At 27.5% G+C, this 72,089-nt stretch overlaps 1 long non-coding RNA gene across 2 annotated transcripts; it reads left to right on the top strand.

The window, feature by feature from the left end:
- Positions 1-33,281: 33,281 nt before the first annotated feature.
- Positions 33,282-59,184, top strand: LOC142318053 (uncharacterized). 2 transcript variants are annotated; one of them, XR_012754797.1, is made up of 3 exons: positions 33,282-33,358; positions 48,614-48,801; positions 59,066-59,184. It is a non-coding gene; the product is annotated as an uncharacterized LOC142318053 (long non-coding RNA). The 2 variants fall into 2 exon arrangements; XR_012754796.1 differs by having other exon boundaries at positions 33,289-33,735.
- The last annotated feature ends 12,905 nt before the right edge of the window (positions 59,185-72,089 follow it).

Here is a 72,089-nt window from a genome sequence, read left to right as displayed (position 1 = left end):
TATTGCTGGAATTGTAAAAAGATGTATGCTAAACATGTGAAACTTTTTCCCATGTAACCGTTGTATTGAGTAAATTTGAAGTCTTTCTTAACTTTAAGGTGGAAATCTTTTTAATCTCCTACTTAGCACCGGTGAAATCTACCTCTGCCTTCCGGCGTGCCGAAAGGAATTTTTTTAATTTTTTTAGTTTTATTTTTTTGTGGTTTATAAGAAATAAAAAAGTTAATTCATCTTTTGATAAAGTTTTCTTCTTTTATCTTTATTTTTCGTAACCCTTTCTTATTACAGACAGAAAGTACAGGAAGGATATACATAAATTTTATTTTTATTACATAATTTTATTTTAAAATGTTCAAAATTATTGGACTGAGTTCCTTTAAGTGTTCTTAAAACATTCTGGGTTTTCAAAACTATCAAATATTTAAATAAAAATAAAGAAATAACAAAATAAGATATAATAAAAAATAATAACAAGATATATATACATACCCACATATACATTTATACAAAATTTCTTTAATCAGAAAGAACAAAAGAAATCATCAGATACAGAAAACATGTATGAAATAAATGTTTCAGTTTTACGCAGAATGAATTTCTAACTACAAATTCTATACTGGATAAATAAGAACTGCCCAGTGTAGATTCTACTATACGATCAAAGAATCCTATAGCGAACTCTTAAAAATCATTTCACATTAATATATAAATTAGCATTCATTTTCAATAATAAATTAGTAATAAAATAACATTAACGATAAAAAAACTGTACACAGATTATTCAGACACTGTATTTATCACTTATCGCCAGTTAGCTTTCCATACTTCGGTTCAGATCGATTAAAAACAGTTTTTTTCTGTAATCCTAAACGATCATCCTTAAAGTCAGATAATATTAGCTACTCTTAATTGGTTTTAAAACCAAATTTATCGGGATAAATTGTCATTAGTTTTAAGTTAACAGCTCTGTTTCATAAAATTTCGGTTTAGATCTGGATAAAACTGTCAAATTGTAACTAATAAATGATTTTATTTATTTTTACCACTGTCTCATCATGACAGAAAAACCTTCGAAAATATAAAATTATTATCTTCAAGTAAAAACGAGTATATAAAACGAACATTTCAGGCTATCTTTTGTCCTTATGTTTATGAAGTGTTTACAATACAATAGAAATTACTAGATATTACAATATAAAATATATGAAACATATATTTAATGAATTACATCAGTAGAGCATTCTTGTTCTCATATCTAATTATTAATTTAGTTGATAAAGCATTAAGATCAGTATTATGAAAATAAGTAAGTTATTATGCGTTTATTTGTAGAACGCAAACCCTCAATGATCTTAAAGAGAATTTACCGTTTCGTTGAAAATCTACCAAAGCAATTAAGGTGAAACGGCATTTACCCTAAAATTCTTCCCCTATTACTATCTATCTACCCTTTCTTTTCATTACAATTAAATTGAAAAAGATGCTTAAGGAAGGAATTGGACGCGTTTAGAAAGTTACGTTAGTCCCTTCCTGTATCACTAAGTTTATAAAGGGGAACTGAAGAAAAATAATTGTATTTTCTGAATTATTTTTTTGTTTTATTTCTTTACTTGTACTTACTATCATCCCTTTTTCTTTTATACTGAAAAACATTATTACATTATTACAATTTTACCGGTTTATTTTTTTTATTTCTAATACGATTTTATTATCAAAAAATTAATCGCTGCTTGCGTAGTAATGCATTTATTATAACTATAACATAAATTTTATTTAACTAAGTAAAATCCAATTTTGTTTATACAAGTTAACGAGAAAACTAAACTAATTATTAAAGTAAGTAAATCAGCAGAAATTTCTCATTAATCAAAAGTAGACATTTCAGTGATTACTGCCATTTTACATTTGTTAATACTTATTCTCTGATGATCTTTGACAAGCGGCTCAGAGAATTCAGTTTGAATTTTTTGTGAATATATTTATCCCGTTAATTATAAAAAAGGAATATTTTTTACGATTGAATTTCAGTCAAATTTATTTTCTTTCAAACTGATTTTAATTTTGTAGTTAAATAATTGTTTCAGATATGAAACCATTAGAGCATAAATTAGAGGGTATTTTATATATACCGCTACTTTATAGGGTTGTTATTGTTATCTTTGTTAAAAGAAATTCATTAAAATTTTTTTAAAAAAGATATTTATTTTTAGATTTACGTATGAATAAGTAGAAAGTGCTGGTTTTGTTTTGACATGACTCATCAGTGGATTACAAACACTTTAGTAAACACATTATTTAATTATTACACGAAAATACAAAAGCTTTTGTTTGATGTATTTGTGTGAGGGTGTATATTTAATATTATGATATATCTTGACACTTAATATGATATTAAATTTGTTTGTCAAATATAACGACTGCAGTTGACAATTATTATTATTGAAATATAGTTATTAAAATCATTGACATTAGAATTAATCGCTTAGTGTGATTTTCATTATTACTATGATTACACGCGTGATTACTGAGAATATTAATTAATGGAAATAAAAACACCAAACATTTTGAAATATTATGCTTTCTCCAAACTAAATTTTATAAAGAAAAGTTAGCTAATAAATTATATTAAATTTAATATTAGTCTGAATGAAATATTAATGTATACGAACGTAATTCGGGTTCTTCACATTATCTCTTTTACAACATCTTTAAATAGTGAGATTTCACTCGGTATTAGCGCCAAACGTTTACTGTTGTACATGACGTTTTGATTCTTTAAATCGTAAATTTCAATTAAAAAAATATTTTTTCAAGGAAACATAGCTAAATGAAAATATTAGAATATAATTAAAACAGCTTCGAACATTTATAATTTATTTATCGATTTTGTTAAAGTTTGAAGAACTTTCATGTACTGAAACAAATAACCGCTCAAGTAAATAGCACTGCCATTAAAACAATTTAGTCTAATAAATGGTGCACGTGATAGATCAGGAAATTATTAAAACAATATTTACTACTTTTTCAGTTATATATTTTCTTTGTTTACATTATTTACAACTGAATTAATTGAAAACCAGTTATTAATTTTTATTTTTAGAGGATGGAATCTTGGTAATTTTGAAGAACTGCCCGATTCATTTTAACCTAAGAAAACGAGATGATGAAAATTTATTGAATTTCAAACGATATCTGAACTGAGGGGCAGCTTGAATCGCTATCAACTTGGATATAATAATCGGGGATGTGGTCCCAGCTTACGTCTTAATTTTATTGAACTTATTAATAACTTATACTAAATTAATAAACTTAAAATTTATTAATACCTGTTATATTAATAATACTGATGAAGTAAAAGTAATAAATTTCGTTTTTTTCTTTTATAGTATTCCTTTATTTGTTTGAAATCTCATTTTTCATATGTGAAAAAATGTACTGAAAAATGGATCATCTTATAACTATAATATAAAATAGCTGTAGACATCGGTTTTAATTTAAATTCAATTTTTTAATTGTATTAGAAAAAATGTTTATACGCTTTCAAATGCTTTAAGGAGAATAAATACTTATTCAAGCAAAATTATCTATAAAAATTTCTCATTGTTCAATATGACTGAATATTGCACTTTCTAAGCTGCCTGTAAATTCAGTAGTATTATGCCGTAAAAATTTACATTTTCATGTTAAAATAAATCAAAATGAAGCAGTACGATACGTTTAAAACCTTTTAAAGAATAGTAACAACTTTCTTTTTATAAAACCTATGCAATAATATAAAAGGTGCTTTTCCTCCAGGCTGATTTTATTCTAATGCGGATTCATAATTTTACTAATGTGATAATTTAAAAAAAAAAGCGTAATAAAAATATTTTTAATATGTTTCAGTATTTTAGTTAATAATACTTTTAAATATAACTAACTGTTAAAGTGCTATGAAATTAATTTTGTTTGCTTTATATTAATAATATATATAGTATTTTAAAAATATAATAGTTTATTTAAGATGAACCTTGGGAAAAAAATTTCTACTGAACCGAGTACTTCAAATCAGCTTTTTCCTTTTCTTCAAATTAAATCCTTATACATATTTCCAGAGCTTTCGATAATTCAAAAAAATTTCATTATTTCTAGAACAATGTAATATGAAGATTATAAATAAAACGTAGACGTTTAGCAACTATTTAGCGCTAAAATAAATATTATTTTCTTCTTTTTTTTTTGTTTATAGTCGAATCGAGAATTAAAATCATTAGCGACTTATTAGTGAAATGTTATTGTATCGGTAAGCGTGTAGTCTTGAACTACCTCCGATCATTGCTGAGACGTGTGGTTAACTGAAATCTAACCACTAAACAACGGCATTCACCATCTAGTATTAAAATCCTAAAAAAAAAACCAAGTACTTTTATTAAGATTTGTATTTGAGGACTTTCGACACATCGATCAAGTGATTTTTTGTTGAAAAATTTATTTGAATTTTTTTTTTTATAATATAACTTAAATATTTATAATATTTATTTTCATATAGAAGATGTATCAAGAAGTTCTCCCGGAACTTTCATTACCTATTCTACACGTGAAAATAATAAAAAAAATTATCATCAACATATGCCCTATCGCTCGGATTTCAGCTATCCCAGTGAATTGAGGTCGTACTGAAATACTTAGGAAGTTAAGTAAGGAACAGAATTGATTCGGTGACGGATTTACCATAAAGCAAAACAAGCAGCTGCTTGAGGCCTCAGTTTGACAGGGGCCTCGAAGTAAAAAATTTTGAAAAATAAAAGTAAAATAAAGAATATATTTATAATACTTTATGTGTTACTTTTATAACTTATGTATAATTGTAATTGCTATCTTCAATTACGTAAAAGCTTCATTTATATGTATAGCATAGATTATAATTACAGTATATTTTAAAATCGGTTTGTCATGCAAACCATTTTTTCCCGCGCGTCATTTCCATGTGTAAAAATGAAATGGCGCATTGGTCAAACGTTTTGTTCGTCTTTGTCTAAACCGGCAGAGATTCTTGAAGCATCTTGTTTCGAGTCAAAGATACAAGGTATGTATTCCAATCATACTATTTAAAAATTCAAACGAAAAATTAAGGTCAATAAAATTCATTAAAAATTATATCTAGTTGTGTCTGATTATTTCCGTTATCATAACCTATATATTTATCAAATTAAATTCTGTGGGATAATAGGCAATTGGAACTTCCGGAGGGGCCTCATAGTGGGGAGGGGTGCCTTAAAAATATCGATTTGCTTGGGGCCTCGTCCAAGGTAAATCCGGCACTAAATTGATTTCTATAGCTTCTGACCCGAAATATCGAATAAAATATTTCTTCCAGAACCGTATCTGCAGTATTTTTTTTTTTTTTAGAAAACAGGTGAAACCAAATTTGATGTAAAAAACCCTGTTTTTTTATGATTGACGTAGAAACACTTGTAAAATGGGTAATAAACAAATAAAATTTTTTAATAAAATTTATTGAGAATATAATTCCAAACAAAATGGTGTAAGATAAGTTGAATGAAACAAAGAAAAGTTAGAAAAATTTCAGTTTTATTTACAAACAGAACATTACTACACTTGTCAGAAAAGCATTTATTTAATGTAAACAAAAACCAAATTCGATTTTGGTGATGTAAAAGAACAATATTTATTGATTTTTTAAAAGCAATATTTACTATTAAAAAATGTTAAAAAGTGGAAATTACACAACAATGGTAAAATAAATAAAAATAACTCGGATAACAATTTTTTTATTAATAACAGAAATCCAATAAATTATCTGAAAAATTATTATTTCAAAGTTGGCAATAAAATAACAACAGCTGATCAAAAATGCGTAATTCTATTAATGTTTAAATCATTCTGTAAGGTGCGCTAAGTATGTCGGGTATTGTGAATTGTGCTCCTTTTAGCAAAGGTTTTCTGTGGATTTTAGTTTGAAAGTGATCGGTTTGCCATTTAAGTAACGCCGTATTTAATTACAACAGAGGAAAACGTTGCTATGGTATTTATTTTGAGTGTGTGTAATGGTAATACTGCAGCTGCTGCAATAGAAAATGAAATACATTTTCCGAGTCGTAGGATTCCAGATCCGAAAATAATTGAGTATTCGCAATCTTCGGGAAACAGTTTCACTTCCTAGTATTTGTACCAGCTACGAACGACCTGTCCAACAGGAAGTTGTTATTAATAAAATTATTATCGATGCAGTTCAGGTGACGGTCTTCTTTGCTTTGAGTTCTGTATGCTTTGAGTACAAATCGACAACTATACAAGTATGTTTCATTTACCGAGAAGACAAATTTTACTCGAAATGCTGTCAACAACTTATACGTGAGCATATATGGGCAGAAGTAAATCCTCATGAAATGGTGAAAGGTAATTTTCAGCACCGATTTGGAGTCAATATATTCCTCTTGCGCTGAGATGAAAAAAATACTTTCAGCACGATGGCGCCCCTCCCTACTTCACTTGTGCCATTCCACTCAAACAAACCATTTCCTTGAGAATTCCATCCGGTCGTGGAGGTCCACATTCCTTGCCACCATGATCGCCTGATCTAGCACCTTTAGATTTTTGCATGTGGGAATGGATGAAAAATATTGTATACAAAACAAAAATACATTCATTCTCGTGAGGAATTAATTGTCTACATTATGAGTGCGGCTGAGGAACTTAAGGAGAGCCATGAAAAACAAAAAGAGTAACAAAAGCAGCTTAGAGGCGTGACAAGAAATGCTGAAAATTGCAAGCTCTTTTTTTAAAATTATTTTAAACTGATAAAGGTAATGCACATGGTCTATTCAACTTTTTCTAAATAAAATTCGACTTTTTCTAACTTTCCCTTAGTTTATTAAACATATCTTACAGCAATTTGTTCAGAATTGAATTTTGTACAAATCCATTTAAAATTGTTATGTGTTTATTCATTATTTTACAAAGTTATTGTATGCCAAACATAAAAAAAAAACAGGATTTGTTTATCCCATTTTATTGGTTTTCACCCAGGATTTCATAAAACTACAGCAGGTACGGCGGTGGAAACTATTTTATTCGACTTATCAGGTCAAACCCCATAATAAATCATTAATCCTGCCCTTAATTAACGTCCTAAAAAATTCACTACGATCTCGTTTCAACGGGGTAACTGAAATACGAGCGAAATCTTTCACTAGTAACTCGCAAATGAGACATTTTACGACATATGTTTATGTGAACTTTTTCCATTATTTTCACAAGCAGAATAAGTTATGAAATTTCGGGAGAACGTCGTGATACACCATGAATAAAAAAGGCAAAAAAACACCAAAAAATTATACATTAGAATAATTATAACGAACGTAAGATTTATGTTAAAAATCGTAAAAAAATCTCCCGATAAGATTAACGATTAACCATGGATTTTGAAGAGATGAAATATGACCCTAGATGGTTAAGAACCTAATAATAATAATAAATTATATATATATATATATATATACATATATATATATATTACCCCATCTCTGCTTTGCCCGCGCTACATTGTTACTTGCGTTTCGCGTTTCGGTCAGGGGATGTTTAGTACAGAGGGACCCCTTGGACTTTACCCCCTGTGTTCATTGAACTCATTTTTGTGTGAATAATAATGAAAAATAAAAATTAAAGCCTGTTCAGTTTATAAAAACTATTAGTATATTGTAATTTCTTCACAGCAACAGTTTGGTCACTGAAGGGCCTAATAATTGGTGTTTAGACTTCTGTCGCTGCATAGCTCGCGAAATACATAATCAGAATTACAACAATAATTTTCATCAGAATGTTGCGAAATTCCATAAAGATTGATTCAATAGTGGTAGCATAAAACGGTAAGAATGTAAAACTATTTTTTTCTCCGTAAAATATTAAAATTCAGAAAACTCAAAAATGGTTTTTGATATTTATCTGAAGAGTATTTGCAAGCTCAAACCGAGTGAATATCTCGTTTAATGTAGTCGGAAATGGGGAAAATTTGTAATCATTGTTCGAAATAATTTTAACTTTCTTTAGTTTTTAGATATTCATGTGAAGATTATTCAAACCAGTAATCAAGCCGATGTCTTCAATTATTATAGAGAAATAAAAAAATAACAAAATTTAATGTTACTCCATTATAAACCATTAAAATAAGAATTTCAAAAATCTAGAAATTGGTTTTTAGATATTCACATGAAGATTACATACACCAAAAATCAAACTGATATATTATTTGTAATCGAGAAATTAAAAAAAAAAAAAATAGTAAATTTCATTGATACTACGTTTTAACCCTTTAAATTCGGAATTTCAAAAATCATTTCTTAATATGTACTTACGCCGTAAAAAGAACATGTATACAAAGTTTCATCAATTTTCAGAAGTTTTTGCTGGGCGTTGTTTATGAATCACTCTCGGACTTGCCCTTTTGTTACTTTGACATATATATATATATATATATATATTATTAACTGTGCTGTACATTAAAATTAAATCACTTCATCAAATTTCAAATTTTGTAAGGTAGCGCTAAATAAAATTTAAAAAAAAAATAATAAAAAGTACTAGTAATTAACTTAATTTAAAATCAGTTTCAAAAAATGTCATCAATTTAATTTTAAGAGGAATTGGAAAAGTTTTTTTATTTCTAGTGCATATCTTTGTTAATCAGCTTCATTTTTATAAAAAAAGGTTCATTTTATATTTTTACTCTATTTTTATTTTAATTCTACCTCTGTTGCTGCTGCAGCAGCATAATTAAAAAGTATTTAATGTTTAAGTAATTAATGTTAATGTTCAGTTATAATGTAATTAATGGTATTTGCAGATTTGATGTTTGAAGCCCTTAGAAAATTGAGATTTAATAAAATGAAGGTACTTATTAAGTATTTGAAATTAAAAACTTTTAAGTCTTTTGGAATTAGGGATAAATGGAATTCAATATTATTTATAAATAGTTTTTCCTCATATTTTGAAAATCCATTTGCCAAAAATGTTGAAATTTGGCACAAATATTTATTTTTTTTTTTTTTTAGCTTTGGTCTGATTTTTTGACTCCATTGGACAAAAGCGGATTAAGGACCCTTTATTTTAGTAAAGTGTACTTTTTTTAACGTTGTTGAATAACATTGTACCCAGATGGACCAAATTATTTAATTAAATAATTACTCCTAAAAAAAACTTTAAGCCCAAAAAAGAAACAACGGACCCGTACTTAAAATATCAATTTCTTTATAAATTTTAATTTTCAGGATTGAAAATTCAATTCTATTTAATATTAATGTAGATGATATGGGGTATCTCTGAGACCCAATTATCATTAAATATTATTTTTTTTACTTTTTTTATCATTTCTAATGCTTTATCTTTATTTCAAGTTGTGGATGTTGTTAAAAATGTATTGCGTGAGCTACCGAGCAAAGGAATCAAATAAGTTCCAAAGATTGTTTTTGCAATTTTGGGTCAAATAGTCTTTCTGTACCCGGTTAAACTAACCAATAAAAAAAGTTATTTTAATTATTGTTAATAAAAATAATAATACTAATTAAAATCATTAATAGCTTATATTTGACAATAAATAATATTCGCAATTTTTATTTTAATTTATTTAATTTAATGAAAGTATTATCACGGCACTAAATATTGTTTGATCTTTACAGTTATAAAAACCAAACAACAATATTTAAAATTAATTTTTATTGAGCAACTTAATTTTATTGTATTATTTCTATTATAAAACTTTGCGGAACATAAGGGACAGTGGCGGGAAAAAATTGAAATCCTTTACGAGCTTGTTAATTAAATATTTATTTAAAATATATAATCTACAATCCTCTGACCGAATAAAAACTTGGGACAATAAAAGTAAAGAAATAAAATATAGAGATATTTTATCTCTTAACGACAAAGATTGCTAAGGGAGTATACAAGCTAAAATTATGTAAAATGCCGAAAATATATATTTACTTTTATTCTAAATTCTTTAAGTAGTCTTTTTTGGATTTTCTTTAAGGTATCTTCAATATTTTAATGACAACCGACTGTAAACATCCTATCTATAAAATCCTAATGATGATAGTAAAAATAAAAATATCATAAAATTGTCTGCGTAAACATCTTTTTAATTAAGAAAATCGATTTAAAAAGTTAAACTATCATAAACAATCACATGACTGAGGTTTTTGTACTCTTCAGCATATCAATTTCAAAAAAAGTTTGATTACCACCATAAACTAGGTTCAGAGAGTTTCCGGTGATTAAATATGATTGAATGGTTACTAAGTATAACATTGCCCGAAAAATTAACAGTAATGATACATTTGACAAATTCTGTCCTATATTTAAAGTAGTAACGCTACAGTAAAGAAAGCTCTATAAAAAGTATTATTATTTTCATAAGCGTTGATAATATACATATTTATTCTTTTCCTTTAAATTCTTAAATTAGTTATTCTGTTTTTTCTAGTAAAATATTTAAACTTAATTTTATTACCTTACAAAATATTAAAACATCTATTGTTAAACTAAGTGCTTAATTCAAAATTAGGGATATTTAGATTAAATCTTCGTATTAGTTGAAGAATTATCATTCAGAGTTAGAATTACTTTCTAGAATCTTTTGGATGACTTTCTTCTACTCATCCAAAAATAGATATTGTTTGGCTAACCCCTAATTAGCGTTATATATCTCTCTAGCTGTGTATTTTGATCACACACAAATAACAAAAAAAAAATCATTAAACTTTCTTTAACTGAAGCTGGCATTCAATATTTTACGCGCTTAAAATTGAAATCAAGAAAAACTTTTAAATCAGCTGATTTCGAAGTCGAGAATTCTCAAATTCAAATTCTTATAAAGCTAGTTGTTTTTATTCGGATTTTATTACTAGATGGTAGATGCAGGTGTTCTTTGGTGATTGGGTTTCAAATAACTACACATCTCAGGAATGGTCGGCCGGAGATTTGTTCAAGACTACACATTTATCGGTATAGTTATATTTACTAATAAGTCGCTAATAATAGTTGATGCAACTATAAACAAAATATAAAAAAAAAAAACAAAATCAAATGCCTGCTTAACTCGAACATATAACTTCTGTTGGAATAGGAGCATGCAAAAATGCTAAATAGAGAAACATAATTTTTTCAACGAATATTGATGTTATAGTACTATATTAATTACCCAAATAAATATATTTTAAAATTACAGTTAGGGTACATAAATAGAATTACGGAATTCCATATTAGAAAACTAAAAACGGAAGAAGAAGATAAGTTTTTAGTTTGTTCGAAAGACGCATATCGGTTTTATTATTAAAAATCGAATTTATAAATTGTGTATAATTTTCTGATAACAAGAGAGGTTTAATTACTATAATTAAGTAACTAGGTGTGTATACACTAACAAGCGCGTGCGTGTACACACATGAGTGCCCATATGAAAAACGACAAGCCGACATGAATATACACACACTCGCCGCTCAGAAGTAGATGCATTATTTAGTTAGGGTATGTCTACCCGCTCACTACGCGTTCTAATTTCTAACCTGCAGTTAAGAAGGAATTCCATTCCTTGTCGACACATTTTTTGGCTTACTTCGAGGTGAACCCATAACAGTAATAATAATAAATAAAACAAAATCCTTGTATATAATAGTAGACATTTGCAGCACAACACGTCAAAATACCAAAAGATATTATCATCAAAAATATTTCATTAATTACATATTCCCCCTACAAATAACCACTGAATCTATTATATTACATCATTGTCGTTATTATAATATTATAATAAACAAAAATACCGTCAATTATTGGACAACCTGTGTATCCCTTCACAATTATATAGAACTAGCGTCCGTGGATACCTATCATTGCTACTATATCTAAACTATAGTCTTCACATGTTCTAGAGAGAGAATATCTACTGCAAAGGTAAAGAAATTCCTTTTTTTAATGAGACGTTTAATATATTTTTTTTTTAGAATATTATTTGATTAAATTTATAAACAAAATTTATTTCTTTTTTTAAAATGTTTTTGGAACATAAAATTTACCAAAATTTTACAAATTTAAAAGAAAAATAAATAGTTTCAAATGATTGATTATCTTCCTTTGTTTACTTATTTTGTAATATACATATATATATTTTTTTTAAATTTAGAAATGTAATTTTCAGAGCAAACGGGATTCTACTGTTTTGAAATTTATTTTTAATTATTTATAGTTAGAAATTATATTCTAAAAAAAACATTTTTAATAATCTATTCCTGAGCTTACCAGTATGGATAATAAAAATGTTATATTTAAGTTATTTTAAAGGATTTTGAAAAATTGCTTATAATTGATAATTAACAATTGTATGCACTGATGTTAACATTTTAAATGAAAAGGTTTCAATAAAAATAGAAGAGGAAAGAGATTCTTAGCAATATATTATAAAGTAACTATTCTTAGAACTACACAATATCCTTCATAGGTAAGTTAAATTTGGATGGGAAGAAGCATAATGTTAAAAAAAAGCTAAAAAATGAAGGTATTCAAAGACACAGAATTTAGAATGTTTTAAGATAAATATATTCGGACATAATAAAAAGAAACGAATAAATGTAACAAATCAGATAAATTTCTGAATCAAACAAAACAAGTTAAAAGTTTTTACAGATTCAATAACTTTTCTAATAAACTTGAATACAGCCTTTTTCCTTTTATTAAAAATAATTGATTTTATCTCCTTTTCGGGTTTGATTTTGTTATAATTTATAAAAAATAAACATAAATTTATATATTACCTATGTATATAAAATAACAAATCGTAAACGATTGAAAATCAACGCCCAGCAAAAGTTATATAAGATAGATTGATGAAATTTTGAATATACATTCTTCTTACGGTGTAAGTGCACAATAAGAAAGGATTTTTCAAACTCCGAGTTTACAGGGTTAAAATTGAGTAACAATAAATTTACTATTTTCTGAATTTATCAGTAATAAATGAAGAAATCAACTTGATTTTTTGGTTTATGTATTCATTTGATAGTCTAAACACCTATTTTCAGATTTTTTTAAATTTAACTTTGTGGTGAAGAAAGGTAAAAAAAATTTGAAAATTTTCCACATTTCCGATTATACTAAACGAGATATTCACTCCAACTGAGCTTGCAAATAATACTCTTCAGATAAATATTTAAAAACTATTTCCGGGTTTTTTTAAATTTCGATTTTTTAAGGGGTGCAACGGAGTACGGTGTTCAACCAACACAGCCACTGCTATTGTTACTGTATATGTGATGCGACTGGTTGTATCTGCTTCCGGTTAATTGACTAAAACATAAAATCGAAAAATAAAGAATTTAAAAAAAAAGACAAACGAAATACGTTCACCTTCTTCTGGTGCTTGTTGAATAACGCTAAAACCGGGCAAAATACATTTTTACTCATACAAAGCTAACCAGCTATAACTAATATTTTTAAGATGGAAGATGCAGTTATATTTTGAAACACGCATTCTTCAGATCACTCAAAGTTTCGGGTCTTATACTGATCAAATCGTTGCTGACCTGCTAAATATTTCGTGACCGCGACGGGAAACGTAAGTAACCTTATTTCGTGTGCAAAGCCGCGGCAGATATGCTTGTATTAATATATTTACATAATATTTAATAGGAAGAACGTTTTGCAATCAGCTTGTTTATAAAACCTTTGTGGAAACGAGACAATTGTTATTGTTGAGGAAAAACTCATTAGTGTGAGATATAACTTTACAATACTTGTATTTATTTAGTAAAATCCATTTATGTTTATATAAGGTTAAATTAATAACAAAAGGATAATAGTCTTAAATAAATACGACTGGTAAATTCACAATTATTTTACGTTTTCATCTGTGAATTTTTAATTTTTTTTTTTGGAGGTTGATTGTTAAGAATTCTAAGGAAGATTTTGATGCGATCCCGAATTTTGGAAGTATTCACACTGAACAGGACAATTTATTCTTTTGTACTGGATTTTAAGCTCTTTGTACATACATCGTTTAATAAATATTAAGGAGCGCTGGTGAAGAATCGCACAGAAATAAAAATATCGGAAAGAATTTCAAGATTTGATTCAGTGTCCGTTCCAATTCAAGCCACATCCTGTACGTTCAGACCGGCTTTAATATAATTTTGTATATCAGGACTTTCTTTTCTAGGAATAGTTGTAGTTTACAGATGAATATGCAAAGCAACTGAAGAAGCTTTATACCTATAGTTTTTCACTTTATCCATGAGAACCCTTGTTTGTTTTTTTTCCTTTTGGAACTTCTAAATTTGCTAAGTTCTTTGTACAAAACTTGAAGTTCATAAAATTTTGAATAATCAAAAAACTTTCTAAAATTTGTGGTTTAATGACTAAGTTATCTAGTACAATGTTTATAGTTAAGAAATTAAAAACCTACAATAGCCTATTACATTTTTCTGCAGGTGGTTTACTAGCTTTACGATTCTGTTCTTGTTTATTTTTTAGCATTACACAGTCTACATGTGTATTGTATACACGTACTTATGTATAATACGTGTCTAAGTATGTATATTAATATATGTAATATATATATATAATGATTCATATAAGTATGTATGGAGTTCTCCGTACGAAATACGATCAACTCCCAAGGACATTATTTAATAAATATCCTTTAACCAGTCGTAGTTAGATCAGTAATGCAATAAAACAATATTTTGAGACACTCATAAAAAGCTTTTCGATTGTTCAAATTTGGAGAACGAAAAATGACTTGGGAATATTAATGTTAAAAACTAGCCTACCGTACTTCTAATATATAGTCTTTTCAAAAACTAAGTTTGAATCTATGTACCCCAAATTAACAAATTAATTTTTTTTTATTATTGCCTGATTTAAGAGCAACACTCACAAAATAATGGAATATTTCATTATTATCAATTATAAATAAATATCTAATGGATAAAATGTTATTAAATCAATTTAAAAGGAAAGTATCAAACCTGTAAAAACATCTCTTAGGCCGTCTATGAGTTTTTTCATGAAAGAAAATAATGTAAATATTTATCGAGATATAAGATATTTTACATTTATAAATTAGCTTTGATTATAGTTCTACTTTACAATTTTTTATTTTGTAACAAAACTTAATTTTTTTACATGTAAAATAAAATTTTAAGGCCATTATATAATAAATATATGTCGTTAAAAATATAATAATTTATCTCATTTCAGGGAGTACAATTGTTGTTAATGCAGAAGGCCACATATCATTTTGTTCAGAAACAAGGTTGTGCTTTTATTTAAATACTTACGAACATATATAATCTATAAGATTAAGCAGTTTCGTATCATTTCGTGTAGGCATTTGTACGTTCTTACGCATTATACCAAAGTAAAATTAATTTTTGTATTGAAGTAATTTGTTTAGATATGAAGCTTTTGATTTTAACAAAAACAACTGTAACAACTAAATAAAAATAATATTAAAAGTAGAAAACAAATATCAATTATACTGAAAATTTTATATATGTGTACCTGTTGCTTCATATAAACAGAAAGATGTGCAACATTTTAATACTTAATAAAGTTTAACTCTTGTTAATTTTTCCTTTCGTTGCGAGTATTACTGAAACAAATAACTATAATCTGCAGTGAAGCTTAAGTGCCTACATACTTTACTAAGTGTTAATTAAGAGTTGTTCATTTAAATATCTTGAAGATAAAATGGAATGTTAACGTGACAGAAGAATATAACAATTTAATTTAATATCCTCCTTTAATAATTTGCTTTTAGCTCGCGTACAACTTTAATTCAATATTTACTCTTTCCTTCCTCTATTTATGTATTGAATTATTACCATTACCTCAAGTAATTGCCTCCCAATTTCTTTTCTCAAATTTATTGGTCCTTACAGATTATTCCCGTAAATTTTTCAAATTATAATGTAACACAAAATTATATTAGCACTGTTTAATAATTATTTACTTCTTATTAATATTTAAAGTAAAATAGTAGCGTATATTAAGATTATTAATGCATTTCTTATTTTAATGAAAAATTCTTTATTGACCTACACTAACGTTAACCTTGTTTTTTTTTTTTTTTTTAATTTAAGATTAATTAGAAATAAAAATATTTAAAAGATTGTTTTACGATGGTTTAAAATTCAGGAAAGATATGAAAAGAATTTAAAAAAAGCATCGTCTACTTAAAAATTGTTTTCATACTTCGTCTTAAAATTTACCAAGATATAAAGCATCTTCCCAAAATTAGGATACCTGTAAATTTTCACACCTTTTTTATTTCGCTAAATATATTTTTACAATTAATTTCTAAACCGTATTTCTAAATGTAAGGTAAGACGATATGCCCAAATCTAAAGAGGTTCTTTAGAGATCGATGACTTTACTGCCCATAACGGAAATATTAACCTAAAATAAGAAGTATCTAACTGAATTACAAGAGCGTATAACGAAGAAAATACCTGCTAAACAATTATTGAAATAAACTTCAAAACAATAAAGCAGTTATAAACGTTTTAAAAAAAATTCTTAATATTTAAAACTAGATTACAGTTTTGATTGGTTTTTGATCAACAATAGATACTGAAAGATTAAGAATATTAAAAAGAAAAAATTTATAAATGAAAAAATTGTAACGAAGCGTAGTAATTAGCTCAACAAATCAACAAATTCTTAGAAAACGAGTATTTTTTCTAGTATTTATAGAATAAAAATAACGAGATAAAACAAGTGTTAAAAAAAAATAAACAGTGCAGCCAAGCCCAATAAAAATTATAAATTTACGATTACGTACATTATTTTTAGAATAATTTTTTTATATCATCTTGTATACTACTTTTCTTTTTGTGGTTTTTCTATTTTTTTCTAGTTTTTCAATGAAATATAAGCCATTTAGCCAGTTCATTCGATATCTAGTTTCAAACCTGCAGCTAACTCTACTTCTAAAGTTTTATATAATACCTTTGTAAGATATTAATACAAAATTACGATCAGTGGTTCACAATAGAAGTTGTTATAAGAAGTCTATTTAAGTTGAAAGCTCTGAACAAATTTAAAAAGGTTGAAATTAAGTTTTTATAACCTCCTTATGGTGTAACAAATTTTCCTGCAACTTCTATTTATTTTATTTAGATAAGAAAATAAGTAATTAAGATGGTAAAGGTTAAAATAATTTTTGAATTTATTGCAGAGGAAGGTTTGAATTTTTGTATAAATGCAAGGGAAGATCAATAATGACGTTTTCCAGACTTTAACTTTTACTATAAAATACATATTTTATAATTTAAACAAAAAATTGGTATGAAAGTTAAATATATTTTTTGAAATATAATTTATACTAATAATGTAACTTCTAAAGAGAATAAAAAAGAATAACATAGGGTGAACTTAGTGAAAATAAAAGAAATACGATTGTAAGTTAAATTTTCCGCATAGTTTTAATTAAAAATTTTCATTTATAAACAAAATTCATATATTATGTATAAAATTTATTTATGAAATGTTAATATTTGATAAATTTAGAAATAATTTTCTGGCAAAACAATTTTTTTTTTAATATTATTTAATTTTCAATAAATTCTTATAAACTTCTCATAAGAAATCGTTTTATTTATTTTTTTATTTTTATAGAAAATAATCGATTTCCTTAATTTACATTGTAGTATTTAAATAAATTATTTTTTAAATTTTGGCAAAAAAATTTCGAGTAGTAGAAGTTTTAATTAACTTTTGTTTGCCTCAAATTTTATTTACAATCAGTTCCACTTGTACAAAAACTATAATTAAATTGGATTACAGCAATCAATGAAGAGAGGTTTCCATCGAAACCCCTCCGGAAATACATACAAAAATCATGTTCTGTAAAAGTAAGAAAAGCACTTACATTAAGTCAAGAACTACGAATAATACAATCAAAAGTAAAAGTAATTTTAACATTGTCAAAAAACAGTACTACAAATGGTACAAAAAAACAGAAACGAATGAAAGTAATAGTAAAACCACCATAATCCAAAGGTTCCATTGGAAATACAAATTAAAGCTAAACAAGCAACCATATTAACCATCTGGCTGGGGACTTTCTAGACGATAGCAAGGATGTTAGGCGGCTGAAACGAATCCATAGTTAAATGTTTTCACTGTAATTCTTGAATTACCATCAGTTTGCCAGAAACCATAAGAAAATCTTATATCAAATATTACGTGAAAGAGAAACATCCTGATACTACTCAAATACAAAACTAATAAAAACCTTATAAACAATTCATAAATAACCCTAATAATTTGATTTGAAAAAAAATTATAAAGTTCAGAGAAAATCTTGAAGTTCAGAATAAACAATGGGAATTGTTATTTCCGTGGTTTATTTATATTTTTATAATAATCAAAATAAGTAATAAGTAATAAATAAATATGATGTAGGGACTACACCATTAGCCACAAAATCGCAATATAAATTATAGTTAAATTTAAATGAAAGCAATTACGTAGAAACGAAGAAGAAGAGAAAACACGTTAGTAACTGTTTTTTTTTTTACACTGGACAATTTCTATTAAGACGAGTGTTTTGTTAACAAGTAGAATTTAAAAAAAAGTTAGCGAAAAATCTCACAACATGCAACTTAATGACAGTAATAAAATTTTTATGAAAGAATAGTAGAAAACCAAACGTTTTATGGTGGAACATTCTGATAGAAATTTTTATAAAGGTTTCTGTAACTCAAAGTAAATTTTTCTTTTAACATGTAATGATTATTTTAACCTGTATTGAACAATGAAAAACATTTTTGTTGGATCAGAGCTTGCGCACACTGTACTCCAGTATATAAATTATTCAAATGTGAGATAATTGTTAATTTTGAATAGTGATAATTTCCTGGTACGTAGTTGTCAGATAGTTTAGGAAAAGGAACCTCCAGTGTATTTATGTAATTCATAATGAGTGACATTTGTTATATTTAGTTTTATATAATAGATGACGGTTGTTGCATTTTTATTACAATTAATAATTTTATAAATTTTTTAATAGTTTTTTTAGTAAACTTTTTTTTTGTCTTCAGCCATTTGACTGGTTTGATGCAGCTCTCCAAGATTCCCTATCGTTTCATTTCAGTATACCCTCTACATCCTACATCCCTAACAATTTGTTTTACATTTTCCAAACGGGGCCTGCCTACACAATTTTTTTCCTTCTACCTGTCCTTCCAATATTAAAGCGACTATTCCAGGATGCCTTAGTATGTGGCCTCTAAGTCTGTCTCTTCTTTTAACTATATTTTTCCAAATGCTTCTTTTTTCATCTATTTGCCGCAATACCTCTTCATTTGTCACTTTATCCACCCGTCTGATTTTTAACAATCTCCTATAGCAGCATTTCAAAAGCTTCTAATCTTTTCTTCTCAGATACACCGATTGTCCAAATTTCACTTCCATATAAAGCGACACTCGAAACATACACTTTCAAAAATCTTTTCCTGACATTTAAATTAATTTTTGATCTAAACAACTTATATTTCTTTAGTAAACTTAATATTGTGATTTTTATATTTCAAAAAATATTTATAGAAAATAAGTTAAGTGTAATATATTGACCTTTACCAATAGTTAAATTATAATTTTCTTTTTAAATTATCTTTTAAAGGGTTCTTTAAGATACAATTTTAGTTTATTTTTTAGATGTTTATGTTTAGTTCCATAAAATTAACATCAATAATAGAATTCTGCTTTTTAGAAGTTGGCATTAGCAGTCGTTCAATTAAATTATATGTAAATTTAATTGACAATTAAAATAAATAATTGTTTAGAATAGAATATATTTATAATTTTGATAATAATAATTTGAAATCATTTACTTTCATCATTTAATACACGTATTATTTAGAATAAGAAAGATTTCAAATGAGATATTAAAAAAAAATTTTCTGGACTACTCATATTTTTGGGAAAAAAGGATATTTGTACGGTTAGTTTAATTTCCTGCATTTATTTAGCATTTTATATCGATATTTTAAGTGTGAACAAATAAACATGTGTTACTAATTATCTATTAAGGTTTATTGAAGAAAAATCTTTGTGATAAGTATCAAAAGATACTGTTTTTCTGTTCCGATGGCTAGTATTTATAAGCTATTGAGATAATTGTAAGCTTTTCATATATCATATTGGTATTGTAAATATATATTGGTAGTATTAGAAATGTTTAAAACATCTGAAGTTTTCTATATTGAAAAGAAAAAAATCTTGAATAAACGTGTATAAATATAATAAAATAATGCATTAAAATAAAAATACTTAGTAAACGCAACAAAATTATAAAAAATGAAATTAAACAGTTTTCTTAATAAAAATGTAAAACAAGATTTTACAAGCTAAGCAATAACTAACAGCCTAAGAAAGTACAAAATGAATTATTACATTTTAATATTCTTTTTTTACCTATAATTTTTATCGTAACTGTTCATAAACTTCTGTAAACCTATATTTTATTGTTAATTGATTAAAACAAGTGATGTCAAAATGTACTATTATAAAATTCTGAAATTTAGTGAATGATAAAATAACTAAGGAAACGTCACACGGTAAAACAATCTCAAAGCTTTTAAATCTTGTTAATAAAAGATCGTATTTATTAAATACATATTTATTACAATTTAAAATATTTATATTTTTATTAATAATAAAAATAATAATCCCATAATATTGAGTGAACCTTTGTAGAGATGAGATGTAACTGTAAATATTATTGTATTATTGCACCGTTGAACCTATCACAGAGAACAAAGAGTAAGAAACTACATTTAATTGTTATGGATTTCACTATTTATTAAGAACTTCTTTATTACATTTCTAAAAAAACCGTTCGAATCTGATTTTTATAAAATGAATTTAGATAGATTTTTCATAAAATTCACACAGGAATTAAAAATATATTTCAAGACTAGATACTTGATTTAATTCTTAATATTTTGGGATTTAGTGTGAGAAGTAAGGAGAAAATTTGATTGTCAGCAATCTCTTTTAACAGTCTTATGACACTGCATATTTCAGTCCTTTGGCTAAAATTCATGTTTTTATTATTTTTTGGAAAATTTAAAAGAAGGTACTAGTTTAGAAATGAACTTCTTTCCTAACTAAAACACTTAAGAAAAGCAAAAAAAGGTACTTTTACCAGTGTTTTAGAATAAAAATTAAAAAAAAAAAAAGCTGTTGATAATACTAATTAAAGTAAGTAGTGTAGAATTCCGAGAAATTACTCATTAATTAGAATTGACAGCATTAAAAGAATTAATTATTACGCGTCGAAATGAAAAAAAAATCAGTGAAAAATTGGTTTATTTGATATTTGATGACAAGGCTTTTCACGTTTCCAAGACCATTTCCAAGAATAACAGAGATATAAAAACTGTCGCATTGTAGAAAAAAGAGAATGCCAGATTAAAAATGGGATACTAGGTCCTTCATAAGGCCAGGAAACTTACATTTATTTCTGGAATACTTCCAAGATATATTTCAGCTTTTCGTAAAACTTCATTCAGTTTATCTTTCTTTAAAATAACATTCCGATTACATACAAGGATTCCATTATTTCTCAATTATAGGAAAATATTATTTTCGTTACTGTATGTATGCATTTAATGTACTTAACAGTAAATAGAATTCTGTAAATATTATAGCATGTTTATAATAAAAATTATCATTCTATGGTGCCAATCATGCCTAAGTTCAATGAAGTTGCTAAAATAAAAACAAATTATGAACCTTTTTCATTTAAGTATTTCTAACAGTTTACACTATTGCTTCTTAAAAAGAAATAAAAGATATATTAATGTTATTAATATATATTATATTAATATATTAATATTAAAAAAACAACAAATACACAAATACATTGTGTACAGTAACAAATACACTTTGTACACCTTCTAATGTTGTCTGCAATACAATATTAAAATTGTATTTTAACTGTGATGTACGTAAGAGCTAAAGTTGATATGATTTTCTTTTTCTTTTACTTCATCGAAAATTATGATAATGCAACATAAATAGAATTTAGGTAATGACTCATCAACCCACAGGGTTGGTCTAGTGGTGAACGCGTCTTTCCAAATCAGCAGATTTGGAAGTCGAGAATTCCAGCGTTCAAATTCCTAGTAAAGTCAGCGATTTTTACACGGATTTGAATAATAGATCGTGGATGCCGGTGTTCTTTGGTGGTTGGGTTTCAATTAACCACACATCTCAGGAATGGTCGAACTGAGACTGTACAAGATTACACTTTATTTACACTCATACATATCATCCTCATTCATCCTCTGAAATATTATCTGAAAGGCAATTACCGGAGGCTAAACAGGAATAAGAAAGGTAATAACGCATCGCTTTATAAAATATTTTATTTAACGTGAATTACACTTAAAAATAAGATTATAAACTTTAAAAAAAAAACAATTACTTATCGGTTTAAAAATTTTAGAAAAAACTTTGATATAATTCAAAGCTTTACTGAAATTTTAACTTGTTCTAAATATTAATATAATTTTTTAATTTGAAGATATTGTTGGAGAATTCAGTCATTATTATAAAAAATTATAAATTAAACAAAAACAATCTGAATGTGAAGACGACATTAAGTAATGGTGCTGTTCAAAACTTTTTTCTAAGTTTTTAAATATTGCCAGAAAACATATCATTAATTTAAATAATATAAAGCATAATTTTCCGTTATTTCCTATAATAAATATTCGTTTTTTATGCCAATAAAAGAATTTGTAGAAAGCAGGTTATAAAACGAAATATAGTCCAGTCCGCAGGTATGTTTTTGTACTAATCTTTAGATACAATCCTTGTGATTCGATCATTAGTCAGTAACAGGACAACGTTTCGTTTCTTGAAAAACGGTTAGGTGTACCTCTGGAATTCAGATTTGAACACAAGTTCGGATATACTAACAGACAATAGTTAACAATAGTTTAAATCCACTAGTTACAATAGTTTAATACAATAGTTTAATACTAGTCGTATCGTTTAAATTTTATCTCTCTATTAATTTTAAATATTACTAACGAAAGTTTTTTGGGTGGGTGGGTAGGAATTTATCCTAATCAATATGTATATAATATTAGTCCATAGATATTCCGTTCAAAGTTTACCTTTAGAAACACCCTTTAAAATTTATAAACTTGTTACTGACATCTGTACGCGTCATTTTGTAGTAAGTATTAAATTTAGTAACAGTAGTAAATAAGTTCAAGATTGTAGGATAATTAAATAAGTTGCATTTATAAAAAAGTTTTATGTTAAAATTTTGATGATTTAATTTTAGAGGTGTAACAAAACTACTTATTTTAACTGAAAATATTTATATATATTTTTTTTCATTATTTAATGTGTAATTTTCTTTTTAATTTTTCTTTTATTATCAGCATGTATGTAGTTTTTGTCAGTACATCCAAATAAATGATGTAACTCTTTTAATACGGTAACAAACAAGTTTTAAATTAGAAAAGAAGTTAGAATACAGATAAAAAATCTTAATACGTATAAAAATTATTTAATTTAAAATGGCTGTGAGACCACAGAAAAACCGTCAAATAAACGTTTTGACGGAATACCGAAAATATGATATGAATACTTGACAAATAACCGAAAAACGTTTTGCATTATAATATTCCTTCAAATATAGTACAAGTAAATTATGAATCCATCTTTAACTCTATAAGGAATTTTTTATTAAATCAGATAGACTTCATTTCTCCTGTCTTTTCATTAAAATTAAAGATTAATTTGCAAAAACTACGAATTTTATTCTTTTCTTACGCTAAAAATAAAATGGCATCTGTAAGTTTTGTATGATTAATGAATGTCTCGTTCGTAAAAGAAAGTTTGTAGTAAAAAAATGTGTGTGTGGATAACACTTTACAGTGACAGGACTCCGGTAATGAAATAAATACATCCTAGGTAACAAAAAAAAAAATATTCATACATTGTTGTAAGGAATGTTAATTGCCTATTAGCTACACGTTTATTTACTAGAATTTATTATTTTTTATTTTTATTGTCTGCATCATCGTTTGAGTTTCCTTTCAGGAAGTGCGGAATTGGATATGTACCCATGTAGTGAGCTGAGATAATATGTTAATTTATATTTTAGCCGTTTGTACTGAATGCAATATATGTAATATGAATTTACGTATGGTATTTGAGATTTTTTGTGAATTTCAATATTTTACCACAAATATTTCCGATAAAAATTATTTTTTCAGGCTTTGTGTAGTCATAAATTGGTCCTACGATAGTATAAGTAGATCGCAGAAATTTCTTGTATATCATTCATTTTCAGATTATAGGTAATGACATAGTCAAAAGAGAGACTGATAAAATCTCTTACCAAGTCTGTTTTTTTTCAAGTGTTGCATTGTTAGCAACGACGTATGTATTTATCAGTTACATACTTAAAAATTTTAACGATTAAATTGTGTTTTGTGTTGATTGGTTTTAGTTGGTAATTTTCTAATAAAATTTAAAAAATCAATGCACATCTCAAACAACAAACAATTCCGATAAAAATCGATGTTTTTTAGATGAGTAGAAAAGTAATTAAAATTAAATTTTGTAGGATTTAATCTAAAATTATATAAGTCCAATAAGGATATCGAAGCACTTTTTATATTACAAAAAAAAAACTAAATTAACACACTAAAATATTAGGGATATTAGAAAAAAATTAGGGAAAACATTAATTTTTTTAAATCCTTCACGATAGTTCAAACACATTCGTAAGATATCTAGCACTAAAGATAACAATATTAATGTTACTGCTTTAAGTTCCGATATAATTTTTAGCGAGTTGTAATAAGTAAAATAAACTTTAAAAAATATCGACTTCCGAAACCTGTTCTTTTAATATGAAGGTATTACATAGAGTACAATATTTTTAAAACTAGAAATAACGTCGACTTCAAATTAAAAAATCGATTTCTAAGAACTTACTGACTAAAAATTTGGCACGATTTCAAAACGGTCTTATATGAATATACAATTTTGAGCGGATATTTTGTAGATAATTTGGTTTCTATTTATTGAAAGTTTATTTTACATTTTTTAAGTTTTATTATTATTTAAACGATTTTAAAAGTCTTTTCAAAAAATTCAAGTGCAAGAAACCTTTTCCAAAAATAAGAAAAGGAATACTGAAAAAAGACCTAGATTGCTGTCGAGATTAACCTAAGGATCTCTAGAATTTGTAATACTGTACTTTTTCCAAGAAATTTCTAAACTTTTCTTGCAAATATTTTTCGAATATCATAATGCTATGAGGCTATGTATTCTCTATGAGGCTATAATTCTCCATAAATGTGTGTGTGTGTGTGTATAATCAATACATATACGGGTTGAATTGAGTACCTTCTCCATTTTTTATAAATTCTATTAAATTCAGCAAAATAAATCTCTAAACTAATGAAATTATTCTTTATACCAAGCGATCGACAAGCCAGTTAAAACCCTTTTACGGAATGAAAATTTTATTAGTAATAATACTTTTTTTTTTCAAGGTTAGATTGTGCTAATTAAATTGTGAATTTAGGCGAAATATTCTATAACATTTTAAATGAAATTGAGTCATTGGTTTTTTAAGTTTTTTAAAAATTAAATTAAAGTAAATAAAACAATCATAAATAAATATTAATATTTTCAATAACTTTTTTTACATAAATTAAATGTGTTGAAAGAAAATTACATAATATTTTATATGAAAAATTAATTAATCTATTATAATTACTGGTGAGTTCGGTTCAGAACTAGAATGTAAATCAACCAATTTGAAATACTTAATGTTAGGCAAAAATATTTATAAAAGTTTTAGTAGAATTCTATAGTTAATATTTTTTTTTTAAATTCTCTCTTTTCATTCATGGATTATGTAACTCCTAATGAATAATATATTATAATAATAATTCATGATTTTAGGACTTTGAAGTCACTAATACGTCATAATCCTAACATGAAGTTAGAAATCATTAATAAGGAACATTCCTTCCTAACCGGTGAATTTAAAGAATTACGTGATATATTCTTACTAGCCGGGACCTCCAGTGCTCCTCGGGAGACAGCTGATGCCGGAACACAGACGGATAAGCCCAGCAACCAGCAGGACGATGGTTGCGAAAGAAGAGACATTGAAAAAGTTAGAGGAAGGTGTTAAGCATGAAGAAATAGCGAGCCTGATCTCCGCAAGTTGGTCAGATGATCTTTTCTGTAGTGCGGATATTAAAATGAGTATTCCAGACCTGGGAGCGGGTCACAAGGCGATAATGGTCTTACACTTAAAACAGGACAAGAAAAGCCTGTTTACTAAGAGAGTATGTGATGGTGTCCCACGATTAGGTATTATGCTTAATGATGATCCCAGGCAGTGTTCTGAGAGATGCTTCGGAAACTGAGATTTTACTTGAAGGAGCAAATGAGGATGCCAATATGGGTGAATCTTTTGTGATCATCATAAATTTTGACATGGAAGATTCCCAGGTTACTAAACATATTCTGGATGGAATTTTGAAGATAGACGGTTTAGTGAAATACCCAGTCCCTCTGGGCAGGCATAATATTGAGCCGGACAGGGCACATGGTTAAGCGACTATTAGAATACTTCGCCAGAAGAGATGGCAAGAAAAGATCGCTCCATTTAGTCAAGGAGAAGGTCGCACGGATACCAGAAAAGGCTGAAGTGGCTACAAGACAGATATTATAAATAAGAAGAATTGTCGTTTGCTCAACTCTTAAGAGAAGTCAGGACCAAAACCGAAGAAACAATCTCAGGAGCCGTAATCTCAGAGAGACGAGGCAGGGGAGAGGGTCTCAAACTGACAATAAAAGATGAGGCTAAGGCCTTAACAAATCACATTCAGAAGACCCTCCAGGAGACAAAAATAACCTCCAGTGATAAGCTAGATAAACAGGCTGCAGTGCATGTAAGAAATTTGGACTGCAAAGCCAGTAAAGAATAAGTGCTGAGAGCAGTCAGGGAGGCCCTCCCACCGGAAGAACAAGCAAAGGTTAAGATTACCTCTCTTAGATCGGCCTTCGGATAGTCGCAAAGTGCGACTGTCATCATACCTAGAAGATCAGCTAACCACATGGTGGTCAGAGGGAGAATCCGCATAGGATGGCAGTTCTGTTGTTCTGTCGGGTGCTACTAAGAGAGGGAGATTTAAAGTGTTTCCGGTGTTAGGAAGCGGGAGACCGGACTTCTATTTCCACCGGCCCCGACAGGTCAAATTTGTGCTTATCGTGCGGGAGACCGGGACACAGGAGAGAGCAATGTGTTGAAGTAGCACACTGTGCATTATGTGGTGTGGAAGGCCACCGAGCCAGGAGTTTTCCGATCACAAAATGAAATACCTTATGTTTAATGATAACAGGTCCAGGGACGCCATGGACATCTGTTAAGCGACGAGGTAGAGAGAGACAGTGTATGTTATCCTCGTCTGGGAACCCAATGTGGCGGCGATCAGGGGACCACGATAGCTAATGGATCAGGCTTTAAGAGCTGCGATCGGTCTTCCAAATGGAGGTATTCCGGTGTTGTGTAGTGGTGCCAGAACAGGTATAGTTTGGGCTGACCTTGGAGGTCTGAAGTTATTTGTTGCTGTCAATCGCCAAACCTTTAAATAGTGGAATTCGTCGAATTCCTGGAGGATTTAACTGATGGAGTTACGGGACACAGAGACAGAAACTTGCTTATTGAGGGGGACTTCAGTACGAGCTCTCCCGACTTCGTGGACACGAAAACCAGCTTGGATGCTTCCAGGTGGATCTTGTAGAGAGTTCCACAACACATAGTTCTTAGTCTGAGGTGGAAGTACATGACCTCCGTCATGAGGGTCATGACGGAGAGTCGGAGGGTGAAAGATAGCTCTCTGCGGAGCCGTCGTTTGTCCGCGCTTGCGTAAATGGGCGACGGTGATGAAGCACGGAGACTCTGGATCCCTCTGACCCAAAGGCACCTCCCTGGGACGTGCAATGCTTAATTGTGAATCCGATCCCGGGAGGGGAAAATTGGTAAGATATGAGGTTTGTTTGGTAGGGTACAGGTAGGTACACAGAGATTCTCTTAATAACACCTAGCAGAACCTGTTAGCGAGTCCGACATTCCGCCTGTAATGGGGTTCCTCACACTCGTCGAAAAGAAATATAATAATAATAAAGTATTCATCTGAATACAAAAATGAAATGACTGAATGGTTATAAAAAATATATATTTTTTAATGTAATAAGTGAACTGAGTGTTGACAGTAACATATAATTAATACTGTATTACAAAATATATCAAATTAAATGAAAAAAAAAAAGAAAAGAAAAACCAAAAAAACCGTATATATACAAATATATATATAATTATAAAAAATAAACGAAATATTTCTAACGTCATTTACTTTTGTATTTTTACAACTTAATTATATATACATATATGCGTGCGCGGGCTTGTAACAAAAATTCCGTTTTTCTCTATTACTTTACTTTTATTAAATACTTTTATAGAAGAGTTAGAACCTTTACAGTTAAATAGTTTGCCGAAATGGAAATAAGTTTAGTTTGTCGTTCAGTCCGTACAAATGACAAATCAAGGTCTACCTACTAGTTTAATTTTAACGCTATCATTCACTTGGTCCTGGTTTATGGCAGAATATTGTCGTCTGGCTAAGATTGAATGTAAAAAAAGCCGTGCATACTGTGACTTCGTATAAAAAAAATTATGCTACGGTTCCTGAATAAGTAAAGTTTTCACAGACAATCTCGTGACTTCAGTCCAATCCCGATCTCTTCTCGCTTCTCGGGTTCAGTAATATATTCAATATTGACCTAACTTTAAATTCATTCTTTAAAAAAAATATTATTTTAAAGTAGTAAAATATTTTTATGGAATATTTAATAATGTTGAATCTATTATAGTGGTTCAGGATAATATTAATGCAAATCTTATTTTTCTAGATATTTTTAGTTCAAGGCAATCGCAAAGTCATATTTAGAGTAAATTTCAAATTCACCCGAATAGATTTTTCCCTTAGGTTTCACGCGTATAAATAAATTTAAAAAAGGAATCTTTTTTCTGATGTGTAAGTAGTAATATATTTTTTTGATCACTTAAGGAATGGGTAGGTATGCTAATCCACGGATAAACAAATTTATTTATAGGACGCAATATTTTTATTAAAGAAAAAAATAACTTTTAATTTATATCAAATACTGGGTTTCGCTTAGTAACGGTTGTAGATATTTTCGAAAGGAAGGAAAATTCTTCCAGTGAAAATTAAAGGTACATTTTCCTTTGTCTTACTTCATTCCTAGATAAATAATCATTGATCTTAAGAGATTTTAGTTCTTTAGTGAAGAAACGTTTTATCTAATGATTTTACTGCGGCTGGCCTATCAACGTATAATTTATTTAAATTATGATCTGAGATTTCCAAGGGTTTTTTTTTTGATAATCCAGTTAACAGAACATAATAAAATAATAAAACGTTTTTGAAATAATTTCGTTACGGTGAAATAATCACTGTTAAGATATTATTTAATGAAAAAATTCATCCATCATTCACATACCACAAAAGTAAGACAATATTAAACAAAAATATTAATTGTAAATGCAAAAAAAAGTTTTATTTTATTCTTAAGGTCGAATTTGAATTTCAACAGTAAATACAGCGTTTTTTTTTAAATAAAAAAATTGGTTTTTTTGCTTTTATAAAATGAAACAAGTGATAAGCAAAAAATTTTTTTTACTTTTTAATAGAACCATTTTCACTCTGACGGAAGAGTTTTGTTCCAGAGTAATTATAATAAATAGACCTTTTTTATTTCTGATAGATCTTTCAGTCTAACTTATCTTTTTGGCCCTAATGTCAATATTTTCCATAGTTTATATTTTCCATGAAATAAATCTACTTTTTATATTTAAAGCAATGAGCTTAAACTTTTAGACTTTATTTTGGTATTTTAAAGGTAAAAATTAGAATAGTAATATGAATTTGAATATGCTTTTATAAAGGATTTAATAAAATATAATTTTAAATTACTTTATTAAATAATTTTACCGGTAGTATGCCCGTGTGTTACTATTATTCATAAGCCAAGATCTAGGAATTTAAATGAAGTACAATATATTCTTCTTTTATTTAATTTCTGATAAAATTGAAATAAATTCTGCTTTATTAAAATTTGCATTAGTGTTGAACCGAGTTGCATTTTAAATCTTGATGAATATCTTTGTATTACAATTTCAATGAAATATAACGACCCTCCTTTCAAAAATAATCGTTAAACATTCTTATCATAGCGAGGTAACTATTTATTTAGTAAATTTAATGAAATAAATAATTTACTTAATTACACCCTAAAACACGACCAAAAGATATTAAAAAAAATTATACAACTTATCCATGATATAATCTATTTACAATTATTTTTATAAACACCATATTTTAATAGAAAAGATTCATCACTTAAAGCGATGCCAAATACAGGTTTTTGAGTTGGTGAGATGCGAGGATGTTGATATGTAGATTTGAATCTTGGCCCGGTTGATAAGAACGGAATCTACTGACCGCTTCATCAACCAGCGGTAAGTATAAGTTTAAATTTATCTCAAATTATTAAAAAAATTCTCAAAAATGTTTATTAATATGACTTCAAATTTATTTTTATTATTCAAATTATGCTCTTCTTTTGTAAACAGAAAAAGAACTTTAGGCCTGCAAGATTCTCTTTCAAAATTAGGTAAAATAGCGAGGAATCCTTTATTAATAAATTATATATTTTATAATTCTAAATAAAACTATTTTTGTTATCAAATTTTTAGTTTTAAAAATTATATTGTATGATGGATTTAAGGAAGAAATCTGATTAAAATTTAGTTTTAATTTTTCCATAATTTTTCACATGTCTCTTAGAAATGAAAATATTTAAAAGAAATGTATTTTTTCAAATTAAATTATATGTATTTTTTAAAACTTATTTTTTTAAATTTGTTATATTCCTATTTAATTCAAAATATTTCGTGTTAATTGGTTGTTATTTATTACAGTTTTAAATTAAGCTTATTTAAAGGGAAGTACCATATTCTCATCAATAAATTTAATTGTTTGTATAATAAATTCATTTTGTATAACATTATTTAGAGAATGATAAAAAACCAAATATAAAATATTAAAAATCCAGAAGGAATGACCATGTTATTTTCTGTCTGGCATGCAAATATATCATATATATATATATAAGAGGTAGAAAAATATTTTTTTTATAAACACTAAAATGTATTCTTATTCCTACGAAAAAGAAAATGTTTGTTTTATCAACTCACATTAGAACTATTCTGTATTCTTTTTTATACAACGAAAAAATTTACTAACATTTAACAAATGAGTACTAATTCTCAGTGTTGAAGTTTATCCAAAATTAAGTATGTAGTAGGATTATGAATACAATTTCAAGGTATCTATTAGGCTATGGTGTTGTTATAGACAGTTTCTTCGTATTAAAAAGGTGAATAAACAAAGTCAAATGAAATATGTATTCTCTTTAAGAACATCATATTTATGTGGAAATTTTTGTGTTATTTTGTAGTAGCACATAAACTGTTTTTTTAAACAGAATCTTTTTTTTATATCAGCCCGTAAAATTTTAATTATTATCCGTTAAATTAAACATTTTATTTATTATAATACCATACGTTGTAATTAAAAAAAATTATAAACCTATAATTATTCTTCTGTATAATCATTAAAAAGTTTTTTGTTCGGTCCTTTTCCTTATTAAATTAGTTTTAAGTTTAATCATTTTAAATAGAAATAATATTAAACAAAAATGGCTTAAATTATTGTTAACTTTTCTTATACATAAAATATATATACAAAAAATCTATACCAACAAACTTTTCATCTTAACATTATTTTTTTTATTAATTTAGTAAAATTTTTTAGAATATATATATGTTTTCAATCCTATTTCTTTTTTAATCAACAAGTAAAACAATTATTTATCTACACCTGTGTTTCTTTTTTTTTCTTTGAGAGTATGTTATAAAACTTCACTTTTACTCTACAAAAATAGGCAAATTTAAATGATCAGAAAATTCTGATGATATATATAAATATATATATTTTTTAAATTGATAGTCTCTTGTATGCCGAATTTATTTTCATTAAAAAAAAATCAAGCTATGATACAGGGCAATTTTAGTTAATGCATATATTTTAATTTCAGATGGTTGTTAATGTAATTTTTTTTTCAAAAATAACCTATGAGTTGGCTTATTTAATAAAAATATTTTCTTGGCTGTATTAAACTAAATATTGATAAAATAACACGTTTTATTTTAATTTAATTTTATCGTAAAAGTGTTGCTTTATTTTTATAAATTTTATTTGTAAAAAAATTATAAAATGCAAAAAAAAAACATTAAAATAGGAATTTTAGTTATTCAATTTACTTTGAATCCTTTCATACGTTTAACTTCATAAATCAATAACTTCCAAGAATTTTTTTTTAATACCAGTTATACAAGCAACAAGATTATTATTAATTTGCATTTTTAACATTAATACAGACTAAATAAAAACAAAACGTAACGGCTTCAATAAATGAAGTTTATCTTACTAACATAGTTAAATATTTGAGAGTAATAAATAAATCGACTAACAAAATCAGTAACATACACGTACACTTTTTTTGTAAGAATAAAAAACTGAAATAAACATACCATTAAAAAGAGGGCCGGATCTTCTCCTCCGTAGATAAAAGTATTTATTCGATAACTATGAGAGTCACTAGTAACAGGTGTCCATGAAATGTATTAATATTAATCGATTTGTGTATAAAGTAACCGAGTCCAGAACTATGAATGACACGAAGTCGCCCTCAGGGTTCAAAGTTCAGTTAAATTTAAAGATTTGTCACTAAGAAATCGCATACAAACAAAGGTATGACCGAACAGTACATAAATATTAAAGGTTCGAAGCCAGATAGATCCCTGAGGTAGGGCTGTAAGTCGAGTCCAGGCGGTTCGCCCGCAACAAGGCCCGTAGCTATAGTGACTTCTGTCGACTTACGACTACCAGCGAGTGCCTCGAGTCACTCGTTTACGATTGGTCCGGAGCAAACCTCCTACTCGATTCCGATTGGTTTAAACCGGTTCTACTAGTGAGACAGACAGGTGCCTCATTCCGATTTTAATTCAATAACAGTGCAAGGTACAAATGACATTCATACATGTGACTCTCTTGAATCTCTCAGTTTACGAACTAACCTAACCTAACTATTATTATTTGTAAGTGTCAGTGCGTGTAATTACTTTTAATATGTAGATTATATATATTTAAAACGGTACGAACCAGGTACAGCGTTAATAAGTAAATCTGCTACTACGAAGGATTGTTAGTGACGACAATGAAGTGACAGTGATTGTATTACCACTAACATCGTTTTAAATCTAATGACTATTTTTATTACTGTTATTATTTAATAATAACTGATAACACTATCGCAACAATTTATTTCTAACATATTTTATTATTCATAAATTTCATATAATTTTAACTAATCAATTGCATATTCTAGTACATACAGCTTATTCGGTTAAACATGTTGGCTAGTCCTAAAGTTACTACTGTAACGAAGCATCATTATTATCATTAGATATCAGTCGTAAGTAATTACATTAGAGGAAATTACAGGTTTAGTTAAACATTCCTTCCTAAATTTTCTATATTATAATTTAATACAATTTACAAGGCTGTGAATTACAATGAAAGAGAATAAATTAAACTATACTCTTTTCGCAATAATATTACAGATTTACTAAACTATATTCCATTGTCACGTATACACGAGAAGACTAACAGCATTTTAAATTTAGGTTTACAGAAAATAAATTTTTTTGTTACCATTTATGAAATATAATTTTACAAATGTTTTAAAACTAGGTCATGTCATGAAAACGTACCCCAAATAATTAAATATTCCGTTTTTTACGACATGAAGAAATGATGTACTGTACCACACGCAAAAACATACTCGGAAATTTCTATTACTTTCTCTTAAATTCATTTTATTATGTTTATTTGAAAACTAATTATATCATTTATTTAGGTCAATTTTTAGATTAAATGTATATTTGTAATATTTATTTTGTATTACGTTGTTATTTACTAAAAATAAAAGCAAAAGAAAATCTCAAATATTATTTTTTTCAATCACTAAACTCAAATAACGCCGTAATTTAACGATTAAAATATTCATTAACATCAATAGATGCTTTCATCATAGGTGTTTTCTTTTGATTAATATTATAGATGGCAATATTGTAACTTTCATAGAATCAGTTCTCATAATTTAAGAAAAAAGAATAGATAAATAATTTATTTCACTGAGTTTTCAATATCTGAAAATCGCAAAGATACAAATTATTATAAAAAATTAAGTTAAATAAAAAACATGATATCTTCATTTGATACTTAAAATTAAATATTTATTATAAAATTGATAGTTTTAAAAAAATCATTCGAGAATTTTTAATTTTCTATTGATAGATAACATAATTGTTTGTTTAATGCTTTTTTATCAAATAAAGTACAGTTTATTATCTAAAAAAACATCTTGGTATTCCTTAAATATGTATTAATTTTAACCAGGCTTTGATACTGGTTAATACATATAATAATAACAGAATTTTCCGTGGATCATATAACAATGGAAAGTAATAAAATATACAATTGTTTTACAGATATTGATTATGCTACTGTTATAATATTAGATCTTGAATTATTCTCGAGTACTCTAATTTTATTTTTCCATCCTTAAAAATATTTCCTTAAAATGTAACTTGTTATTTTATTAACAAATAATGAACGTTTTAGTTCATTATTCTAAAAAGACTAATGAGCTGTTTTAAATTTTTTAATAAATTTAAACTAATATGTGTATATATATATATATATATATATATATATATATATATATATATATATATATATTTATTTATTGAGTTTCAAAGTAAAGTTTACTCAATCACTCATTCAATTTACGAGTAAAATGGAATTTACATTACATTATTATTGTTACTATTAGTTTAATATATCAGAATCAAGAGAAAAAAAATTAAAATCTTTTAAAATTAAACAAACAGTACTCTTTATTTACTTTTATATGTACTTTACAGTACTTTATTTCATTTATAATAGCATAACATGTTCCTTACTGTACTGTCTGTTGAATTGATGATATAAAATTAATATACTTCCAGCTTAGTTTCAGGATATGTTGAACAGCGTTATACTGAAAGAAGAAGTGTTGAACGTTAAATGTGTTTGGATATATGTATGCCTTTTGTGTGTGTGTGTGTGTGTGAGTGCGCACGCGCGCACTTTCAAGCAATTGAGTGTGAATGTATGCAGTTTTATTGTAAATACGACCATAAGTACATACACATACTTACGAAAAAACAAATTAATATGCGCTCGTACAGTACCCTCAGGTGAAAATATTTTTTCAGTAAAATGTACTTTTATGTAGAGTAAAACAAACCAAATTTTAAATAATAAGCTTAAAATGTAACAAAATAATGTTTCAACTAAATTGAAATATGTATTCGATTTATTCTGTTACAATGGATTTATTTAAATTTAGCTCATCTTTTGTTTCTTTTTTTTAAGTAGTCTGTTTTATCAAAAGATTAAAAGTAGCTATATAAGAACTCTAATGACGGTTTATATTAAATTACATGTTGTTCAGCTTTCAAATTAAAAGTTGCTACAAATAGAAAAATAAACTAGACTGAATTTTATTTCTATACTCCTGTCCTTGCATCGTTAATGAAATTCATATACGCTCTCTGAACAGAGAGTTATTGATTTGAGTTATTATTGAATATTGTGTTAACTTTGAACAATCGTTTTATATTAAAAAAAAACCTACAGAACGTTTAATAATTAATTTTGATTGAAATTATAACTTTTTTAATTCACGGTTTTAAGCACATTGTAATATTTACCTAGGGAATCAGAATTTCCATGAATGTTTATTTGTATGTAACGATGTTCACTTAAAGAAGCTCAAGAACGTTTGGGTCAATCAAATCTATTGTTTTATCAGTCTCTAAATTAAATTTTGAGGTTGGTTTCAGGGATAAATTTCTCCGGATAATTTCATTTTTGGGTGACTGATTAAGTCTAAATAGATAATGTCTTGTATGTTATAGTAATTTTTCATGAAGTAATGTTTTGAATCGGTGGCTAATTAAAATTCACTTAGAAATAGTTTTCCTCAATTAAATTTTTCGAAAATATATCTAATTTTAATTTTGAGCTTTATTTATAAAAATTGAATTAACTGTTATTTCGTATCAACGATTAAATTTAAAAGTTAACTGAATTTTTAATAAACATCATATTTTTTCGTAATGAGCGATATGGATACATATATATATGTAATTTCTCACCACGGAAAAATTCATTTCATTTTTATGATGTGTCTTTAAGTTTCATAAAATCTGAAATAAAAATAATTTTTTCAATAATTTTATGTTAATTTGGACTCATTATTTCGATTAGTGCTCATTTTAACTTAGTTCGGAATTGCTCATGAATGGTATAATTTATTTTAATGAAATTGTAGATAATATTTATTTACGTAGATGTAATATAATATTATAAAATATAGTTAATATGTTTAAAATCGAAGTTTGCTATTATTTCAATTAAAATGCTTACTAGTAGGTACTAGAGTGGTCCAAATAGGGCAAAATTTTTGTCGAAAAACGTGCACCCCCCTCATTTAAAAGCACTCTCATAAACAAAATTTTTGATGCGTTGATGAACCCTTTCCGTTCGAAAAAAGTCATCCCCCACTCCAATTGAATTTTAAAGGGGATTTAACATGGGTTTTAGGTTATTTTCAAGTCGTTACGATATAGCGCTTGCATATTTCATCACAAAACTTCAAAAATAACGTATATAAGGGTTTTTGGGGTCGGAGAACACGAATTTAAAGTCAAAAACTTATTTTGACACATTGTAACTGTCAAAATCGCTGTCAATCAATTGACAACTAGCGTTTTTATGTAAAAAAATCAATGGTAGACATTACAAATAACGTTCATAAGGGTTTTCGAGGTCGGAGAACACGAATTTTAAGTTAAAAACTTATTTTGACAAGTTAAAACTGTTGAAGTCGTTGTCAATTAAAAAAAATCTGAAGGATAGATTCAAAAAGATCAACTCTCACTTTATTTAAAAAATTTTATATTTATGTATATAATTATTCAAATAATGTTGTTAAAATTTTATGATTTCTATTTCTATTATTATATTAATTACATATGTAATTTAATTATATACATTTGGATGTTTTTTGCGATGATCATTTACAATTTGTAGTAAATATTGAAATTGACTTTCATCTCTAGTGAATTTACATCTAAATTCTTTCACCAACTTAACCGTTCTTTCTGAGCAGTCATTGACGACCTTTAGATTTTTAACACAATTCAAAGCAGCCAAATAATCTTCGTTTTCGCTCCACTTACATGGATCAATTTCTAGAAAGCTAGTCGCAAGTTCGAATCGTTTAAAAAAATTCAAGGACTCCGTGTTGGCAAAAAAGTCGATTTCTTTGTTTAACAATTCGTTAACATTTTTAGTTTCGTAGCGTTTCGTGTGAGCAGGTTCGTTATCATAATCACAACCATCATCTGTAGCAGATAATAAATTTTCGTAAGTTTCACCCGAAATTGCTAGTTTTTCATCCATTTTCAGTTTTAATTCGGTTGAGTTGTCTTAATCAAAAAGAGCTAGCGTAGCTAGCCAAAATGAGTTTTTTCCTTCAATTTCGTGTTCTCCGATCCCAAAACCCCTAATTAACGTTGTTTGTAATATCTAACATTGATTTTCCTTCATAAGAACGTTAGTTGTCAATTGATTGACAGCGATTTTGACAGTTGTGATGTGTCAAAATAAGTTTTTGACTTCAAATTCGTGTTCTCCCACCCCAAAAACCTTTATATATGTTATTTTTGAAGCTTTGTGATGAAACATGCAAGCGCTATATCGTAACGACTTGAAAATAACCTAAAACCCATGTTAAATCCCCCTTTAAAATTCAAGTGGAGTGGGGGATGACTTTTTTCGAACGGAAAGGGTTCATCAACGCGTCAAAAATTTTGTTTTTGGGGGTACTTTTACATCAGGGGGTGCACGTTTTCGACAAAAATTTTGCCCTATTTGGACCACTCTAGTAGGTACGCCCCTTTTGGCAAAAAATCAATTTTCGGAATTTAGATGCTCTCGTAACAAAAAAAAACTACTTCCCTTTAGGTAAAACGTTTTTTCTTTACTCTCTCAGGTTTCAACTTTTGAATAAATTTCATTGGACGAAAATATAATTTTAAATAAGTTTTGTAAATTTTTTTTTCATTTCCAACGAAAAACGGGGTTCCTGCCTTCAGTAACAATGTTTAAAATCCTCTTTTTAATAACTGTTTTTTTTTTAATAATTTAATAGCTGTATAACAGTGAAAAAGATTTTATAACTTCAAAGAAATCTTTTTTAAATCCTTTACAGGGAATCTCTTCTTCAATCTCACCCGACAAAGTTTTTTTTTTTATTTTTTATTCAATGTGAATAAATTCCAACAATTTTCACGTGAAATAATAAAATAAAGTTTATTTTCAAATTAATTCTTATCAAGAAATATTTTTTGGGAATTTTGAATAAGCGTTTCCTTATTGACAAGAAATAAAATCTGGTACAAGTAGGAAACCGGCTCGTTTAGATTATATAAAATCCAATTATTTTATGGCAATTTATTAAATGAGCGTTTGCCTAGTCTACAACTGAGATAATTATTTATTTTATCCAAGACGGACGTAAATATAATAATCTGCCTATTATTGTTTTTTCGTATCTTATTGTTAATAATAGAAATAAATTTGAATAAAGTAAGTTATTTAGACTATACTATCTTTTTAGAATATATACTCCTTTCGATTCTCAGCAGTTAAAATTTAACACTTTCAATATTATTTAAAAGTCAAATTGCAATTGGACTGAATTAATTAATGAAATATTTACTATTAAGTTTTCTTTTTTTTTTTAAATAACAAAAATAAAAATTATAGCTAATGGGTTTGATACAACTTAATATTACCCTTTTTTAAATGAAAAACTATTTACTATGTTATAAAAAAAGTAATGTTTTGATAATTCCATTCAAATAAAAACCATCCAGAATATGGCGTTTAAAAACATATTACAGTACAGCAATATTTTTATTAAAATTTTTCAGTACATGTTATTTATGAACCACTACATTTACCCAAAAACAAACAAAAAATTTATCGCTGAATTAATTAAATGAAAACTGAATTTTGAAAAATTTTATTATTTCACTTAATTATAAATATTTTATATCATGTCAAAACAAATTAAAAACAACCATTTCTATGATTACTTTTCAAGAGTTACTCTATTTTATTAATTTTTAAGATTTTACATGATTTTTAAAAAATACTGAGAACATTGTTAATTAATTAATATATATTGAGTAGAAATGTGTGATTTCAGTTTGATAAATATGATAAAATGCAAGTTAATGTTTTAAAAAGTTTCTTATAGCATTTTTATATAAAATTATAGAATCGAAAAAAAATTTACTGGAACTATTAAATAAGGCGTCTACACTATTCTTTTGTTTGTCTTTCATCCCTTTTATACGTCGATGTTTAGTTAAAAACCATATTATTCACTATAAATGTTTATCATTGCGGCTCGAATAGTTAATGTTGAAGTTTTTGTTGAAATTTAATCAGTATCATTTGCTCAAGGAAAAATAAGGAATAAATTAATTATTTATTTTTCTTCTTGCAAAGTTAGGGCGTGTCATTCCTCGTACACTTATTTCGATTTCATATTTAAATATAAAAATTCTCCTTGGCAAAATGTTTCAATATTTTTATAATAAATCCAAGAAAAATTAGCGTATTACTTGATATTAAAAGCAAATGAATTACATATAATAGGAATTTAAAAAAAATAAAAATGTTATACTCTTATTCTACAATATTCTTGTAATTGTATTATATAAATTACTTTATGAATATAAAATTTTTTTTTTACTCTGTATTCTACTCTGTCGGCATACAAAACTTGTAGTGAATTAAATTTTGAAAAAATGATGTAAAATAAATTGAATAAAACAAAAAGTTAGAAATACTAGAATTTTATTTTGGAACAGTACATTCTACATTTGTCAGTTAACTACTTATTTGATATAAATAAAAATCAAATTCTTTTTTGGCGATGTGAAGAATTAGTTAAACCAGAATTTACTATTAAAAATAACTGAAAAAACCAGAAATTACACAACAAACGTAAATAAAAATTACTTAGAAAATAGTTTTATTTTCTTAATGAGAACTGCGATAAATTATTTGCAAAATCATTATTTCAAAGTTGCTAATAAAATAATAACAGCTGACAACAATGCTCAATTCTGTTTTAATGATTAAATCATTTTATGAGGTAAATTAAGTATATTGGGTACTGTGAACTGAGCTGCCGTTAGCAAAGAAGGCATTCTGTAAATTTTAGTTTCGGTTTGCCATTGAAATAATGCCGTACTTATTTACAAAAGAGGAATACGCTGATATGGTATTCATTTTGGGTGTGTGTAATGGTAACGCTGCAGCTGCTGGTGTAGAATATGAAATACGTTTTACGTATAGCAGGTTTCCAGATCCCAAAACAATTAGCGTGAGTTTTTGCAATCTTTGGAAAACAGGTTCACTACCTAGTATTCGTAAAATATACGAACGATCTGTCCAACAAGACACTGTTATTGATGAAATTATCGATCCAACTCAGTGCAGTCCTGATGTCAGTACGTGACGTCTTTCTTAGCGGATCAGAATTTCGTTTACGGTGATTTGGAGGACACTTAAACAAAAACAGTTTTATCCTTACCATAAACAGCCGGTTCAAACTCTACACCCAGGAGACTCTTCGTTTGGAGCTCTGCAAGTAGCGGAGAACAAATCTACAACTCTACCCATATGTTTTGTTTACCGAAGATGTAAATTTCACTCGAAATAGCATCAAGTTACACGATGTGCACATTTTCAATTAATTTTCATGAAACGGTGGAGAGAAATTTGCAACACCGATTTAGCGTCAATGTACTATTTCAATTAAAAAAGATACTTCCAGCGCCATCGTGCTGGATACTTCCAGCACGATGGCGCGCGTCTCCCCACTTATCTTGTGCCATTTCCACTCACGTAAATCATCATTTCCCTGAAAATTGAATCAGACGTGGAGATGGTCGAAATTTCTGGCAACCGAGATCACCTGATCTAACACGTTTAGATTTTTACGTCTGGGGATCAATGAAAAATATTGATACAAAACAAATACATATTTATTGTCGTGAAGAATTAGTTGTCCTCGTTATGGATGCGGCTGAGAAACTTAAGGACAGCCCTGAAGAACTAAAAAGAACAACAAAAGCTTAACAGAAGCGTGCAAAGAAATGCGTTGAAACGGCGGGCTTATTTTTGAACATTTATTATAAACGGTACGTATTTGGTCTAGTGTACTGTTTCTAAATAAAATACGAAATTTTCTAACTTTTCTTTGTTTTAGTCAATTTATCTTACATGATTTTGATTAGGATTAAATTTGCCATTAGATTTGTTTAAACGTTTTATGTGTTTATTAACAATTAAAAAAAATTATTCAACGTCAAACATAAAAAACGAGTTTTTTACCCGAAGTTATTGGTTTCACCCCAGATTTCTCAAAAACTACAGCAATACGGCTCTGGGACTTATTTTATTCCATTTTTCAGTTTAAAAACCATAAAAAAAATCACTAATTTTGCCCCTTAATTAACGTTTTAAAAATTTTCGTACGACCTCATTTCACAGGGGTAGCTGAAATCCGAGCGAAATCCAATATCCATAAGTCGAAACGAAACATTTTAGGAAATAATTTTTATATGAATTTTTCCATTATTTTCAGAAGTAGACTAGATAATGAAAGTCTCGGGAGAACATCATGATACAGTCTGTATATTATACGTAAACAAACTTCATTTATACTAAATCATTTTTTTTTTAATTTTATTTATTAAATTTGTTCCATTTTTATTTCAATTAAATTGAAAATGTAAATGGAAGTAATAAAAGTTTAACAAAAAAAATCGATAAACATATACTTTTAGAAAAGTTAATCAGATTCAAAAACTTTCCATCTTTCATAAAAACAAAGATTCCATCTCTAGTCTAGTACTGATCACGCTTGGATGTCTATGTACACAATATAGTGATATATACATTATATTTGCTGTAATCTGGGTAGAATAAGTTGAACAAAAACTGTATAATCGTTTCTTAAATTTCCTTTTAATTTATTTTAAAGATTAATAAGGTTGTTATACAGTCATAATTTTATTGAAACCAAAATATTTCAGTTAATAATACAATATATCCAAATATTTTATTATTAAGAAAAACAAAATATTCTAAAACCAGTTTTGTTACAAAAATAAAATACTCTCAATTATAATTTGTTCAGGCGTATTATTAAATAAAATTAAAAAAGAATCATAAAAAAACGAAATCATTACCAAATATTATAATTTTATACACAAATATACCGTAGTGTTTAGGATTAAATTAAACCTTTGTTTACATTTATGACAATGATAGCATATATTTCACGCTTACTATCATTGTCCAATACATTTTTTTTCAAATTTCTATCCATATTAACAGAGTTTTATTTAGTCTGTAATCACCGCGCCTTCCGGAGCCGATCTCCAATTACCCATAAACTGAGCTCCGAAAGGTGCCTTTGCCTAAAAATACCTCGGTAGGGTTCTAGGCCCCATCCAGGTACCCGGGACTCGGTCTTGTTTTACATGCCATGTCTCTAGCGGGAGAACCCCAAGGGATTCCCCCGCTGGGGCTCTGGTCTTGACGCCTAGTCTCTAATGGAGAACCCCCGGAGGGATTCCACACCGAGACTACGGTCTTGCACTCCCCGCCAATGGCGTCTGCAAGGGAGTCCCCGTCCGATCATTGGTGGCGGGAATCGAGAGCCTTCCAACCGTTCCGGATGGGGCTGTCCCCTATAGACACCACAGCTTCGTTATGGAAACTCCAACTGATTCATGACGTGGACGAAGTCGCCTTACATTCAGTGCCTACAGGCGCGTGTCTGTGCAATTTGCATGTGAGACACTGAGGCTCTGCATGCAGTCATTTTGCAAGTGACCAGGCTCGCCCCAGGTAAAGTAGTGGCCGCTACGATCTGGTCAAAGTCACAATTTGGCCCTGTAGCCTGGCTTCCAGCACAAGTCATCAAAGGTGCACCTCATCACTTGGCAGGCTACCCACCCAATTTGTATTCGCCCATCGGACAGAAGCTTGTCCGCCAAGATGGGCGGCACTGCCAAAGTGACCTTTACATCACCCCTAATGCTGGCCGCATAAATAGTAGTATATCTAGTGAGACCGACTCTCCTGTAACCTGACGAAGTTCATTTAGGAGCTTGTCCTTCGTAATGAGTACGTCCACGTCCTTAACAACAACGTGGATCTTCTGACCGCCTCTTCCCTTCAGAGCCGTATTGGCACCCTCTACATTTTCGGCGTTATTCTTCCTCAGTTCTTCAACCGAACCACTATCAGCTCGCACTCAGAGATGTAGGCCCTCCCTCTGCCCCTGTCGTGCGGAGAGAAACCCGACTTTATCCGGCGACACTGCCCCCTTGACGGATGAAGGAGGCCAGCATAGGTCTTATCTTTCACCCTAACCACCATCGTTTTTGTCGTAGTCCCGGGTAGTTTATTTCACTGTAATGAAAGTATCGATTGTACTCGAGTTATTTAATATTAGCAGAGTTATTTAATTAAAAGCTTACTCAGTTATACCCATATTACTTGAATACTTCGTAGAACATTTTAATTACTGGTACACTTTAACTTCATGATTTTATATCCTTAAAACATAATTCCATATGAGCTTTATCATAATAAAAATTCTGACAACAAAATTATAATACTTTCCTGGGATTGATTGTTATTTCTTCTTATATAATGGAAAAGTAATTATACATGAAAATAGTTACTCATAACGTTTTAATTTTGAAATGGAGGTAATTTATGACAAAGTTTTATTGTAAAATTATCCTATGTTTAAATAAACCAAAAATTAACAAAATCTACACTTTTATAATCTTTCCTGCTCCAACTCCAAAATCAGTTTCAAAAACTTTTTTTGATTTTACTTTATTATGTTAAATGGAAGAAACTAAAATTTCTTTTTTGTGGTTAGGGGTGAATTATGATGAAATTTTGTTGTAATATTGTTACTAAAAGTATTTTATTTCAACGTTTAATATTATTAAAAGTTTAAAAAAACTCAAAAAACTTTTGAAAATTGAATAAAAAAATGATATTTTTAAACTCTGATCGACTACCCTTTTGAGAAAATTGACCCCCAAAAAAGTTGACCTCTCACCTCCCGAAGATATTGATAAAAAAAAACTGTTCTGTCAAACTGCTTCAAATAAACGAGCCTCAGTGTCAAATTTCATCAAAATCGGTTTATCCAGTCAAAATTTATTAATCTTCAAACACATATGTACATGTCATGTTCGTGAAACGTCGAGAACTGCAAAAAGAGCCGATCCCTTTTGATTGATTGCTGTACTTTCCTTCTTGAATCATAGCTCTAGATTAATTTATGCTGCCAGAAAAACAAAAAATCTAGTCACAATTGATTATACAAAGACTTTAAAATAAATATGATGAAATGAATTGAACATCAACATTTTTACTTTTCAATTATATTTTTTTGTTTTTACTGTATTGTTCTACCTAATTCCAATCATATTGTGTAAAGGTATTGGCAAATAGATCATTGTAATACTGCAATTCAATATATAGAATATCTTCTTAAATAAACGTCTACTTTTTAAAGATAAATAAAATGTTATTTATTCGTCTGTATGAGTTTGATTTCCAGGGTTTAACTCAATCACAATGCTATCTTACCATTCAGATACCGTGTAATAGTAGATACCACTTCATAACAATTCTGTCAAGTTAAACCTTTAAATTTCATTATCAATATTATGAGAATATTTAGAAAATAACAAAACTGATAATCTAATTAGTAGAATATAGGTATAAAATATAGGTAGAATTTTTAAAAATATCATTTCAAAGAACAGTATTTATTATAGGTCTACGTAATACGTATTACTGGTAGCAACTATTTCTAAACAATCTATGTATCTAAGATGTAGCGGTAGAAGAGATCCAGGAAGAAAAATATTCTACCGGAAATATATAAATAAATGCAAAATTATGAAGTTGTACTCTTTTTGTAATGAACTTCCCATTATCAGATGTGAGAGTGTAGGAAAAATATTCTATGTGCAAAAGAATATCAGTAAATGTAGTCAAATTAGATACTGTATTTAGTTAATACAGTATATAATTCTTGTACATAGAATTAATAATACATTAATTAATTTAATGCATTTTTCTACATATAATTTTTTCTCTTTAAAAGTTTAGGTTTAAAATTAGATTAGATTGAAAATTGCCTGTTTCCCGATTCTTCCTGATACTAAAACCCCCTAAATAAAATCTGGGCTAAAAATATTCGTCTGGATTATTAATCAACAGTTTATTTTTATAGAAATGATCTCATGTTAAAGAATTTTTATTTAATCAATAAGAAAATAATTTGATAACAAAAATAATAAATACGTGATCAGAAAAAAATATTTAAAATAACTTCGACACTGTTCTATTAATTAACTTCTAAAAAAATATTTTATTTAAATATAATTATACCGTTGTCTAATCCCAATGATAATTCCTCTGTTTAAGTAGTCTTCAAGTGTATATAGAACAAGATCAAGAGCGAGTGCGAGCGTGTGTGAATATGTGTGTTTGTGGATGTGCCAGCTTATTATCATGGATTTTTGAACATATACGTAAAAAAATATCATAGAAATCTGCATTATTGAAAACTAATAACTTGTAAGTTATAAAGTATTTACTTTATAAAGATATATACTACATATTTATGTAGTATATATCTTACACATCAAAATTAAATGAAGTTACACGTAATTTCAAACATTAAAATAATACTAAATAATCAGAATTACCAGCAGTAATTGCTTTTTGTTATTTCAAATATATTCTTTCACAATTTATACTGAATTACTTGCGTGTTTACGTGTTCGAATAAAATCGTATTTTACTCTTATACATACACATAACATGTATTATTGATACATAACTTCATTAAGAAGTGCAGAAATTATTTTACGAACAAAATATTACAAGTAGGAAATTATTAAATGAACTATATATATTAAACTTGAAATACTGCATTAAGCTGAACTATAAATGTTACTTTGGCCCCAGAAAATTTTAAGTCAGTGTCTCTCTCTCTCTCTGGTGTGTGTGTTGTGTTGTGTGTGTGTGTGTGTGTGTGTGTGTGTGTGTGTGTGTGTGTGTGTGTGTGTGTGTGTAAATATATATATTTATACATAATATGAGCATTAAATTGCATATTTAAATGGTTATTTATTTAAATATAAATTATGTGCATAAATAAATAATATATATAATTTAAATGAATAACGATGTCCATCTCTATTTTAAGCAGTATAATAAATATTAGCAGTGGTGTAAATAGTTTTTTAAGGTAATTGACAATAATTCATTAAGCATTAATAAAGGAAATTTATTTGTATCGCGTTAAACTAAGTAAAAGTTTTAAATGTTATACGTAATTTATTTTATCAACAATATTTTTTTTAATATAAAACTTGAATAAAATCTATTGAAGTGTGTAATTTCAAAGCGATATATTTGTGCGTGTACTCGTATGTGTATGTGTGTACTTATTGTTCTTCGGTTATCGCTTAATATTATCTTTTGTTTCCACGTTTTATTTTAATTTTTCTTCTTACAGACTTAAATATAAGTACAACAAAAGAATATTTAATGTAACAAATGTAGTACATAAATCCTTTATGACTATCCAATATAAATGGAAAATTTCTGTATATTTGCTAGTTACAGCCTAATATCATTTTGTAAAATATAACGATTTTATGTAATTATTTTATTTCAGTTTTCTTTACACTTGGAAAATTGTAATAGGGTTATTCGTTAGTAACACCTGGATTTCCTAATATATGCATGCATTTTTTAAATACTAATCGACTGACCTGAGTCAACTGCGTCCTGTTTTTGTACAAAACTTAGCTCTTAAAAATTAATTTTATAATATAAGGAAAATATATTTGTTTTGATTGTTAGGATCACTTATTTTTTCAATTCAAATTAACAGGGTAGGTATAAATAATATTTTTAACAAAATTTTACGTTTTTCTTAAGGTAGAAGTTTATTTTTTAAGCATATTTTTCTGGCTGTTATATAAAAAAACCTATCAAATTTTATTGAATTAAATACATTAAAATTAATTAGTTCGTATATTGTTTACGAATTCATTAATCTTAAATCAGCTTAAAGCAATTAAGAAATTACAATTTTCACACATTATCTTCCTCATCCGTTAACATGAGGTGAATTTTCACTTCTAATAGTTCAGATTAAACTTAAATATTGGCTCTTTTTTTCTGCTTTCATAACGGTATTATATTTCGTATACTTACTATTTATAATACAATTGGAAATAGGTTTCATACATATCTATAAGATATTAATGCTTAGATATTTTATCCGGAGCCTTTTTATATTTTCTAGAAAATATCTAAATTATTTTAAGCATCAATTGAATCACGTTTCACTGACTCCACATATGTTTCTTCTATTGAAGAAGAAAAAGATTAGGAGGGAGTACAGAAATCTTCTAGTCAACATCTTCTTTTCATCTTGTCCTTGTCATTGTTAAGTCATTCTTCATTCGTAATATTAAACGGTATTTTAAGAAGCTATCGTTTCTACATTTCTTTCATATATGATCTATTACGATATATACGATGATTTATTAATTAATTTGGTTATTTAATGAGAAGTTCTACTTAATTCTATTGCATAGCCGATCCTGTTCAATTTATCTTCGTTGTACATTTTTCATTTTATTATTTAAATTTATTAATGAATCATTCTATCAGAGCTATAGAAAATCGTTTATAACGTATTTATTTTAATATTGTCGTTTTTTGTAGAAAATTTGTTTAGGTGAATTATAAAACCTTATTTTAATACTGATCTGAATATTGACTTACTGTTTCTTTCCTTCACAAAAATGGTATCTCCCAATCACGCCTATCAAAGTACACCTAAATTAAAAGTAGTTAAATAAGGAATATTAAAGTAATCAAACATACAATTTTAAATAATTCTGAAATTAATTATTTTTAAAACCACATTATATCTACTGGTCAAAATATATTTTTCTGAATGAAATTTTAGTGACTCATACTTTAAGTGGTTTAATAATTTACATTTCATTATGTCATTTTTCCAGGTACTTCAGTTCTCCGTCAGCTAGAGTACATCATGAGGTCATCAAGTCACGGAACTTTATAATAGCTTTATATTAAAAATGAATTAAATATTACTTTTTTTCACATCTAACTGAGGCTACATATAATTTTGTTAAACAAACAGACACATCGTCAAAGGTTTTATAATTTATTCATTTGTTTAGCTGTGGTAAGAAAATTTATTTATTTGTAACATTTTACTGCTTTATTCACCAGAACCAATAAACATTTGGATTTTTTGACGGTTTTTATTGCAATATTACTTATAGCACGATAAAAAATTTTCTGGCTCGTTATTGATTATTTATAAACATAATATTTACGGCCACAGAGTTTTTAATTTTTTAAATTTTCCACTACGATTTTAAACTGTAGATGTTTCAGCTATTAAATAATACTACATGAAAGTAAGTAATGATATATCGCACCCTAACTAAATTTAATATAATTTTTTTTCTTATATTACATGTATGTATGTTAGTGTATGGACAGGTGCGTCTGCTCGCGTATGTATTTAAAAGTTCTGTAACTGCAGTAATACGGTAAGAGAGTGCAAAACTTTTAAGCAAACTATGAGAAAAATATTCTAAAAAATTCTCTTTCTTAAACAAGCATCATTATTACGAAATTAATAAATCGTAAACTAATTGAACCTGAAGTAAAATTTATAAAGTACTGCAAATGACTATAATTTTTTAAAATATTTAGTACTATAATTTAAAAGAAATTAAGCAGTGTTTATTTCTTTTAATTACCAAGCGAGACCTAAATTGGTAGTTTCTTAAGTTATTAATATAAATATAATATTGCAGTTATATGTCACGAAAAATATATAGAATTTATAAATGAGATTCAGAAAAGTATTTTTTTTATTTTTTTTACTTCATTTCCAGTGGTTATATATATACCCACGTGTCTTATATTTTATAAAAATATATTTATTTATTTTAAATATATGTACTAATTATTTTTAAAATGCATTTATTTTGAATAAATATATTCAATTAATTTTTAAAAAATCTTGCTTTTATTAGTTATTAAAAATTAATTTTAGTATGTTAATTTTTTGAATGAGATTATTCTGATTACGATAGTTTTGTATTAGACGTCCGTTCATAAAAATCACGTTTGCTGAGGTTTTATGCCTTCCAAAATAATATGAGATATATGTTCCTTTGTTAAAGAAATCCATCAATACATTACAATTTTAAAATATCTATATGTATTACCGGACAACAACTGAAAAATTACCAACGTATTCTACTCGTAATAATTTTTTTTTTTAAATGAGACCATTAATTATTAATTAAGAGAAATTAATTATTAACCTACCCACCGAAAATCTGTTTATGCTGATGCTAGAATAAGAAACTAACAAACTACGATGGACATAATGTGTATAGAAGTCATTATATCTTGAAGAAGAAAAGCAGGGAATGTATTCCGTGGGTATTCAATACATAATGCTTCAAGTTTTGTTTTTATGGTTGTTTCTATGAAACAATGCTGGTTTAAACTCCAAACAGATAATTATTATGACGTATAGAAACGAAACGTTAAAAACTGGGGAAAGGAATTTTCGGCCGATAAATAAAGTCAACCTAGAAAGTTACTATGATTATGAAGATAACGTTTTTTTGTGAACAGGGGTTTTTACTTGAATAACAGTTACGTTTTACGATATCAAGTAATAACTTTACAATTTTTGCTGGTATTTAATATTGTATTTAAAATGCATTAGTCTCGTGTAGATCGGAATAATGAAACAAAAGTAACAGTCTAATCATCCGATATGTAAAACGGGTGATTAGAACCCGTTTTAAACCCGAAGAAACGTATTTTCTTCGTTTGTAAGAAAATACGTTTTTTTAATCATAAAAAACTACTCAGCAAGTTAAATAGAGTTGAAGGAATATTTAAATCTAATAGCTGTTTCAATTAAATCATAGAAAGGTTATGTTCAGTTCAGAAATTCCTTTTTTTATATGATTTTTGTATTAAATAGCTTCTTAAAGTCGTACTTGGGAGCAAAATCATTGATAACAAACATATATTTATCAATTTTAAAACAACAATGGAACATACAGTACCACTTGTTTAAACACTAATTTTCTTGAGTATAAGTGTTGTTTAAATAAATGAGATTTCATAATTTACGATAATTTCCCTTTGTGTTTCCTTTGTATACATACATTTCCAAAACATTAATCTCATAACTATTTTTATAAAGAAAGTAATATTTTTTTAATTACTTAAAAAAGAGTGGATATAAATAATTTGAAAAATTTGTAAGCTAGAAATCAAATATATTTATACAGAACAGAAAAAGTTAGGATTGCCTTACACCAATTTATCTTTTTTTTTTAAAAAAAGCAATATCATTTAATCAAGTTATTTTTCACGTATTATTGAATAAACCCACTTCATTTATTCAGTATTACTGAGTATTCACATAACCTACTTTTACTCATAAAAAAGGCATTAATATTATTGAAATGTTTATTAGAAAACTGAATAATATTTACGAAGATATAAAACTGAATAATTTTCTTAATAGTTATTCAGAGTGGGTTTATTTTACGTTACTCATTAACGTTAATTAAAAGAAAGTGCAAATACCGACAAAAGATATTACGTTACTATTTAATCAGAATCGATTAATCAGTATCGCTTTACTAATCATATTTTCCCTTTGGAATCTGTGAAATTTTTAAGTTTATATTTTCTGATTTCAAACACTATTTGAAAGATTAGACAGTAATCTGCTAGATAAAAGTAATCGGTAACTCAAAAAGAATCTGCGACGATAACTTAATATCTATTTCTATATAAAACGAAGCCATGTAAAGTTTTATTAAGCATGAAAGTTAGATTCCCAGAAAATACCAGTACAAAAACTGAAAACTCATGCAGAAAAGAAATATGATGAATTCTTTGCTGGTATTTTCTATAATAAAATTTATTCTTTTTAAACTACACAATTTATATTAAGTACTATTGTATATTAATTTTAAAATAAAATTAATTCAGTTAATGTTGAAGATATTTCTGGAATTAATTTAATTAATACAGTTCTTTGAGGGATTTCAGTGGAAATCTCTCTCTTCATGTCTTTTTTTTGGCAAAAACTGAAACCGATTTTAAATTAAACACTGCGCAAAAGAAACAAATTTAAATAAAGATTAAGCCCGTCAGGTTGGTCTAGTAGTTAAATCGTCATTGCAAATCAATTGTTTAACGGCTGATTTTCGATGTTGAGGTTCTGAGTTTCAAATCCCAGTAATGGTTAGTTACTTTTATACGGATTTGAATACTAGGCAATGGATACCGATGTACTTTGATGGTTGGGGTTCAATTAACACCTCTCAGGAATGGTCTGAGGCTGTACAAGGCTACACCTCATTTACATGTCATACATATTATCCTTATCTCTTTGTTAAGAGGGGAAAGGGATTTATTGTTCACTAGTTGAACAGTATGCAACATACACACTATAAAAATAAAATGAATAAATAATTTTAAAAGAAGTGAGGATTGTTCATTGTTAATTATAGAATCTTTTCTAATAGAATACGAGTATTTCCCAGTTGTCAAACTTCTATTGTTATTCCTCTATATGAAAAATATTGTAGTTTAGAGAAAATAATTTCTTTTTATCTATATTTTACAATTTATTTTAAAAACATTATGTAACATAAACCTCTAATTTAATAAACCCATCAATGTAATATTAAGATGAATTTGTCTTTTGACAAATAAACTTGCTAATTTTAAATATTATTTATAATAACATAGATCATCTAATAATTTTTAATTTTCATTTTTCCGATCTCATTTAGGCATTATTAAATTTGATTCTGTATTACTTTCAAATGTAAAAAGTTAATTATTACGAGAACAGAATATGAAAATACAACTGGTTTGTCTTATCTTTCCGACCAATATCCGTTAAAAGTTAACGACAGAACATACTGGAACAGAAAAAAATTCATTATTCGATACAAGAACTGATAAATCGTCTGTTCACTTCAAGATATAAAATGCTGGATATGCTAGTAATTATCATTATCCAGCCTTTTCTTTTTCTACATACTACACCCTTTTCTTTTTCCTTCCTTTTTCGCTCCTGAAAATATCAGACCGGTCAATGTTACCTTATTCTCAGGTACTACTACTTCATCAGAAGATTGCTAATTAACAGAATTAAAAATTCTGCGATAGGAGTGAAATGATTTTACCAATACAGTTTTAAATGTAGATCAAACCGTTGCAGTACGTTTCTCGGATAGATGAAATAATTTGATTAGTTAGTGAGTAGTAGTATCATAATTAAGTAAAGAGAATATAGTAATTAAACTGCTTGTAATTCAACACGTTTAAGCGATCATAGATTCTTTTGGAATAATTAAATAATTGCTGTTTAAGTTTGTTTTGAAAAAATGAAACGTAATGTACTTTATCAGTTATCTTAATTGAATGATAAGGTTGTCGTAATTAATAATTAAAAATAATATGAAATAGTATATTATTTTTAAAACAAAATTATCAATTAAACTAATATGGTAAAATCCATACAAACCAAATAAAAATAACAACAGTATTAAATGTTTGTTATGCGTACTAAGTACATTTGCAGCTAAAATATAGTTTTACTTCTTTAGCTACTTTTATAAATTTACAACAATTTTTAGGATACAAAAATTGGCTTCAAGTTCATTATTTGCCTCCTGTAAGTATGAATTGACAAAATTCGGCTGGAACGAAATGATTGAATACACCGATATTTTATAAATAAAAGATTCTAATATTTTATTTATTAATATTATTTATTTTAAATCCCCTTCCATATTGTTTGCATACCTTTGAAAAAAAAAAAAAAAACAGAAAATGAACATTATTCGTAAAAATTTTAAATATTAATTTATACCAAACAAAACAGAATTATTTCGTGTTGAACAACTGAATAATATTCATCATACTTGAATTGACCGTGAGCTTCAGTTTTCATTTGTAATTAATATTTCTAAAGATCTTCGGAATAATTTATTTAAAATTAAAACGTTCCCTTTCTTGAAGAAAATATGTACTTATAAAAAGGTTTCCTCTCTTTCACTAAACAAAAATATTTATTTATTTTTTAACTCGGTTATTTTTGTTATATAGTTTTTATTGAGAAATTATTACTTTTAATGATTATTCTAAATTTTTATTTTACCCATGTTTAGAGCAACTAAGTATTTAAAAATTTTTTTATTCTATAACGACTTTATTTATTATTACTTCCTTCAATTATAAACATTATAACTTCACATAATAATTGTTATTTTTATGTAAAAAATATAAGTTATAACAATTTTTACTTTTATCTATTAATTGTAAAATGATGATCAAAATTGGTTTTCAAGATTCTTCTTGGCAAAAAATGAACCGGTTTCATTATTCACTGTACGAGAAATCGTATAGTGATGTGATACATAAAGTGTAGAATTATTTAATCGTAAGGAAATTTATAACATTTACTGTGTAATAGAGAAATGTAATTTTAACTAAGCACTTAAAGTTGTCTTTATTTTTATAATACAGGGTTATCATAAAAGTATGGTGCGGTTTTGAACATGGTTTAAATTAAAACAGAATTACTTACAGTTTATGTTTTTTTATTTTTCAAATTTGTCGTCTCAAACATTTTTTTACATAATTAATAAATTTCAATATATGCGCTCTTAGTCGCTCGACAAATGTCCAAACGATACTCAACTTCTCTCCAAACATTTCTTCGTTAATGTTTGTCATTGCTTCATTAATCCTGTTTTTTAAGCGGTTTAGGTCGCGAAAATTTTGTGTATAAACAACGCTTTTAATGTACCCCCACAAGAAAAAATCGCAAGGTGTCAGGTCTGGACTCCTTGGAGGCAAAGTACGGGTCCTTGCCGGCTTATCCATCGATCTCCAAATTTTTCGCTCAAAGCATCCGTGACCGATGCATTGAAGTGCGGGGGAGTACCATCTTGTTGGAAATGAAGTCGATGAATGTTTTCGAGTTCATCCGGCTGAGGAAAGCAATAATCGGTTAACATGTCAAGATACGCGACTCCATTAATTGTTTTTTCAACAAAGAAGAAAGGCCCTATTACACGATTTTTCATCGCACCACACCAAACATTAACTTTAGGCGAATCGCGTTGTTTCTCAATAATTGCGTGTGGGTTTTCAGAGCCCCATATTCGTGAATTGTGTTTGTTAACACATCCATTCACATGGAATGTAGCTTCGTGTGTAAAAATTATATCTTCTAAAAATGATTATTCTGTCCAACATTTCAACACCGAAATTGTAACGTTTTACACCACCATCGGGTTTCAATTCCTGCAGTATCTGGATTTTATAAGCGCGTAATTTCAGTTTTTTATGTAAAACTTTGTGAACTGTAGATTTTGGAATACCTCATTCGACGCTTCGACGGGAGATGGACTTCCCAGGACTTCTAATTGCCGATCGTCTAATTAGTTCATCCGTTTCGTCTGGTACACTTGATCTGGCGGTTGATTTCTGTTTCTTAACCGATCCAGTTTCTTCGAATCGTTTGAACCAACGTGTTATGTTATTTTTGTGTGGTTCGACGTGAATTCGGAAGAATTCACGTCGAACCACACAAAAAAACGCACGTTGAACTAAAATTACGGATTTTAATTCAGGTATCAATAAAACACACTTTGCTTTGTCTTTATCCGAGAACATAGTAACTCACTAAACTCACCGCAACAATACAAGAACTGACGTTGTGGTCACAACTGTTGATAAACAATCTTTTGGGTTGGAGGTTTCCAGGGATACCAATAAAACACCTAGAAAATTCCCTACAATCTTCCTATGAATTACTGAAACCGCACCATTCTTTTATGATAACCCTGTATTTTGAGAGGGATTACCAGGTCAGTTTTACACAAAGACTACTTTAACTATGAGACTTTTATACAGCTACTGTTTTGCAAAATAAAATCCGTCGGTCAGTCCAACCGTAGCCGCGACTACCAGAACACATCAAAGATACACTGGTTTTATAAATCTAGGTATATTTGGAATGAGCCTAGCAGTGTTAGGTTTACATAACAGATCGAAAGTTTTGAAAAAGATAAAGAAAAAGAAAACCAATGATAAGAGAAATAAGCGGGTTTGAAAACAGTTCTCCGGAGAGTAAATCATGTTTTAAAAATTAATATCATTCTTCGGAATACGAGACAAAGAACCTCAACCAGATTAATTTCAATGATCTCTTCAGCGCCCTCATACATTAGGAAGTCGGAGCATTCTTACCCAGAGAGAAGCAAGTCACTGGTCAACAGTTTTGCGTCTACAAGCAAGGTCTCAACCGTTCGTGTATTAAAAAAGTTGTATAAAAACATCTGAAAATTATATAGGGTTCCAAAAGCACAGTTACAGGCTTGACTATCATCTGGAAATCGATCTGTAAATCATCAGACATCTTACTGGTAATGAATTTATAGTGCTCAACAGTAGGTTATTTGAATTAAAATCATCCGTATCAGAATATTCCGAAAATTTCAAACAGTTTTCTCAAATATCTGACATCTGATAAAAGTTTATTACTGTAATTTGAAATTCTATAATTTATTGTCAATTACCCAAACATTATTTACAAAGTTGGCCTATATTTTTAAATTTCAGCTAAATCGCATTCTAATTAAGGTCTGATAAAATGTAATAAAAAATATGATATTGACACCACATAACTTCTTTGCACGCCTATTAAATTACGTATACACATTTTTTTTATAATCAGAGATTAATAATTATTAATAAATCAATAAATTTAAATTAAAAAAAAAAAAGTTAAAAAAGGAAATGAAGTCGGATTCGAACCGATGCGCATTCCCCTTGTACGATCTAAATATTTCAATAATTAAAATTTTATTTGGTTAAAACTCTGGAACCAATGAAAATAAGTACCACATGATATCGTTGAAAGGCTCACAATGAAGACTGATTACTGCAGTTAAGAAAAAGTCCAAAATCCTGTTTTGTTTTTGAATTTTAGCCTTTTTTGGACCAGTCGATTGCAATCAAAAGGGGAGGTTCACAATTAAATATTACAATAGTCCTAAATCCAAAATTTCAACATTCTATGGCTAGTCGTTTTTGAATTTTGCGAGATACATACGTACGTGTAGACATCACGCCAAAACTAGTCAAAATGGATTCAGGGAAGGTCAAAGTGGATACTTCTGTTGAAATCTGAAAATTGAGATTTTTCACGATCACAATACTTCCTTTATTTCGTAAAAGGAAGTAAAAAGAAAAAAAAAACATCAAGATCGATCAAGAAAAATTGCTCAACCACTGGATATACACACTTACATATGTAGATACACTTTACAGAGAACCTGGCATTATTGTAACCATTCAAAATCTTTATTCTTGAACAGCTAGCACTCATGATAAAATTTAAATTATATTACTGTAAACAAATTATAAACAAATCTGTTTAAAAATTCATAAAATCCAAGCAGAGTTTTCAGAGGTAATTAGTTGTAATCAGACTTGTAATTTGAAAGTGAATTTATATATTTTTAATTTCTTTTAACATCTCAAGGATTTCCATTATTGGTTGATTCATATAATAAAGCACTCCTTTTTACGTAACTAAAAAAAAAAAATAATAATAATAACAAATATGCACTGTAACTTTATTTAACTGTTCATGGATCATGAATGCATTCAGATTTAATAAATCTGCGTAATTACTAAATGTGCTTGAAGATTACGAGTTGATTAATGTATCTGTAATGATAAATAACTGCTACAATGTAACATATCTCTCGCGATATACAGTTGAGAGGAATTTACTTAATGATTTTTTCCTTTATTATAAAGGCGAAGATTTTAAATTATCCTATAGGTCACACCGCTATTAAGATCAGATGAACGTGTTATCTGAATCAGCCAAAACTATAATGTCATCTGTTATTTATCGGAAAAAATGTTGTTTTTTTTTAGTGTAACCAAATTTTTCCGCGAATAGAGAAAACGAATTTCATCACTTCTGAAGTAGATTAGGCAGTAAATATAAGTGGATGGTGCCGTTTTATAACATCACTGTAGAACGATAAGTTCAGTACTGCTGAAAAGGTAGAATTCACAAATTACGCTGAAAATCATTAAATAATACTAAGATGTAAATTCGTATATATATTTTTTTAATGTACGGTCAGTAAGAAGTTATGAAATATATTATTTAGTAAAAATTATAATTATTATCCGGGCAATCAAAATAATAAATGACAAAGAAACAAAACAAAAAAGGTTACAAGCCAAGTTAAAACTTAAATCAACATCAGTGATAAGTATTTAGCATGATTATACTCTGAAATTGACTGCACCTTTGACGAAATTGTATGTAGTGATTATTTAAAATGAAAAATAATTTTTCATTTAAAATTTGTTACTTGTGTATAATTTTACTAATTCACTTTTCGGAGTCAGTAAACTTTTCAAATAAATTATTGTCCTCGACATGTTTAGTTAGTGAATTTTAGAAATATCCAGTCATTTCTAAAGTCTTAACAAATAATCTGTCACTATAAATTTCAATAACATTAAATAACAAATAAAACATCCACTACAAAATATTTCGTAACTGAATGTGATGTTGTTCTACACTAATAGAAAAATATGAATTGACAAACACTTTATAAAATTATTGCTCTATTTCTGAATTTGACCTAGATAAAAATAACTCTTAACGACAAGTCCAAATATAATTTACTAAATGGAAAGTAAATGAAGTTTATTAATTTTAAACTAAATAACCATGCAACTTTCTCTACGATTAAAGGCATCATCAAGGCTATTGTTGATATTCTAAAAATAAAAATAAAAAACAAAGTAATCATAAATTTATTTTATATTAATTCTCCATTTAAAATTTAAATGTAATTATTAGATTTGTATTTTAATTGTTTACTTCTGTTTGAAAAAATATAATAATTTTTTTCGCTGACAGTCAGAATTGGAGTTAAAAATGTTAACTTTCAATAATATTTTAATTTTTAATAAACTATGTTTTTCAATAAACATATGGATCGCCTAAAACGTGATGATTCTGCAACACATGTGACATCTCAAGGAATTTACCCTCATCGTCTTACAGAGTCATGAAAATTGAAACAGATAGAGTTAAGAGCTACACTCTAATTTCCTGTATTTGATAACTGTATCAAAAAAAATTTAATGATACTGCATACAGATTTTATTGTTTTCTTTTTGAAATTATTAGTAGCCACTGATAAAGCAGTGGTTAACATTTAATGTAGAGAAAGTTTACAAGTATTTATTTACAAAAACTGTACACAAAAAAATCACACAAAAGATATTTAATTATAAAACTATTTATTTATTTTTGGTTTGTTTTTCAGTTTATTTAACGATAAAGTAAGCACATGAAACCATACGAGCATCTAGAAGATATTAATATCTCAATTTAAAAATGAAAGAACTGTTGGAGTAAGGTAATAAAATCATTGTCAAAGCGAGGGAAGTAAAATTTATATGAAACTTCTATTTTTTATAGATTTTGTGTAGTAATTGTTCTGGTTATGCTGTAAAATGCTTTAAAATATACGGTTTGAAAATATTCTCAATGTTTTTTTTTTATTTAAATAAAAATATTTAATAAAAAATCCTGGGAAGTTCTATAACCCGAACTGAGAATAATTAATGAAATATGTTTATCAGTTTAGGGCGCTTCAAATATCTCATGACAGTACAATAATCTTTTACGAGTCGCAGCTTATTTTAACAAACTAATCTTTCTGCTATACTACCTGAAAAATAACGATTCAAAAGCTTTATATAGAATGCATTATTATTATGCACCAAGAAATTCGGATGAATTCTTTTTTCTTGATTGACATATCAGATTTCCATTTTATTTGGAATTCTGACTTGTTTAGAAATTTATTAGAAATGAATGTACACATTTTTTTTTTAGATTTAATGGTGTAATTAAAAATGTCAAGAGTCATCTGGTGAAGAAGGATGGAAAACTCACGATATAATATCAAGTAAGTCACACTTGTAACAAAAAGCATTTGCCTTCTGAGTAAACTCCTATATTTATCTATTTGACATTAACATTTTTCGTAAAGAATTTCATTCGATGAGAACTGCTGTAGAGTTTTGCTATAAGAACAATTTTAAGAGTAACTATTTGTACCGAAATTAAAGAGCCTCACTTTAGAAATATAAAATTACATTTTGCTTTAGTGGAAGAGTAATAATAACAACTCAAAATCCATACCCTAATAGTCTGTATTATTCCATGTAAGGATTATGAGTTATATCATATTTTACTCATAAATAAGAGATTTATATGAGTCTAAAAAATATTAAGGAAAAAATTTATCAGTTTTGCATGTTGTGAACATTTTTTTAATTTAGAAGCGAAATCAAGCAACTAACTATAATGTTCTGAAGTATACTTCAAAATTCATCAAAGCTTTTTCTTTTCTAAAAACCTTAAATTAAATGAATTATGTAAAACTTCTGTTTTTTGTTGAAGGCAATGTTTCCTTGGAACGACAGTTATTGATAGAAAAGATTCTAAAATAAAAGTGCATATTCTTTTCAGTTATTAACCAGAATGAAAATATTATTTATCCTTTTGAATTTTCAATTAATCAACAAAACGCTTGCGTCTATGTGTGCATCAGTGCAATTTAATAGCTGGTTACTACAACCACCGTTCGAGGTTTATTAGGTTTAAATTAGTAGCCAGATATGTAAATTATTTACAACTCTGTGAAAAAAAAAAGTATTGTAATCAGTACGTTAACTTAGGTGAACCCCCGTTTAAGTTGATGAGGATTTTGTTAGATTATCAAAACTTATTTTTGTACTGATTTGTACCTTGGGAGAATTTGCTTCACTTTTTACGTAATGGGGGTGTAAGGTCATTGTTTGGAGCCCAAAATATGATTCAAGCAGACGATATTTAGAAACTTAAAAACATTAATGTATTCATGTCTTTATATATATGACCTATCTAAAAAGAACAGTTGTTTAATGTTAAAAAATAATAGTATCCACCTCTATTAAACCAAACATCAGACTTTTATCGTGTAAGCCAAAATAACACTTCAGTTTATAACAAAAGAACTTATTGTTTTTCTAATGACATTTTTAATAAATTATCAAATTATTTAAAAAATTGTTCCTACAGAAGATTTATTTAAATTCAATTAAAAGATTGCCTTTTTCAGAATATATATTATTCTGTCGATAATTTATAAATAATACCGATTAAAAAATTTAAAAACACTGACTTTCTAATACTTAAACTGTATGGCCAAATAATATTCATTAGCATCTTCTGAATGGTGATTTATTTTGTACCACTTTACTTTACTTTTCACATACTTACTTATTTAATTATTACTTGATGTATCTATATTTAAAATAATTAATATGGATTTAAAGCACATCTATTTTTTATTTTATAATTAATTGTGCTTTCTGCGATTCTGCTCTGATTAAATTTTTACTTGGTTTCGCATGATCAATTCAGCCAAACGCTAAGGCAATCCATTTTCTAACCTTAGAGTAACATATATGTCCATTCCTAGCCCGATTAATATAATGTATTATTATAAACAGATCACAATAAAAGATTCATTTACGTAAACATTGATTCATAATCAGCATAAATTTAATACCTACGATAATTTTAGAAGAATAATTGTTTATAAAACAACTCACCCGATTTAAAAACATTTTTTACATGTTACCAAGACAAAAGTAAAAAAGTGAATTAAATAAGTATTCTGGTTAAGAAAAGTATCCGAAAGCAATTTTTAATTATTTTATCTAATTGAATAAGTATTGAAATATTATAAGAAACTACCATCCCCATCACGGGGTTACCAGCGCTAATTCTTACGTTTCCCGTCGCAGTCAGGGGATATTTAACCGGTCAGGGCGAGCGAAGCAAGCCCTTTCCGTCTAGCCAGGATCTGACTCCTTGACACTTGGTGTTCATTAAACTCATGCTTGTGAGAATATTAATGTTAAATAAAAATTAAAGTTTGTTCAATAAAACTATCAGTGTAATTTTTTCAGAGCAACAGTTTGCTCGGTACAGGATCCACTAATTGGTTTTTACATTTCCTGCCGCTTCGCTTACAAAAGACAATCAAAATTACAAACATAGATTTCCATCATAATGTTACCAAATCTCATAAAGATTGATTCAATAGCAGTAGCCTAAAATGGAAACTATGTAAAAAACTATTTATGTTTTTTTACCACTTAAAATACAGTATTACACTTCAAAAACACCGAAAATAGTTTTTAGATATTTATCTGAACAGTATTTGCAAACCCAAATCGAGTGAATATCTAAATAAGCCAAAATTGAGTGTTTAGTATAGTTGCAATTGGGGAAAATTTGCAATCATTGTTGGAAATATTTTTACCGCTTTCAAGGTCGAATTTCAAAAATCTGGAAATTCATTTTTAAATATTTCATGAAGATTACACACTATAATCAGGTTGATATCTTAATTTTTTTTTAGAGAAATTAAGAAAATAGTAAAATTTAATGTTACTTCATTTTAATCCTTTAAACTCGAAATTTAAAAAAAAAATTTTTTAGTTTGCGCTTACTCAGGAACGTAAGAAAAACGTGTAAATAAATTTACATCACTTTATCTTCAGTAGTTTTTGCTGGGCAGTAATTAAGTGATCACTCACGACATATTGTTTTTTATTTATAGATTTAATAATTAAATCTAATTATTTAAACCAAACGCGAATTTCCTAACAATAATAATAATAATAACAAAAACATGGTTGGATTTAAAATTATCAGTTAAAATAAATTGTCACATTTTCAAAATGAAGATTTAATATCATGAAAATATCTTGAAAATATTAATTGTTAGTCTTATTTTTTTTGGAACAATCCTTTTAGAATTACTGAACCGAAATAAAGCAGCTGTAAAGTAATTATACTTTTTTTTGAAGATGAAAAAAAGTATTTTTTTTTTTTAATTATTAAAAGATTCAAGAAAGTAAATAAAAAAAATAGATGTGAATAACATGAAGAAAAACTTTAAAGAATACCTAAGAAAACAGCTGTTATTGGAATTTCATGAAAGTTGAAAACTCTAATAATGAAGAATAGATATTAATCGTTTTAATCTTTTGAACTTACGTAATCTACCGAATACCTAAGTTCAGAACAGTCTGCTGGCTGTAATATTTGAAGGATAGAATTAGGAAATTGACATTTTTTACGTTAACTTCTAGTTTGATCATTAATTAATAATTTTAGAAGTACATAGAAGAGTATTATGATAAATTAAATCATTCGTTTAACCTACACAAAACACATAGAACACATATTAATGTGCAATTAATAATAATAGGACTAACTAGGTTTCTTACGGTATTAATTAATTTTTTTACATATACTAGATTATGTTTGTTGGCACATGCAAGCAAACGTAATCGAGTAAATACTTGTAATATACAAGTATATACTCGTATATACTCGTATATTTATTCGCTGAATTTTTTTAACAGAGAAAAGGACTTTTCTTTATATCTAAAAATTTTTGGTTCAGTACGTCTAATCAGAATATCTACATTTTAGATAATATGTTACAGAACTTCACTTAATGATAAAAATCTATTCCTGGTGTGGATAATTGAGATAAATATATCTAGGTTAATCCACCGGGTTGGTCTAGTGGTTAACGCGTCTTACCAAATCAGCTGATTTGGAAGTCGAGAGTTACAGCGTTCAAGTCCTAGTAAAACCAGTTATTTTTACACGGATTTGAATACTAGATCGTGGATACCGGTGTTCTTTGGTGGTTGGGTTTCAATTAACCACACATTTCAGGAATGGTCGAACTGAGAATGAACAAGACTACACTTCATTTACACTCATACATATCATCCTCATTCATCCTCTGAAGAATTATCTAAACGGTAGTTACCGGAGGCTAAACAGGAAAAAGAAAGAAAGAAAAAATAAATATATCTAGGTTATATCAAATTGCATTTTAGTTATGTTTTTATAATAACTGTATTCTATTCCGCCAACACTTAATTAAATGTAGGCTTAAAAAATATAAACTAACGTTCGCATTTATCAGTAAAATAATAATTTTGTATTTTGTCAATGTTTTCAAAGTAATTTATTTTAAAGAATGAAATAACGAAACTAACCGTAGAAAAAAATGTGTCTGTGTAGAGAAATAATAAAAAGGAATAATGTAAAAATGATCTAAGTGTACGCTACGCAACGGTTTTGACTAGGGTTCGAGGTGGTTGGGGGGACCTCATACAGTGTAGCGATGTACAGAAGCATTGCAACTAATGTTGTCTCCAACTGTGAGGGGTTCACCTGTTATACGCACTTTAGGGGGTATTCAGTAGCTGACATGTCACAGCAGGCACGCCACAGGATTCATAGACCTTTGACCGACAGTACTACATTATCAAGCTTGCATGTTATTAATATTACAAACACCTATCCTAACCTATCTTACTCCGAACGTGATTCCCTGCTGATAGCATCACTGTTGTTGCATTAACAAAAAATAACTCAGATGTAAAGGAAATATACACGGAAGTAAAATTACAACCGCTTACTATTCAAATAATCAATTAGACAAAAATTATTCTAATTTCATTTCGTATAAATTATTATTTAATTTTTTATAGTAATAAATCTTATATTAAAGTATCGCATGCAAAATATTATACTAGGTGCACAATAACCGACTTTATTTTCATCAGTTATCACATCGACTGTTTTTTAAAATCTAGAAAGTGCTAGACAGACCTATTAGAATAAGAATCGTAGGATGCTGACAAGTTTCTTTCTTCATTGCAAGTAGTCGTGTACATACTCCTTCGATAAATGATACATTTCATTTAATGGATAACATATAATGTTATATGTTATCCATTAGACGTTATATGTTATATGTACACGACTTAAGAAAAATGATTTGATAAGTACAAAATTGTACTATTATTAAGTATAAATAAAGCTTCTAGTCGACAGAGATTAATTTACCTGTTAATTTTTCTTTTTTGAGACATTTTATAAAAATTTTACTCACTGCATTACAAAATCGAATCGAAATTTGGATATCATTCCCCATCTATACTAATTAAACCACTAAAGAGAGATTATACATGATAAACTATAATTAACTTCCTCAGTTAATTTTAGAGAAAATAAGCCCGTATATCAAAATATAACCTAGTATAAACAGATAACAAATCTGGGACATATAGGCTACTATATTTTTCAAAATAATATTTTCCCCAAAAAATTGGTTTATTTCTTTATTATATCCTTCTAAAAACACATGGTTAAAATGGTATTAATGGGTTCTATTACAAAAATTAAATAAAAAATCGGTGAATGTTCGTACGACAATTTTGTTACTATTTTAACAACTACTAACTTTTTGGATTTATGAAAATGCGCTTTACAAAATTTATTCTGAATTATCGGGAAGCCTCATTGCCAGTAGATATTTTTAAAGGGTAACTATCATCAATTATAAGTCCCTAAAAAATATACTTAAGAGGAAAATGTATTTTTTTAAATCTATTTTTGAAAAGTAATATCTTTCTTCTCAACGAACGATGTCATCAAGAATAATATAATATTAGTTAGTACAAGTAATTAGTAATTATGAAATTACAAAGTAATATTTTTAAAGCCGAATTTCGTTAAACTTAATTTAATAAAACAATAATGCGAAAAAAAAAATTAATTTTTATAACCTAACTAGCCAATCAAGGCTCTCTTCGCTTGCTCTTCTCGTCTAGTTAATTGAACACCCGCTGTGTTCTTCGTCCTCTTGATTATGAGAATAATACACTCAAATATATTATAATTTATATTTCTTAAATATACATATAGTAAAACAATAACTTAGGGTGGTCCCTGTGCGCGCATTATGCAAACACTACTAATGTAATATTTTATACTAATAAATCTTATACTAAAGTATCATAGGCAAAATGTTAAACCAGGTGCACAATGACTGACTTTATTTTCATCAGTTATAACATCGACTGTTTCTTAAAATTTATAAACTGCTAGAGAGATGTATTAGAGTATCATAGGATGCTGACAGGTGTCTTTCTTCATTCAGATTCAGATCTGAGTTCAGATCTATATACTTTTAAATATTTTATTAATTCTCTTTCCTCCAATTAATATCGTGATAATTCTAATTGGAGATAATGAGAAAGCCTACACATATAAGGTATAATTCTGCAAAGTTTTATTAAAATTTGTTCGGCAGTTTTTGAGAGATGCGTGGACAGAAACAACCCTAGTTATCATTTTTATATATGTTTATATGTATCAATAGTATAGATAGGAAAAAATATACATATGTCTACATACATGTACATATAAAAAATATGTATTATAGTATATTTGGATAAATAAAATAATCAAATCTTTACTTTAGATACTGTTAAAGAAGAATGGTTAGCCTAAATTACTACAGTTTCAGTATGAATTTATTAAACATTTTATTTTTAAATAAGATATGAGTTTGTATGATCTTACATTTAAATTTTTAAAATTTCCACTCTAAGTTGAACGTTTTTAACAGATTGAAGATGTATTTAAATATATCATAATATGGCTTTGAATTAGTAATTTTAATTTTTTTTTTAATCGATAGTTGTTTAATTACTTAAAAACTTTATTGGTTTTTTTAATAAATTTTCAACATTTTAAGTCACTCGTTCAATTTTTGGTTGTTTTTCTTCAAGCTAGCTATTGATTTTTATCTGTATTATTATTATAATTGTTTTACTATTCTGATTTTTAAGTTACAATAAATAAGCAGGTCACTGAAATTGCTGAATGAGATGTATTAACTATTGTGCAGGATTACAATTATTTATTTATTTTTTTTTTTTTAGATATACACAAAAATAAAAATTACTTACGGTTAAATTATTCAACTTTACTTGCAGTAAAAAAATCAAGGTATGGAAATATTTTTAATTTCGATTATTATCATAGGTATTGACTAGATTAAAATTTTAGAACATAGTTTTTGTGCGGTGTCGTTAAGGATTTTGTATTGGCTCAGTATACGAGTATAAGACCTTATAACTCATGTTTTTGTTCACATTTTTTTTTTGTATCTACAATAGCTTTGTTGAGAAAAAAATGTTTATTAAAAAGAAACAATGTTTGTGTTTTAACACAGTGATCAGGAGAATAACATTTCACGTTATATTAATACAGTTACTTAGGTTATTAGCACGTAATGTAATATTTTAATCTGTGAACAGAGTTACTTATTCTGAAGAAATTTACGATCTTATCATAACATAAAATTGGTGATAAAATACTCAATTCTCTTTCAATGGATTTTAAATTCATCTACTGGAATATCGTTATTTTTTTTGTAAATTTTACAATAAAAAAAATAAGCTAACTAACAAAATTATAAAAATTATTAAATAATTTAAAATATAAATATAAAAATTATATTAATATTAAAAAATAATTAAAGTGGAAATAAAAATTTGAAAACAGGGTTTGTTATAAATTTGTTTACCAGTTTGGCTGTTTCATTCTCTTATAAATAATACAATAATACAACAATAAAACATTTAATATTTCCTTCTTTATTTATATCAGACAATTTGAGTTGATAATTTCCGGAAATTTTCAGATCCTAAAAGGAGTTGAAAGAAAAGAAGTGGGTACCCATTAACTATCAGCTCAGGTGGGGTTCAGATTTTTTTGTAATACATCATAGCTTTTGTTAGAAGTTGTGTGGCTCAAATCAGAACAGAATTTTTGATTATTATTTTTTAAATATAAATTTTATTATTGCGTGTAACTTTTTATTACACACATAGTGTGTGTGTGTGTGTGTGTGTGTGTGTGTGTCCACGCACGCGCACAGAGAGAGAGAGAATTTTTTGTAGATCTCTAATATCGATTTTGAGCTAATAGAAACAATTACAAAGCAAATTCAAGGAATATTAATTAACAACATAGAAGTTAAACGGGAGATTCCATAATAAAAATTAAAAGAATATTGAAGCTTTTATTTATACAAAATATAACTTAGAATCATTAAAAATTAGGAAAGATTTAAAATAAAAACAAATTCTGATAATAGCGACCAATATGGGCAGCTTTTTGAAGTCAAGTTACCAGCCATTCACGTTAGAAGAAATTAAAAAATCCAATTGGCGGAAATTACAAAAGAAATGGCTCCAATTTAACAATAACAGCTATTGTATGAATCTATTATTAATTAGGTTAATAACTACTTATTATAAAATACTTCAATCTTGTAGGTAAGGTATTACTTCAGAGGATGATACGTTTTGAATGTAAATGAAGTGAAATCTTGTACAATCGCAGGTCGGCCGTTCCTGAGATGTGTGATTAATTGAAACCCAACCACCAATGAACACCGGTATCCACGATCTAGTATTCAAATCTGTATAAATGTATCTGCCTTTACTAGGATTTGAACCTTATATTAATATAGTAACTATATCTATTAGTGTGAACTTCATGTTTACTATAAGAAGTGATTAGATGGACACTTACAGACATATATAATTTTTTTAATTTTATTGTAATCATTAGTCTGCATATTTTGTTTTCAATAAAAGTAAGTACCTTCTTAAGACCATTTAAGGACTATTTGTATGAAGATGAGACCGTAAAAAAAAAGAATTTGATATTTTTTATTTGTCAGATAAAAGGAATTATGAATTAATAAAAAGTGTAACTACATCATTAAATTTTAATTATATGAGAAGCCAAAAAAATAAATGAGAAATATTTTGCTGTATAATGGCATACAAATATGTTTGGTTTAAAATTTTTTTATCCAAAATTGGATTTTTCTGTAAAAGTAATTTGATTTCCTTAGTAAAAAAATATTTATTTATAAAGACCCCGAAGAACTTTAGTTTAGGATTATGTTTAATCAAACTGAATAAAATTGCCAGTATAATGAAAAAGTTTGAAATTAGGTAAAATTTAAAAAAAATATTTACGTTGAAAATAAATTCTATATCATTTAATTTGGTTCTCACAAAATGAAAATTTATAAACAGATAATAAATATATTCATATACATAAAATATATTTTTAATAGTAAATATAAGTTATAAATAATAACATAAATAGTAAAGAAATATATGAAATGCAGCTTACAAACACCACAACCTAAATAATGAAGTTATAATTTCCGTTTTTATTAAACCCTGTAATATTTATTTACAAAAATCAAATATAAAATAATTATAATATAAAAATAAAATATAAAATAATGATGGAATCAATTATGATACTCAAAACTGGCTAAGCTTACTTTGTCTTTTCAGTATAACTTATAATCTCAAACAAATCAAAGAATTTGCTATACGCTACTTTGAAATAATAAAATAAATTTTGACAAAAGATTGTTAAGAAATTATATATTTACGACAGAAATATACTGTAATTATTACATCTAAATGACGAAATATAGTAAAATGTATTTATTTTTTATAAATGTTAAAATAATTTGTTTATAACAAATTACGTTACAACATAAATTGCTTATGAATGCTTGAATGTAAACATTTCGATAAAAATCGTAATTGAACTTCATTTTTACAGTCATTCTTTGAAATAATTTTTTCCATTTTTAATTAGGTGATAATTGATGTGAAAGTATCAATACGTAATAAAACTACGATGTTACCTTTTAATAACAAGGATTTTTTTCTACTTTTATATAAAATAATTGTATTATACATTTACTGACAACAGTACTTAATACTTAGGAAATAATAATACTATTGCATGAAAGAAGAGACTTGCCAACACTTAAAGCAAAGCACGCGAACAAACGAGGGCGAGTTTGGTTCCAAACCGTCTGTCTGATAGAAATAATTATGAGCTACGTAATGTAATGGCATAATTCATTTCCCCCACTCACCGGTTTTCCAGCCACCGGCTGGCAGAAAGAACTTAAGGAATGCAAACCGCTTCGTTCATCAAAGATAGAATCTAACCGAACCCTACCGACACAGACACCACTGTGGACCTTCATAACGTTGCTACTAGCAACACCTAATTACTAGTGTTAAAAAAACAGAACATTGATTTTTACATTATTCAACCATTGAAGAACTTAAAAATTAGAATTTTTATTTAAAAAATTATAATTTTAATAGAATATTCAAGGGATTTTTTTTTTGGTGAGGTTATTATTTGGGTACAAGAAATTATACACTGTAAGTAGCGTTAAATAAAACACTGTAATTGTAATGGAGTTATGTTTATCTTAATATTCTAAAGGAAGGTAATTACCATCACAATCTTTATGATACTTTCGATAAGTTTAACGATATTCTCCTCTCCAAACGTATCTTACTCGTATAAAAAATAAATTATTAATTTCAGATAACACAATACAAATTGAAATCAACATCCAATACATTCAATTGAAATAACTTCGATACATCGATCAACATTTGGACTGCGAATAAGAACAGTTTGGTTAATGAAAGAAAATGTTATCCCTAAACATTTAAATGATGAATGAGTACCTGTAATAGTAATTATTAGACGACATTGTTTAAAGAGATCTACTTACGAAGTATATTTCTTTTGATAATATCTAATAAAAAAAAAGAAAAAAATATTTAAATAATGTCCATTTTTCATAGAAAGGAATTTTTTTATTAAAGGATTATAATTATAATTTCTTTGCAGAGCAGCTATAATAGTATACAAGGTAGAATAGAGCACACACTGGTGCACGCAGGCTGTCAGATGAAGGGAATAATAATGTCTTATAGCCTCCAGGTGTTGGCTGCACTGCCTATGTTAGCCGGACAGATAAATCAAAACGCTCATTATTGGCTTATTGAAATTTACCCGCACCGTTCCAGCCAGATACAATAACGCAGTCTCCACCGACCGACCGACCGCTCGATTTCTTGTTCCTTCTCTTGCTTGTTAGCCACAAGAGACTACATGAAATATGAAAACAGTCTTATACTCCCCTCGTATCCTTATACCTGTCAGAGTGACGGACGGGCGTCCCTGAGAAGGAAACGGTCAATTTTCCATAATATACATGTTTAAAATTAAAACAAAAAACAACATAAAAATGTTGTCGTGGTAATTGTAACGATAGGCAACAATGCGATTAAAATTCTAAAAATAAGATAAAGAAATGGGTATTTGGATTTTAAAGACAATAAGATAACGTTTAAAAATTTAACTAAGCATTAAAATAATGTAGAATAGAGCTGCTGGTTCTTTGTCTACAATCAGGTGTACTAAAATATATAATATACACCAAGTAACTTGCACGGTATTAATAGACTAATACTACGACTACAACATTTATATAAACGAACTGTATTTAGAATAAAATTAATTGCACCTAGAATTCTCATCCAATCGTGAATAAATCTCAGTTTACAGACTTAATTAAACTTACTTAGTCGCTTCATTCAGGTAATTGTAATCGTGCAGATACAATGGGAAAAACCATTGTAGTTAAATCGGTTCTAACTATTCATACAAACGTGTTAGTACTTCAAAATATACAAGGTAAAAAGCAGCATTTTAAATAAGTTGTTTATAACAAAAACAAATATTTAATAAATTGATTCTTATTCTAATGTTACATTAAAAAAAGGACTGTATAAAAATTCATTCCGATTATTTTATAATGAACTACGTTCTTAACAAAAGTTACCGATGGCCTACTGGTTAGTGAAAATTCTTATTGGTCCCTGTAAATTAATTAATAGTTCATTAAAATAATTACACTGTCCAAAAATTAAAATATTCTTTTCACGATTTCATCTTTTAGAACGGTATATTCTTTGAAAGTTTTTATTATTACAAATGTAAATTATTATTTTCTTACGTTTACTTTTTTTATCAAATAACATATCTTTATTCTATTTTGTCCATCCAATTCAGTTTATAAAAAAGAGACTAAATTTAGCTGTATGAAACAGATATCAGAAAATCTTAGTATGTCATATAATGTAGCCGTAATGTGGGTATGTTATGTTCGTCAAATACTGATTAATTCGAGTCGATTACTGATGTAATATTTACTTAGCTCAAATATTATAAGGACTTTACGGAAAGAGAAATATTATCGTATTTTTACAATAATAAATTTTTTGTTGCGTTCCTTCTATTTAAAATAATTTAACAATACTACGCAAAAAAAGACAAATAAATAAACTGAACCAGTACTGGCTTTACTAGTCAATATTAATTCTAGAAATTGTGACATTTAGATAAAGTTTCAAAAGTAAAATAAAAGTGTGTTTGTTTTAACTTTTCATTCTATTTTTTGTTTCCTCGAAACGTTAATAAAAAAATAT

The sequence above is a fragment of the Lycorma delicatula genome, chromosome 1 (assembly GCF_047948215.1).
Source record: "Lycorma delicatula isolate Av1 chromosome 1, ASM4794821v1, whole genome shotgun sequence".
NCBI classification, from domain to species: domain Eukaryota; kingdom Metazoa; phylum Arthropoda; class Insecta; order Hemiptera; family Fulgoridae; genus Lycorma; species Lycorma delicatula.
Note: the sequence above shows the minus strand (reverse complement) of the source record. Positions and strands in the feature narration are given on the sequence as shown.